This window comes from Haemaphysalis longicornis, unplaced genomic scaffold (genome assembly GCF_048455015.1).
Source record: "Haemaphysalis longicornis isolate Haplotype H1 unplaced genomic scaffold, Haemaphysalis longicornis Haplotype H1 scaffold_15, whole genome shotgun sequence".
NCBI lineage: Eukaryota > Metazoa > Arthropoda > Arachnida > Ixodida > Ixodidae > Haemaphysalis > Haemaphysalis longicornis.
Window position 1 is genome coordinate 15,058,106 of NW_027526257.1, and position 72,089 is coordinate 15,130,194.

At 46.9% G+C, this 72,089-nt stretch overlaps 1 protein-coding gene and 3 pseudogenes across 1 annotated transcript; 2 read left to right on the plus strand and 2 right to left on the minus strand.

The window, feature by feature from the left end:
- Positions 1–19,112: 19,112 nt before the first annotated feature.
- Positions 19,113–22,817, minus strand: LOC144165871 (uncharacterized; annotated as a pseudogene).
- Positions 22,818–33,916: 11,099 nt separating this feature from the next.
- Positions 33,917–34,627, plus strand: LOC144165872 (uncharacterized). Its single transcript, XM_077695629.1, has one exon. The coding sequence runs from the start codon at positions 33,917–33,919 to the stop codon at positions 34,625–34,627; it is 711 nt and encodes a 236-aa protein (XP_077551755.1).
- An 18,879-nt stretch (positions 34,628–53,506) lies between these two features.
- Positions 53,507–54,670, plus strand: LOC144165873 (G-protein coupled receptor moody-like; annotated as a pseudogene).
- Positions 54,671–71,508: 16,838 nt separating this feature from the next.
- The window catches only part of LOC144165767 (uncharacterized), a 5,737-nt pseudogene continuing 5,156 nt past the window's right edge, over positions 71,509–72,089 (minus strand).

Consider the following 72,089-nt stretch of genomic DNA (forward strand, 5'->3'; position numbering starts at 1 on the left):
ATATATATATATATATACATATATATATATATATATATATATTTATATATATATATAGACTGAAAAGATAAAAACTCACACAGAGCGCGAAAAAAATAAGGTTAGTAGAGACAGAGACAAACGAGAAAGACTTAGAAAATAAAAATAAGTTTACTGACGTTTCAGGGAGAGGACTCCTTTTCTTCAGAGTACAGAGTACGGAGGTCGTGGGTTCTGATCCCACCCGGCGGGCTTTTTTTCACCACTTTCTTTTCAACTAAAAAAATTCTTCATCTCTTTCTATGACCCACCACAACCTCCCCTTTGCTTTCTGAGGTTTTCTTGACTGCCACCCCTTATTTTCTGTCTTATTTCACAGAGCCCCTCATTTCCCATTTTCTGATTCGCTATATATATATATATATATATATATATATATATATATATATATATATATATATATATATATATATAAGAGAGTAGAAGAAACTTCTTGAGGAGTCAGAAGAAATCGTTGAGAAAATGATTGACTCACGATTAAAAATAAAAACACTGGTTTACTCACGTTTTGACTAGAGGACCAGTCTTCATCTGAGTAAGATACAGCCTAGAAGCACGAACGCTTATATACGTGCAGAAGGTGTGATACAATGCACCCTTGTTAAGAACACTGGCGGGTTGGGGCGAGGGTACACGGAAAGGGAGGGCGCTATACATGTGCGTGCAAACTTTCGTACCGTTGTGATCCCCACAAACGTTCCACAGCAACGAAAAGAAGGGAGATGCGGTACCGCGGACGACAAACTCTTTTTTAAAAAGAAAAGCAATATACAACGTCATTCTATTAAAAAAAGAGACAGGGTGGGATGCTGGTGAAAAAATCTTGCCATCTTCGGTAAGTGAATGATGATGAGAGGGGCGAAGCAAAAATGCTTATCGGTAAAACCGTGAAACATTCGCCCACACATCATATAAAGACTCGGCACGTCAAGCTTTCCACCACTCCGTTGACAAGCCCGTCGACTACCTCGATGTTTGTGGTGACTATGTAGGGCTTGTTTGGGACGATGAGAATCTCCATGGGTAAATTGGCGGATTCGGTGTGTGACATTTTATCCACCTTGGCCGTCGCCTTCTGCAGAGCGTCTTGTGTCGCGTACCCCCGGTACGTGTCTTCAGCTCGCAGGCGGTGAACGACAACCTCTTCTTATTCCTCTCCTCCTTGTTGGGTAGCAACGAATGCATTGAACGTTTTGATCTCTTCAGCCAATCTTTGGTTGGCCAATCCCTAGGGGGATCCTGACACAATCATCATCATTCCGCCGTGTATGGCAGCAACGAGGGACGGGACAGGGCCCTAGCAAGAGTCTTGAGCTCGCAGGCGACGAACGACAACCTCTTCTTTTTCCGTTCCTCCTTGTTGGGTAGCAACGAACGCGTTGAACGTTTTGACCTCTTCGGCCAATCTTTGGTAGGCCAATCCCCAGGGCGATGCTGCCACAATCATCATTAATGTGCCGTGTACAGGCGGGACAGGGCCCGAGCAAGAGGAGCTTCGCTCATAAAACAAGCAGGCACTTCACGTACAAATTACACGAATAAAGGAATGGTGCAGGGAGCGTCTCGACACACGAAATGCAAAGTACAAGAACAACAAATACAGAGCGGAGGCCGCCGGTGACACATCCATTTCTGAAAATACCAATTACCGGCGGCGTGGGGAATGTCAGGGCAGTTTGCAAGTTCACAGAAGTCGCAGAAGGGCGCACGTGCCAGCAATGCAACAAATTATAAGAATATATAGCTAGGTAGAAAGTAAGCTTTCATGCGTGGTTTGAGGTGTGTAGTATATAGTGATGGGTTGGTGTCGACATTTCCGTCGGTGCCGTCTATCAACTGACACTACATCCCAATCCAGTGCACAAGAAAAGCAACAGTTCTTGATGGAGAAGTCAACGAACAAGCTGGCGCCCGACTCTTTTCGTCGCTCGGTTCTACCTCCTTGCGAGGGAAACGGGTTCACGTGTACCCCCGGTGAAAACCCCATCCAGGGTCGTTTTCTGTTCCAGCCTTAAGACCATACAACTCCGCACGCGGTTCCCGCTGCCGGGCTACCAAGAGCTAGCCCCACGTCGGCACCTGCTATCGGCCTAGCCCATTTCCCGGTCTGTGTGCGGGTGTTTGTTTCGCCTAGCTTCCTTCCGAGGAGATATCGAGTCCGCCTCAAAAGATCTGTTGGTAGGTCAGTGCAGCGGGAAAGGCAAGGCTCCGGTGGTAGCTGCAATTTTCCTTGGGTTACTGCGTGAGGGGAAAAAAATGCGTTTGCGGAGAGAACGCACACATGCGCGCAAAAAATAACCACGTCATGTTTACTCCTATAAAGCGGAGGAAACTAGCATGGCTGTGCGCTCAAGATTTCCCGACCCCGGTTGTTTTCTGAACATGGAAGTCAGGCAAGCGCGCACAATTTGCGTACAATTATTGGGGTTTGCTCACACGTAAACGTTTAAATGAGCACTAAGAAAATTGAAGTGGCTACCTTGTGTGACCGAAAGTAATTGATTCAAATATTCGAGTTAAAATGGGTTTTGTTGTAGACGAGCTCCTCAGCTTGTTGTGCCCAAGCTCCCCACACACGAAACATGTTCAATAGGCAGTTTCGGTACACTGCTGGTATGTTCACTTTGACTCTTGAGTGGGTCGTCCGTGAAAGCGCTCGAGCTTCAACTGCCTCCATTTTACCGCGTTTGGAGGCGTGACGTCTCTTTCTCGATCAGTCCGTCAACCTCGATTAACGTTTATCGTAATGATTTTTTTTGGGTATTCCACGCCCACACAACATTATAACAAGCGCGCAACAGAATGTGTTGGCGCCGTTTAAAGGTGGTAAGGTGCATTGATAGGATGTAAGGTTACGTTGATGCGCCCAGTCTCATTGCTGTTCTGTGTCATAGATATGGGCTTTAAATTGAGTTTTTCACCGCGTTTTAATAGCTAAATCGGAAGAAATAGAACATTTACAGCCCTGTGTAGGCGGTTAACGATGGATGGCGGTTGGATAAATATGTATGGTGACGTACTATATTGACTGAATAAAGACACATAATACACATACTGTCACTGCAATTATTCTCACACAATTCTCATACAAATATTTTTCGATATATTTTGGGTAAAGAAAGAGCAGCAGCCGTTTTCTACAACTATACCCCCCGTAGCCGTACGTACATAGTGGAAGAAGATGGGAATTATATTACGTTTACAACATCATTCTGAACTAATTGCGGAAAAAAACATAAAATTTGGTGTTCCGTCTAACCTCGATTGCTTATTGTGACAACTGTGCTTCACCTGAAACTGTCGAGCATATTTTACTGCAGTGCCCTACGTGTGGTCAAGAAAGAAACAACCTCGCACAGAAGATCGAGTGCCTCAACCACAGTTCCCTAACTTTAAAAGCACTTCTTGGACCATGGCCATCTCCCTCGTCTCAGCGTAAAGTGTTAACCGCACTATTTGAATATCTCAATGACATCGGCGTCGCTGAGCTAATATAGGACCAGGACTTCCTGCACTGTGCAACCGTCTACAAACTTTACACGTGTCACACTGACGGTCCCCAACACACACGCTGCCTCCTTTTTTTTACTTCTTTTTTTTCTTCTTTTTTCTCTCTCGTCCTCCTCACTTCCTATTGCAACTTTACTCCCTCCTTCCCACCCCGCAGAGTAGGATGTAGGCGTTAACATGCCGGCAGACCTCTCTGCTTTCCTCTAATAAAGAGCTCTCTCTCTCTCGCTCTCTCTCTCTCTCTCTGTCTCGGTGTTGGAATATAGTCTGCTTAGCGGCCAATCGTTATATGATTTGTTTAGGTATTGTTTCAACGAAAGAAGAATTACAGCCGTTTCCTGTAATCATTCTTCTTATATGTATTCCCAGCAGGCGAGAATTTTGACACGTACGGAAAAAACTCGGCATGATCACTGATTTTCTTAGCAGCTAATCTTCATATAATTTCTTGTGAGGTAGTATTCATAACACAAGAGTTATAGCCGTTTTCTGCATAGTCATACTCCATTCGTAGACGGACAGCAGACGGAAATCCTATGACGTTCACAACTTCACTGTGAACTAATTAAGACAACTAGATAAAACTTGGCATTATGATAGAGTCGTCTTAGCGGCAGATTTCAGCATTTCTTTCCAAGATACTCATTAGAGTAGGAGCAGCCGAGCAGCTCTCGAACGCGCGCGATTCTTTGCAGACGGGAACCGACAGACGCGGGAAATTTTTCTCGGAACGTAGCGCAAGGTAGCTTCGGTTTAATAAGCGCTGAATAAGGCGATTTTCAGCGGCAGTTTCCCACTCGAATATGCAAAAAAAAAACGTAAAACCAGAACACACGAGTTTTTGCGCACAATGAGCTCGCTATACATATATACATATAATTTATTTGTTCTGTTTCCACACAGCCATCGTATAGTTCGTGTGGGCACCTTCTCACGCCTGCACTGAGACGTCCGATGCAACAGCTCGAGGTCGTACTGCCCCTCGTTACCTCGACGTCATTACCCCTAGCCACGAAGCGCAATTCATAATACGTGCACAGTTATCACGGCGCACTGCCGCATCCTACGCCAAAAATACAGCCTGCAGCTCACCCCTTACTGGAAGAACACGCGTGTCGGCTCCTTGTTGCAAACAGCTTCATCGCATACATCCCAATCAATACCCTCTGCGGAGATGACGACACCACCTGCCACACTGTGTGAGCGTGCCCCCCAAACCCTTTACCCTAAGCCCCCTGTTGCGAAGTTGCCATTCCACCGCTGGCAAACATTCGGGAAGGAGTCCCCGAGCCGAGCTCGGTCGGCGCCGTCATGCGTGAGGTAGCATGCACGTGGTGAACGGCCAGCAAACGTTGGTGCCTCCGTGACGACGGCAAGACGCTGAAAGCAAATTCAACTGGTTTACTGTTTCACGATAGATGAGCGGAAGCAAGAGAAGAGCACTTGCCCTTACGGGTGAGGTTACAGTGCATTACTCGAGCAGAGTGACAGCATTGATTCGCTGCTAGTTTGAGTGGGAACGGGAAAGGAGCTTGGGACCAGGGGTGGGCCAATTCTGCGGCGGCTCTGTGGCCTGGGAATGGCCAGATATTTTCATTATGTGTCCTTCTCTGTCACTTTGGTTTCGCTTTCCTTCGAGGCGTGGTTTTTTTTAATAGAACCAAGGTGTTCTGTGTAGAGGGAGGAGAGAGCCCCGCTTGATGCGCGCTCGTCTCGAGCTCTCCTCGAGCTCGGATATGCGGTGTCGGTTGTGACTGGGCTGTAAATATTGTAATAAAGTGTACATTTTGTTGAGTAGACCGTCGTAAGCTATGTGCCTTCGATCAGGGAGCCACCTTCAACATATTAACATCGACCGAGCCCATGGATTTTAACTGTGGGGTTTATAGAACTATAGCTAATCTGGCTGATGTGGTTACAGTCAGATCTAACAAAATTAGCTACTGGTGTCGCACATGGGAAATGGAAATTAATACAGATAAGACTGAATATAAAAAATTTACAAGAAGCGATAACTATTCTAATAGATATTTATTAACCACAAGTTAGCTGATCCCGTCCCTTCATTCAAATATTTAGAGATTATATTTATTTTAATAAAAACCTCTCTTGTAACTTTCATACTCTCATACAGAACTTTTAGCTAGCAAAGAACTGAAGAAACAGACTGCTAAAGCCACCGTAGAGCACGCAGAGGGCGACACGGACAAGGGCGCTCCCGCCGTTATCAGCCGATTGTGAAGCTTGTGAAAGAGAAATCGGTGGTGGCGAGGGGAATAACAGTTGTGAAAGCGGTGTCAGCAGTGGCGAGGAGTAGAGGACTCATTGGGTTCGCATTATTGTGGGCTGCGTTTTAGGTTTCATGGTACACAAAAGTAGCGAGATCACACGAACCAAGGGGACAGCACAAGCGCAGCTATCAAGTTATATATTACAAGTACAATATTTGCATGGACGTCATGAGGGACAGCAAGATGCCTCAATAAGAAGCTTCAAGAACACCTCTACACATGCCAGCAAACAGCCCCCTCAGGCAATGTGTCGCTGCACTGGATTATTGAGAGTGCAGCCCAGTGTTTGAAAATTCTTGTTTTGGAAGAATAACATATCAACCACACGCGAAACGTCGGAAGTCTATCACATATGAAGGGAGCAGAGCGCATAAGTGAACTCATGCTCAGTTATTCTGACCGCGCCTGAAATAGACCCAATGAAAGGGTGCTTACAGAGAGTCGACACATGGAAAGAAAAGGCGCCAGGTACGCGGGTTCAATTGCCGGCCCCGACGGCCGCTTTTCTGGTGAAGGCAAAAAGCAAGAACGCGTGTTTTTAAATGCAGAGCATTTCTTTAACTCACATGTAGCGTCCGCCGTGCGTCCGCAACAGCTCAGCGCGCAGGCGCGCCCTCTCCCCCACTCCTCCTCTCCCGCATCACGCTACCCTCCTCGCTCTCAACAACAGGTCCCCACCCCTCCCCCAACACTATATAAAAAATAATACTTACCGGCGCCTGGTTTCGATCCCACGACCCTGCTTGCAGAACGCAAGGTACACGGTGCTCTACCCACTGCGCCACAAAGCCGCCACAGAATGGGAGGCTACGAACGCGCCTTATATCCTTGACTCATTCAAACTACGTCAAGAAGCTGCTGATACAACGCATTCACTACCTGTGGGCGGAACGCGAGGTACATGGTGTTCTTCCCACTGCGCAACAAAACCGACACAGAATGAAAGGCTACGAACGCGCCTTATATCCTTGACTCATTCAAACTACGTCAAGAAGCTGCTGATACAACGCATTCACTACCACCAACTCCCCAAACACTGAACGTTAACGCAATACACCCACCCCCTATGCGACGCATTTACTCGAGTCCCCCTCGCGGGGAGATGGGCCCTTTTTTTTCGAGATTTAGGCGCACGTTAAAGGTCTCCAACGGGTAAAAATTAATTCGGGGCCCTCCGATACGGCGCCCCTCACAACCTTCGTAGTTTCGGCTTGTTAAACCATATGATAAATAAAAAGCGCCAGGCAGTGAATACACTGCTACTTAAAAATTGAACAAATAAAAAGTGCCTTTTACCATCTTATGATGCTTTGCCGCCTGTCACCTGTGAGTTATAGTAAAAGGTTTTCACTCACTTGCCCCTCCCCCCTTCTATTTGTACCTTGTAACACTTCCGGCGTGTTTGGTCTCTAAGGAAATAATGTACTTGTAATATATCAATTTACAGTAGCGCTCACACTGTCCACATTGTGTGTCTTAGTTTTTTTGGTCATGCAACCTAAAGCGCTCTCTACAAAACGGAGGTGAAATTCACTTTTCAAATTCAATAATCCGCCTAGCAAAGTAGCAGACGCCACTGCCTGGAGTCTGCCGTTAAAGCTGAAAGACTGTCGCCATAGAGAAATATTTTTTTAGCTGTTGCGCTGAGCAGCTCCATTGCCGCTTTGGGAGGTTACGCATTACTCCATTTTCAGCGTGTGCTTTTAACAGTGAGGCAGTTGTTGCTGGCCGTAATGTGTGCGGTGTGCGGCGTAATCAAAAACACTTTGTCATTGTTACTCCGGCTGTTTACCGAGCGCGCGAGCAAGCGTTTCACGACGAGCGCCCGGCGTCGTCCTGGCTTGTGAGTGGCGCTCGTAAAAAAATACCAATACAAACATTCACGTATGTCAAGGGGGGAGCGCAAGGCTGCTGGCGCTACAGACGCCCAGTTCGCGAAGTCGGAGGCTGGAGGCTGGTTCGAAAAGTCGTGTTTGAAGGCTGCAAGACTCAAAAATGAACTTTTACCAGGCTGCTTTAGACTTGACCGCTTTTAGAAAGCATTTCTTTGGCGAACGGGAAACGCTGGTGTGTCACTCGATGAAGGGCTTGGTCTCTGTGAGTCGTCTGATGTAAAAGTTGAAAAGCATTGGAGACGAAAAAAAAAAACAGATGGCTGGTGAAAAGCCGAAAGGAGAAGCGTGAACCGCTAAGCAGAAAATACAAAGGGTGATGAAATCCACACTCGACCGGCTTCATTCTAAAATCGACGAGAGGTTTACTCGCATGCAGGGTACCGATGCCAAGTTTGACTTTCTCGACATAAACAAGCTGTGATACGGAGACGACGAGAACGAACTTCAAACAATTAAACAATTTTTTACATTTTTGGCCGGTTTTATCGTTCCGACGGTCGCCCGCAGGAGCTCTATGAAGAGACTTCAGATAGCCCACTGCTGTTTTCACGGCGTGTTGACCGGAGATTATCAAAACCTGAAGACCTTCTCAAATGTATCTTAAGGTATGGGGATGGAAACGTATTTCCCAACCTTCGCGTCGAGATTCAGTTAAAGTTAGCCATATATCCGTTCCATCGCTGGCTGTGAAAACTCCTTCAGTATGCTAAAATTAATACTTTCATATTTGCGGGCCACAAGGGCCTACGACATACTTTCTTATGTTGCTCTACTGAGTGTGGAAAGAGAAGAAACTGTAAAAAGAAACGTTGATGACATTATAGAAGTTTTCTTTATCGAAATCACGGAAAGTGCTGCTCTAGTTTTTACGGAGTGTTGTAGTGTATGGTATTTTTTCATATTTGTGTTATTAATAACCAACTGATCTAATTAAAGCGTTCAAAGCTAAAAGAATGCGTTTCTCAACAACTTGTTCACGATGAAAATCTGCACTGGCGTCACAAGAGGCAATGATATGCCAGCAGTAGAATACAGTGATTGCAGAAACGAGTTTTTAAATACATCAGTAACATTTGTAACAAAATATCGGCACAGTATGCAGATTTGAAGTATGCACTAAAAATTCTGAGCAATCCTGTTCAACGGTAAGGCAGCGAAAAACGATAACAACTGTACACATGTGCACAGTCATGGACAATTCAAATACGAACCGTGGAGAGCACGGCCGAAGATATATCGGTGCCGTCACCTGGCAGCGGCCGTGGATGCGGAGTTGAGATGTCGGGAGCGAAGCTGCACGTCTCACTGGGATATGTTGCGCTCTGCTCGCTCGCACGCATGCTTGCCTTGTCGCTATGCCGCAGGAGCGCTGAAAACAATTGCGGCGCGAGACGGTATCTGACGCCGCTGTGGGCTCAGCTCACGTTAAAGCCTGCACCCCGTATGTGCCAGCGTCACATTGCCGACATAGCTTTGCATATGGGGTGCAGTAACTTCAGCAAAAAGCGATGGACACCTGGGTCACGCCCAAAGCATGCTGAGTGCGGTCCGCTCCGGAGATTTGTACGAGCACTGAGGTGCCTGCCAAAACAAAAACACCAAAAAATCGGCCCGCCTAAATTGCTGTGCAAGGGCAACCGGCCTTAGAATGGTTGGACGTGCTTATCTTGGTAATTTTTGTTAATATTAGAATTCTGCCAGTGATTTTCCACGCCCACACAATGCTTGCAGTTAATGCATATTATTTTAGACGATTTCTGGTGGTATATGTTTTGTTTGCTACAAGCACCGAATCCGGGAAATAACTCAGCCAGGACTCCATTAAACATAGGCGAATTCTTGGCGGCCAGCGCATTGTTAAATTCTCGAGCCACTGCACCACCAACGCAAAACATTGCAGTGCCATCAATAGTTTTGCGGCATGCATTTAATTTTGTCTGTATTTCTGCGCGCTAGTTTTGTTCAAGAAAGCATGATGAGCTCAACAGTATGCCTTACGAGAGCATGCAGGCGTTGCCCACGCAAGCACTGGCCGAAGCTGCAAGCAATTACGCGCCGCAGTGCTCTCAAGGTGACCAACATCAGCTGCAGCGACTGTAGTACTTGCAGTGCTTGCAGCGCCCTTGCGGCATGGCGAGAAGGCAAGCATGCGGGCGAGGAGAGAAGGCGACATATCACAGTGGGGCACGCACCCTCGATCCTGACATCTCAACTGTGCATGTCCGTGCGTTTTCCACGGCCACTGCCAGGTGACGGCACCCGTGCTCCGCGGTTCGTATTTGAATTGTCCGTGACTGTACGTGGTCGTTTTCATCTGTGTGTTTGTACGTAATTTGTGATCTTCGCCTTATTATTGTCATGCGAGGCCACAACAGCGTATCGGCAAGCTCCATTTCTTGTTTCAGTTTTTTTGCCACGCCATGTCTACAGTTACCTCTGAGGGAAGCCGAAATTGAAAACAAAGGATTTTTTGCTACGGAACTTTTATGCAACTGACTACAGTTACGTCCGACGGAACCCAAAATTGCAAATTAAAGTCACATTCGGCGTAACTTCAACCAAATGATTGGAATTACGTCCGGCCTAGTCGGGCCTTTCACAGTAAAAAATTACAGCGCGAAATACAAATTAAAACGAGCACATCGGCAGTCCGGAATACAGCGTAGGCGAGCCGGAATATCACAAATGAGCAGAGGACGCTGCACCTGGCAGTCGGCGCCCGATAAAAAGAGGGGCGGCAGTGTCGTACCATTACCTCCTAGACAGTAATGGTCGTACACCTTCCTCTCAAACAGGAACGAAAGCTCGTTCCTCGTTCCTTCCAAAGTTTGAAACGAGTTCCCGTTGCAAGTTATTTGCGAAAGAAACGCGTTCCAGTTACGTTTCCAACATTGAAACTTGTCGCTACATTAACGTTACATTTGATTTTTCTTAATTAAAATATAGTGTTGGTTAATCCTGGGGTGAAGTAAAGTGAGCTATTTAAAACTCACATCGAACTACGTATATTTTACGAATATAAGCACCACCGGAAGCAGATTATGGGGCGATAAAAAGAACCAAAATAAACCCTCCCACACAAATTTTTTCAGGGAGAACCCAACATACTGCAGACGTGTCTAACTACAACCTCCTATGCGGCAGGCCGGCATGCGGCCATGGGGGAACGAAACTACAGGCGGGGCCGTCACGGGACAATCTTGAAACCTGCCCAGATTCATGTTCTGTGGCCTAGTCATAAAGAATATAACAGAGAACTCACGAAAAAAAAGCGCAGTATAGTCAAGTGACAGGCAAGCGGTAGTAGTTTTTTTGCGACTCACGCGGTAGCCAATCCTAACTGTATATTATGCGCCGCGTACGTACGTGCGACCTCAATGCCGTGGGCGACGCGCGCTGCTCGGCTTGCAGGTCCGAGACGCGCAAATGAACACGCCTACGAAGTGTTCGAAAGCGCACTACGCCTTGGCCATCAAGTGTTGCGTGCCGACGCGTTCTAAAGTCGACACTGACAGAGGAGGACAACCGGCCTTTCATTTTGATTTGATTTGACTTCATTAAAACACACCATACCTGTATCGATTGCGGAATATGCACCGGACACTGCAGCGACCTCTTTTAACTGTTTCTGCGCAGGTCATTTTCTAGGTAACTAACCTTCGATTGCTAAGACCGCAGGCAGTCCTGAACTCACTGCAGTCTGTCCCAGCCGCAATCCGGCATTCGTTTTCAGATATATTCCTATGGCGCGATTTAAATGGGCACCAATGCACGTGTCTCATTTGCGTCTGCACCCACCGTTGCGACAAGGCGCCGATTCATAAAGGGGGAACACACGACAATGTATCAAATTACAGACCAATATCTGTCCTGACAGTTTTTAAATGCAGAGCATTTCTTTAACTCACGATGTCACCCGGCGTTGTCGGCGTGCCTCCGCGTCCGCAACAGCCGTTCCACGTGCGCCCTCTCCCCCACTCCTCCTCTCCCGCATCACGCTACCCTCCTCGCTCTCAACAACAGGTCCGCACCCCTCCCCCTACACTATATAAAAAAATAATACTTTCCGGCGCCTGGTTTCGATCCCACGACCCTGCGGGCGGAACGCAAGGTACATGGTGCTCTACCCACTGCGCCACAAAGCCGACACCAAATGGAGGGCTACGAACGCGCCTTATATCCTTGACTCATTCAAACTACGTCAAGAAGCTGCTGATACAACGCATTCACTACCTGTGGGCGGAACGCGAGGTACATGGTGCTCTTCCCACTGCGCCACAAAACCGACACAGAATGAAAGGCTACGAACGCGCCTTATATCCTTGACTCATTCAAACTACGTCAAGAAGCTGCTGATACAACGCATTCACTACCACCAACTCCCCAAACACTAAACGTTAACGCAATACACCCACCCCCTATGCGACGCATTTACTCGAGTCCCCCTCGCCGGGAGATGGGCCCTTTTTCATTCCGGCTTCGGTTCCTTTTTTCGGGGCGTCTTATTTTAATCGTCGTGTGAGTTGGGGTGTTATTTCTAGTTTTCTTAGTTCGTATTTTACGTTTCTTTCTCTTTAACTGGTTTTGAAATGTAATTTTGACAAATTGCCTATATTCACACTATTATAACCATAAATGCATTAACTCTGTCAATATTGCACGTTTGTTCAAATATAGGGCGTTACACGGTTGGCGCTGACAGGTACCCGACAAAGCATGCTCCCTAACGACAATAATTCAAAATTGCCAACGACGACTATTGGCGGTGAGCGCGAACATGGGCGGCGCTGCGAAGCGCGCCTCCGTGACGTCGGCTTAGGGATTCTCGCATTTGTGGTCTGCTTCAGTCAGGCTCGCTCTCCTGCTGTTTCTTTGCGCTCGGTCAACGTCTGATGCTTTTCCGCACCAGAATTGGCATGTGGGTAACTTCTGATCATAATAATAGGCTTAAAATCGCATACACTAGCTCATGGTGTCAGTTAAAGTATAGTTTTGGATACCGCTACGGAAAAAACATTGCCGGCGTCGCCCCATTCCTTGCGAAGCCGGTCCTGTGCGGAGCGCGAAGATCGGAGCTAGGTGTCAGCTTCTCAATTAAGCAATCTTTCGAACAAAGGGAACAGTAAGCTGCTAATAACCGACAACAGTGAAAATGGAAGACCAACACAAATTCTAGGGCTTCCGGGCTGTTGGCTTTGGCAGGAGGCATTACGATTCCTAGTAATCATATGTAAGGTAAAACAGTTTTTGCAACCTTGCTGAACACTCGAACGTGTTGTGTCACATCACTTTACGTTGTCAAGGCATGAAAGTTTTCCGACATGCACTATGGGCTGCAAAAACTGTAGGTTGAGTTCCAAATAACCCACTTTGTATATAGGCGCGTGCTGATTTCATACCGGGCATCTAACCAGTATGGAGGTTTGTTGAGCTTAACGAGCCACGTCTACGTTAAATATACAGTAACACTATGTTTGTTCAGACCTGGATGGATATTTCGGTACATTTTCCACAGCCATATCTTCCCGATATTCGGATATGCGTTATAGGAAAACTGCACTCAAGAGGAGGAGGCGGAGGAGAAAAGTTTTTTTACATATAAATCGAGCTGGTTAGAGGGCCAGGTCCTCAGTCCAGGATAAGAGAGTAAAAGTAATTTTCTTCAATTCATAGAACGCCATCCCGAGTAGAATAGGATTTGTTCTTTGCGCCTGGAAAGGTTGGAATGCAATGAAGAGCTTCTTGGAATTATTCTTCGGTTTCGATTCTTGTAATATATGCAGGTATACTATTTATTGCGTTAGTTAGCGAGTATATCATGCCTTCAACACCGTAATAATGTCATAATTGTTCGGGTTGAGAGTCAGTTCGTTATGATAACGATATGATTACGATAGAAATTCGGAGCACAAAAGCCGCCTTCGACTACTGTGGACAACGTTGTTTAGGGCACAATCGTGGTGGCGTAGCACAAACCTTCTCATTCTATATGCATGTGCATAAACAAAGCACGCTGCGGATATGCACCTTCTTGCACGCAGCCGTAATGAAAGCCAATTTCTGAAGAAGCAATGTATGCCATACAACACGAAGGAAATATCCACACGATCTTTATGAGCGTCCAAAACATCCCAAAACCCCCTAAGAAGACGTTGGTGACGGCGCAGAAAAATTAATGCGTTGGGCAGAAAAAAAAAGCAACAAGCATTAATCTGATACAACACAACATCAACGAAAGAAATAGAAGAAAGCCGATTTATTGCCTGTTGTACGATGCGCGTGTAGGGGCCGCTGCTTGGTATGTATTAGACTGTTGAGTCTTCATAAGAGCATCTCAAAAATACTGCAGGGAAGCATACGCATTTTGAATACTTATCGAGAAGCTCTGATCGCTGATCCTCGCGAATAAGCTAGAAAGGACGAGTTACACACGATCTTGTGACCGATGCTCTGAAAAAAGTTGTTCTCTATCTCCTCGTGTGTTGCAAACATGTGGGGGATACAGCTTCAAATTATTCAGATGCGTCAGAAGCTGGCAAAATAACTGAATCACTAGAAATACGCTTTTTAATGCACTACAGCAACAAAGCTGACGATCTCTAGCACAGATACTGCTGCCCGTCACAAGCGAAGTGTAGCAGACGACAGCGGCGCGAGTCCCTAAGCTGACGTCAGAGCCAGGGGCTCCACTCAAACATCTCACCGCCAATAGCGGCTCGCTAGCGTGTCGGCATGCGGCGCTGTCGCGGTGAACTCGTCCCACCGAGGTCTGGGAAAAGGCTTAGCATCGCCGCAGCTATCCAGACACTTCTATTGCGAAGCCGCGACGACGACTATCCCCCGCGCAATCTTTCACTGCACTATCACCCCCTTTCACGTATTTGCAAACTGATTTTCAGCAATAGTCCCGCTCTGGCGGGCGGTGACAAGTTTTACCTGCCGCGGTATATGCCTATTGTGCATACACCGCACAGTGGGCTGCTTGTCTACCGTGAACGCAGATGCTTGCCGCGGTCGCGCGTGTAGCGGGCGTTTGTGCCCGCAGAGATGCTCCGTGTTTTTCAGCGTTATTCATACCTTGTAAACGACGCGCTATATCTACAAACTCAGCTAAGCTCGTGTAACGGGTGGCAACGATCTACGTTCGTCCGCGCCACCGGTGCAGGACGAATACGCTGTGCCGCCGGTGCAGGAGCGCTGCGCGCAACCGCGCAGCCAAGAACCCCCGGAGCCGGCAACGCTGATTGGCTACAGCATTTAACGGGGCCCACGAATAGCGCAGCCGTACTGTTGAGAGTTTCGTGCGTCACACTGGTGCGTCAACAGCGGTCTGTCGCACGTCAGAGCGCGGCAGTGTGGCGGCAGGCGAGCAAGGAAGAAATAAAGCATCTTTGTTTCGTGTTTTGCGGCCCCTGCTTTACGCAGAGGTGTAATGTTTGGTATTACAGGTGTGCACGGGCTCGGGCTTACCCGAAAGCCCGGACCCGGAACGGCCCGCGGGCCGGGCTCGGGCCACCCGACTTACTTTTCACCCGGGCTCGGGCCGGACTCGGGCCGAAATGTAAATGCTTCGGACGGGCCGGGCTGTCCTGACGGCCAGCGCTGGCCCGCACAGTGAAGCAATACCTAGATTTTCTATGATATCAGAGAAACTACATGTTGCTGACGCGGCAAAAGCACGGGTCAGGTTTCTTTTTACATTCCACGGGACTTATCGTTAGGCCCTGAGACACATGGGGGCGTTTGGCAAGCTGGCAAGTGTGATAGATCTGCAACTGCATGTCTTGGGATGAACTGAGCAACACATGCGGCTCAGCGACCCACCGCCTAGGGAGGTACAACGAATGACAATTCAGCGTGACTAGTTTCCACATCTAAGTTCGGGTGAAAACCAATTTTCAAGATGGAACACTTTTAACTGCAAACACTGCTAGAGAAACCTGCGTCTCCATCTGTTTTCTGTTGCAGTGCCCTATTCAGAGTTGCGTTTCCTTCTCTGAGCCAACAAAAGTGAAGCTGTCAATGACTGAGGTGACAATTCAACTTTAGTTTTGCTCTTTGTTCAGGCGGGAAAACATCGTCGTGGTAAGAGGCGGCCTGTGCCCTCGGTCGTCGGGGCCAGCAGACGAAGACGAAAGGAAAAGCGCAACAGGGGAGTAGGGTGGTTTCAATGCGCCAACTTCCGCCTAAACAGTAACGCTTAATATGATTGAAACTTTATAGATAAGCGATATGAGTCGGTATAGAACGTAGTGAAGCGGCAACGATAAAATGTGCATAAATGCATTCGTGTACTTTCCGCTTCAATAAAAGGAAGGGACCGAGTCGGACAGCCCTATATACCCTTGAGAAAAAGAAACGTATACGGATGAAACAACAAAGCAAGTACACACCCTGTTTAAACAAACACGAAGCTTGGACTTCATGAGCCAATATTAAAGACCAAAGCTTTATGCGTGGCGTCGCAGACCTACTAAACTGTGTGCAGTGTACGGTTCCCGCCTGCACGCTCACCGTTTTGGGTTCACTACGGGAGTTTCGTAACAAAATGTATACATGTCTTCACGGTTGTCACTGCGATAAGAGCCACATACTTTTTTCCCTCTCTATAGGACTTGATAAGTGAAAAATAATGGTGCCTAATTCAGTGTTTAGTGATAATTTAGTCATACTAAATAAATTTTGTCTAGAGAAGTTCAAAGAGTTCAGCTCCACCTGTTTACTTACGACTTCAGTCAGTCGCGTTCTGCCGCTAGTATTTTTTACGGACCCCGAAAGAGTACGCACGCGCACATTCCATCCCCGCCCCTCCATTTTTCCATCGTCGCTGCTCCACGAAATGGTGCCATCGCACATGTAGTACATATATTGACGTTGTTTTCGGCAATGGAGGGATGCTGCCCTAAGAATGACAACTTCAAGCTTTAGCTCAAGGCGATATTCATTATTTTGGGGCGCCTCTGTAAGCTGAGGATAAACATTCAGCATGCACTTAGCTCGTTTCTCCCTCTACTTCTCCCCGCTAGTCATTCTTGCCTACCCAATCACAAACTGAATAACCGATAAATTCCCAGTGGATCACAAACCCACTATTGATCTCACCCGTAACAGTTCTGGCTGAATCAAGTGAAACGCAGAAAAAAAACTTGCAATAAATCATATACGAACAATGTACCCCGACAAAGGCCATCTCTTGTGAAATTGCCACTGTCAAGTTCAAACTCACCACTTACTAGATAGTTTTATTTGTGGCCTCGTCAACCTTTATACCTTTTTTGTTCAAACAGGAGTTTCCCGTCAGTGCCAGAGCCAGAGCCTTATTTAACAACAAATACCCCCCGCGGTGGCTCAGTGGCTAAGGCGTTGCGATTCCGAGCACGAGGTCGCGGGTTTGATTCCCGGCCGCGGCGGCCGCTTTTCTGATGGAGGCGAAAAGCAAAAACGACCGTGTGTACGAGATTTCGGCGCATGTTAAAGATCCCCATGTGGTAAAAATAATCCGGAGCCTTCCACTATCGGCACGCCTCATCGCCTGCGTTGCGTCGGCGCATTAAACCCTACAATCAATCAATCAATCAATCAATCAATCAATCAATCAATCAATCAATCAATCAATCAATCAATCAATCAATCAATCAATCAATCAATCTTTATACAACACGTATTTCTTGTTTCGAAGGGCCTGGGCAACTTTTTTAAAACCCCCCATTGTTGCCAGGTGTTAATCTTACGAGCACCGACAAATGGGCAAGTTGGTATGGAGACATGCTAAATAAAAGCGAAGAAAAATGCGGGACACAGAGAATAACTACACAGGATGAGCGCTTACTAACAAGTTCCAACTGAGTTTAATGATACCAAAAACGACAAATCTCGACACAGCGCACCCTTGTGGCGCATCATATACACAAAACTGACGTAACTCAAGAGCAATCGGGAAGAAATCAGCAATCACATGCGCCACAACAAGTTGCCCGATGATCCGCGCGATTGTTAGCAGATCGATAACATCAACACCGAACATCTGGAATCCAAAAAATTTACTGGCTTTTCACTGGACGCTATCTTCAAGATAGGCGAATTCCTCATTAAGGAGAGTGACGGATGGGGCGCTTACCCAAGTTCCATTCTTATTGCTCAAAAAGATAAAGTAAGCCTCTGCCACCTCACGTGTACGTTGCTGAGGGTGCCTAAACAGGACTTCTGGTTTTTCCAGCAGAGGCACACATCCATGATTCCTACAATGGACAGATAGATGGGAACATGGGGTCCCCTTCGAGGAAGACGAGTGTCCTCGAAGACGAATGTTCAGTTGAACTACGCAAGATACGGTGGATCCTACGCAGGCCCGATGGGCCTGCGTAGGATCCACCGTAATCAAACGGGATTCGGTAAACAACGCCTTTCGCGCATTTTATGAATTGTTTTCCATGCCTGACCCCGCACCCGTCTGCTCGAGTTTCTTTCTTTTGGTTGACTTTTCTTGTAATAGCCCCACACAAAGAGGACAATTTGTTTGGTGCCGAGAACACTACCTTGACATCAACCCTCCCTGCGACCTTCTTTCATCGGTGAGCCACGCGATTGGTGTAACGTACAACCACCATCTTCTCATTCCGACGGGCCACTTCACCCTCTCCCTCAGTGAGTACATGCGGGCGCTTGAAGGTTTTTACAATGCGTTGCGCTGCCGAAACCAACACTTCTTCAGGAAACCCTGCCTGCTTCAGGCGAGTCACCTGACATGAAAAGCTGGACTGCAGTCGGTGCTGGCATGACTTTTTCAAGGAAGACGTGAGGCAGTTCACGGCTAAACCGTTCTTCACTGTCTTCGAGTAACAGGAGGAGAAATTCCAAACGGGTTTAGCATTCCTCGGGCTGAACTCCGACAAATCGTGGTCTGAATTGAAAATTAGAATCAAATCTAAAAACCTGATAGCGTTATCAGTGGGGACTTCAGTTGTGAAACTTGTGGGCCTGCTCTCTACGGCATGCCAAGGAATGAGGCACACTGCGGTTGCGTGAAAGAACTCTTTACTTACATCTTCCACGTCGCTGTCGCCCGTCCGGGCATACACACGCGCACCAGCCAAAACTCCCAGCATCCCGAGTCCGAGTCTCCCCCAGCCCCGCGATTCTGTCACTCCACCGCCCGCTCCTACACGTCCACTAGCGCCATCCCTCGGGCGCCGGCGTCTCGAAGTCTTGCGGCCCGGTAGCCGCACGGCAGGCGAGGAGGGCAAGGGAAGGGAGCTCGCGGCGAGGGGCTCCGGGTAACACCCTCTAGGCCAGAAGGTGTCGTGCCAAGGCGCTCCCAATATCTCTCCCCCCCTCAACCCAGGATACGGGTTCATCATTGAGGATTATCCTCGGGGTCCTAGTGCAGGTAGAACCCCTGGTCGGCACCTGGGGCCGTCCTGTGTGGCTGTGGGTGGGACGGCACCCGCCAAAGTGTGGCAGCATGCCGCTCTGTCACCATCGCCACCACGTAGGCGTCCGCCGGAGCACCTTCTCGGCGGCCCGGCGCAGGATTCTCCGGAACAGCCAGGTTTCTCTCGATATCACCCCGGTTCCGGATCTCCGCTGCTCGGTGCCGGAACCACAGACGCCGTGATGAGCCCGGGGCAAATCCGGTTGACGGGCGCTCGTAGAGGCTCGAAGCCTCAGAGCGAGCAGCAGGCTCTGCGCCCACCGGCGCCTCCACGCCAGGGTTACAGCTCCGCGGGGAGCTCAGCAGGCCCGGGCCGGACTCGCAACGCCCAGCCACGAACGTATCGCCTCGCACCACCAGGCCGGTGGCGCGAAGCTCCCGGGTCGCACCGGGAGGGCCCGCTGTCGGCAGGCCCCGGCTGGCATCGTAACGGCCAGGCACAAAACCACGCCTCGCACCACCGCACAGGTGGCGCGATGAAACTTTAAGCGGTGACTGCTGCGCTGCGGGTTGCTCCGTGGTACAACCACGTGAGAGCCGGACTCGTGGGGGGTAGACACTACCGCACCCTCAGGTCGTAACGATGGGTGCGAACCCTATCGCCCGCCGTTCTGTGATTAGAAGCGGGACTCCCACCTTCTCGTTCCGCTACCACCTGTTCATCATCGCCAGTGCGAACGTGATAGGACTTGAGATCACTCACGTGCACAGGATCAACCGGCTCGTCGCTTTCAAGTGACTACATCTCATACGTGAGCAGAGTTGTCTGCGCCGTAATTCGGTATGGCCCTTGCCATTTGTGTGCGAGCGCTGCAGTGAAACCGCGCGCAGCATTACTGAGTGGGTGCGTTCTCCTTAGCACTAGGTCACCGATGTGGTACATAAGGTGGCGACGGCCTCTGTTATACTGCTCGGCTTGCTCCATGCGCGCCACGTCGAGGTTCTCCCGAGCCGTGCGTTGCGCTGCCAAAGGCGTTCCCGGAGCCTAGCTGCGTACTCCGACAGAGAAGGGGCGTTACCCGCCGCCGCGTACTGCAGTGCATTTTCCATCGGAAAAGCGATCTCTCTACCGAAGTTTAGGTACCTTGGTGCCAAACCCGTTGACCTATCTACGGTAGTCCTGGTCGCGAAAGCCAGAACAGGCAAACGCGCGTTCCAGTCCTTATGCTCCTTGGTTGTCGCAACCAGCATGCACTTCAGGTCCCTGTTCACCCTCTCAGTGATGTTGCTCTGAGCATGATAAGTATTCGTTTTCCTGTGCCGAATGTGCCGCGCTCGACAACAATCTGAAAAGAGTTTGCTTGTGAAATACGAAGCATTGTCAGTGATCAGGTCGGAGGGGAAGCCGAAACGAGTGAATGTCTCCAACAGCTTCTCTACGATCCGCTCCGACGCTAGCTTTCCAAGGGGAAACAACTCCACCCACTTAGAAAAGTGGTCCGTTATAACCAGAATGAACTGGTTTCCTCGCGCGGATCTTGGGAGAGGTCCCATTTCGTCACACGCTACAATCTGCCACGGGTAGCTGCTTTCCACCGGCTACATGAAACCCACAGGTTTCCCAGCGCGCGGCTTCGCTACCTGGCAAAGAGGGCAAGCGCGGGAATAGCTCATTACGTCTCTCCTCATGCCTGGCCAGGTCGCGTCACGGCATAACTTGTAAGTCTTACTGCCGCTGCCATGTCCTGCGAGCGCTGAGTCATTAAAGTACCGCATGAACCTTTTCAGCACCTTACTTGGGACCACGGCTCGAAAGGGGTATGAATCCGCCTCTTCGTCGTCCAGTTGGGGAATGTAGCGAAGTAATAAGCCATCGTCGCCCAGCAGATACGCGTCAAACCCCTCAGCGTTACCGGTGCAAGCTACGCCACTCGCTAGCCTTTTCAGCACCCGCTGGCACAGACTGTCTGCTTTCTGGGCCTCAATGAGCTCTTCCTTACTCACTACCTCCCCCCACGACAGATTCCTTTCTGGCCCCGTTCTCGGGGGGCGAGAAATCGTCGCTGCGAGATGCCGCTTCTCTTTCTCTTTGCGGCCGGCCTCGACTCCTTCGTCCGGCCCTTTCCTCCCCCTCTCGGGGCGCCGCGCGCCGCCAATGAAACCACTGCACTCGGCGCGCGCACTTCCGCCACCCCCTTCCGATAAAGGGAGCAAACTTTCCGCCAACATTCGGCGGTGATCATCGGATCCTGAAAAAGACGCGACGATCGCTTCTACATCAGTGCTCATCTTTCCTGACGCGTCTCCCTGGCCTTCGGCACCGCAGTAGAGTTTATTTGCCCCTTGCGGTTGTAAACCGTGCATCGGCGCGTCCGCGAAAGGAAAGAAAGGGGGTTGCGGCCCGTACTGATAGCCGTTCCTCCTCATATCGAGCACAACATCCTCCCTCCAGAGGAAATCTCTGCCCAGTATGACTGTAACAGACAAACCAGGGAAGCAAAGAAAACGCTGTCTGCGCTTTCTGCCATCAAAACGAGCGTGAGTCTCACAGCTCCCTCTGCTTTTGCCGAACCCGCTGCTAAGCTCAAGGGTGTTTCGGCGGGTCTTACCCGGATTCTCCTTCTCCGGCATGCCTCAAACATTTCGTCTCCTATTAGAGACACCGTCGAGCCTGTGCCAACCAGTGCAAAAAGTTCTTGACCGACTAATTGCACTCACATGAGTGGGGCCACCGAGGATGGGTCCCCGTGTGCTCTGCATGCGGAGGGGGCCAGTTACCCGTCGGCGCCAGCGTCGTGGTGCTCTGGGGGCTCCCTCGCACCCCCCTGTCTGGCCCCTCCTTCTCGCTTCCCGCCGGCGACGACAAGCTACCGCCCTTCACCGCCGCCGGCGATCCGAGTTTCCCTGCGTGCTACGCATTTTCTCGGGGCATTGACGGGAGAAGTGTCGAGGCTTGTGAAAAAACCAGCACAAACGGGCTGTTTCGTCCTGCCTCCCTCTTCCGTCGCCAGCGTTGCTTCCGACCGAGGAGTTTGTGGGGACGTTATCCACTCCCCCTCCTGACCAGGCGCAACCCGGTTCGAGCGATTCCTCGGGTCTCGGCGGCAACCTGTAGCGAAGCTCGGCGAGCAAATCCGCCTGAACTACGCGCGCTTCTTGCGCGAGGGCCTCCAAGTTGCGAAAACTCCGGCCCCGCAGGTACGGTCTGAAATGCGGGTGGCATTGTCAGCACACGCGCGCTACATTGACCGCGTCGGCTACCTCGGGGTCGGCCCGTTCGTACAGCTCCTGCATAGCCCGCACGTACTCGAGAAGACTCTCCTCAGGGTGCTGCGTGCGAAGGGCAAGCTCGTCCCTCATACGATGTCCGTAATCGGGTGGCAGGAACTCCGCGCGGAAGCGGTCCTTAAAATCTGCCATCGACTCGAAAGCCGGTTGGCAGCGCCTCCAACGCGCAGCGCTTCCTACTAGTGCCACGGGCAGGACTTGCCTCAGCACGTCATCATCCGATGCGCCTACCGCAATCTGGTACGAATCCAGTTGCTGCAGGTATTCGTAAACGGATTTCACGCCTCTGTAGCCGGAATAGGAGGAAACCTCGATATTCAAACGCGGCTTCGAGACTGGCAATACGGGACCCGCGGTGGGAGCCGCTGGCGCCGAACCGAGCATTCGGGTAATCTCCGCGAACATCCCGGTCACCTGCCTCATCATTGAGGCGAGATCTGCGGGCTGCAACTGATCAGCAGCCTCCTGCGCAGCGGCCGCTGAGTCTCCCCCCGAGCCCTGCGGCTCCTCCTTCTCTCCCATCTCTCTCCGTGTGGTAGGAGCCATTTCCAGTGAACTACCCAACAAAAATCTGGCTCAACCACGCCAAACTGTAGACGCCAAGATACAGAGCAAGCCGCGCTAGCTACATACGTAACGCGACAAACACACCCCACACACAAATCTACAATGGAAGCAAAAGAGGGACGTCAAGACAATACATAGGACCAACGGGGCTGAACTACAGCCACATTAAAATACAAAAAAAAACTACAGTAGGGACACGTCAAAATACACTAGCGACTAATATCCCTACAAACGCTAAATACACTCGCAATGTAACCACTTAGGCCGTTACCCAAACAACAGAAAAAAAATAACGCAAGAAAAACTTCAGGCATGCATCTACAGTCATTGTAAAACCTAAGCAGACTAAAACCCAGGCCTCAAAACTAATTTACAAACATGCATCTATACGGCTCAAAGCCCTGGTCTCCCTCCCACTGCCAAAATGGCGCTTCCTTCCCGGAACAAAGGAATGACGTCCCAAACCGCAGGGGGCCCCTTCCCGGCAGCCGCAGAGAGCAAATGTCCACGGGTGGGCTTGACATCAGCCCCACGTTCGGGCGCCAGATGTGGGCCTGCTCCCCACGGCATGCCAAGGAATGAGGCACACTGCGGTTGCGAGAAAAAACTCTTTACTTACATCTTCCACGTCGCTGTCGCCCGTCCGGGCATACACACGCGCACCAGCCAAAACTCCAACACTGTAAACGCAAACTAGCCGGAAATGAAGTTTTAACAAGTAATGTGCCCTGAAAAGTACCTATAGCAAAAAATGTACTCCCTAGGCACGGTTTAAAAAAGTGGACGAACCTCCATGGTAGTACCGTTGCCCATCCGTGTAGCAAAAAAAAGGATTTAGAACGACTTAACACCCTTTGTGAGATGGCGTTCGGTTCCTTGTATATTACCACGTCCACAATAAACTCCCCATCTCGTGTAATCATCTCAAGCGGGCGGTCGCCATGTTAGTCTTGTGTTGTTTCCGTGTATCAGCACTTCAAGCGTGGCCTAATGCTAATTAGAACGAGTAAGCAGGACACGACGGTTGCATGCAGCTACAAAACCGATACCGTACGTATCCCCGTATAGATACTTCAGCCAGCGCGATCACAGGCCAACAGCGCGGCCGTGTTGTTTCAATCTGTTTATTTTGGCGATAGGTGTTGTCAAAATCTGCTGCTAACAAAGAGACAGTGCTCGCCGTTGCAACAATTGCAATGTTCATCTGCTTCGCTTGCTCGCGCATATATAGACGCTTTAAATTCTCGCGTCAGCGCGCCAACGCACCCGACTGCAGCGACTCAACTTGCCCTGGCGGCACGACTTGCCGCCCGGATGTAAACAACCTCCGTGCTATCTACGCAGCGCGGCCGGTGACTCAGTGCGGCGTGCGGCCGGAGTTTCAAGCCTCGCCTTGGGCCATCGTTTTTTTTCTTATTTGAGAAGGACTAGTAGTGCTATTTGGTGGAAAGATTTTCATGTGCCCCTGTCACACGAGGAACGGCCGCTAACAGCATTTGGATACGGCGACAGCTGTGGACAGCTCGCTGGTAAGTGGTCTGTCATCAGTCGGTGCGTTTTGTCAAACGGTTGGGTAGGGTTAACTGCGAAGTACCCGTGCCGCACAGAGCACGTACACGCACAGGCAAAGGAGAAAGCGCACAATCGTTTTTATTTTACTTGTTTGTGGGTTTTGGGGTATGCATTCGCATTCTTTTGTAGGCCGGTTTGTAACAGGGCATTCGAGATAAAATCGTTTGTCGCGCGTGGCGTCGTTTCAAAGCAACCTGAGGGTTACTTCGTGCTGGCGAAAATCAGTGCAGTCAGACGGAAGCGGGAAGGAAGGTAGAGAGGTCGGGGAAGAGGGTGATCATATTTAAAAGAAAGCGTCATACAAGACGAGAAAAGGAACGCAACCCGCCTGCTTTTCTCCGAACTTCAGGACAGAGCCGCACACGGGTATGTAAAAGATGCCATGAGCCTATCGAACGATTAAATGCATATAGTGTGGTCCACGACGGCGACGTGGTTCGAACCCGAAATGTTTTTATTCTCTTTCGGATGGTAATGCGGGATCGGTATACAATCGGGGCCTGTCAGTCGCCAGCTAAGGAAACAAATTCATGCCCTTATGGAAGAGAACTGAGTTTGTCTTAGCATGACGCAAGTCTGCCTGGCATAAAAAGGGATATAATTTTTTAGAAGGGCAATAGATCAGGATGGCTAGGTTCCGCTGTCTCACCCTTCGAAAGACGCTCCGCTCCTTTCTATTCCCACCGACGCACGGCCGGGCTATACACCAGCGGCGTCCGCCGCTCTAGTCCGGTGTGTCCGACACTCCTAGGAGTGCCTTCGGGACGCCGCCCCAGCGAATTCCAAGTAACGGCTGTCAGAACCTCTGGTTTTACTCTTTCTAGAGCCACGTGTGCGAATTCAAGTGGCGTCGCACGGGCAATTGTTTTTGGTGTTGTTTAAAGCTTTGCTTTCCAACCACGTTCACAGCGTGGATTGGAGCCAATTTTTGTTATCTTTGACACACACTCTTTTGTTGGTTGTAACTTTATGTCATCATCAATTGTAAGACCATACACAAAAAATTACTGGAATCATCTGACACTCGATTTTGACACGGAGCTTGCAGCTACAAAAATGTACTGTGGCTTTCGTGACGGATACTTCTACAATCACGTTAACATTAACTGAGGTAGGTGTGTGTGGCCTGCAGCGTTGGTACGTTAGCAAGAATAGCGTTTCCATTGCAACTGTTTTTTTTTTGTTGACATGAAATCATAAGTAATTCGAACCATGAACGAGGTTTACGTTAGCTAACAAGACTGTAGTAACGGTTGCGGCTACAAATTACCTTATGCACCAATCATGCTTGTCAGCATGGTGACACAAAAAAATTAAGGTGTCGGAATACGGATGACTCAGTCGCCTATTTTATCACTACTGTAAAATAAGAAAGTGTTTTTGGACCCAGTGAAGGCCTTTCCTGTATGACGAACTGTGTTACGACAGATGACCATACTTGATGACGCAAAGCCGTAACAAACTAGCTTTGGATGTAACACCACGAGGGAAATAGGTGGAGGTATCTACAAGTATAAATGAAACAGTGTGCGCCTGTCCGGCATGAATTCATTATTTGCTGACACGATTTTTTTCTGCAGATCCTGATACATTATCGAGTTGAATGACTTCATAGATCTTAAGGCAGGGCAGGCTGTGCTGTACAAGGCAAAGCTGCTGTTGGGAAGCGTCCTTCCAGCAGAAGTGAGTATTGCCACGGCTAATTACCTGCACTTTTTCTATGAAAGTGAGCCACCGTGATAGGGGAGAGGCAGTGTAAGGGTTTGCATCTTTAACTGTGTGCACACTCACTTGATTAGATGCAAGCTGGCATCTTAAAGCAAGAAACAGCAGTTGACAAAATCATGCAATACCAAAGTGTTTTTGAGTCAAAAACAGAAGAACTTGCACGTGTTCTGAAAGGACCCCATGCAGCCTCGAAAATGATAACGCACGTTTGTCTCAAACAAGCCTGGCAGGAATTGTCAGGCCAAAATAGACACGAATCTCACGGTATCATTTCAGAGCGTACTTGCAGCGCTGCACTTTTTTTTGCATCCAAACGTAGAACGAAATCATGGAAAAATTTCTTGCAGGAACCTTCAAGGGCTTTGCATTTGCCTTCCTTTTTCTCTGCCTTGCTTAATTGGAAATTTTTGTAGTGTGTCTTGGAACGTGGTCACTTTAACCCATACTAGGGTGTCTTGATGTCACTTGTGATATCCACATGGTGCGGTCAGGTCCTGAATTATGAATGACTATACCGAATTACTATACCGAAAAATAAAAGTTCATTTAACCATACTGTCTGTTTTGAATTTTACGTGTGGGGCATTTTTTTTTCTTTTTTGCTTTTTCAGACAGATGTTCCTCTGACTCCCTGCCTGCATTCCGTGAACGGGGAAGTTAGCCTCCACATCGATGGCCAGCGTGTCTTGACTGCATCATATTTACTGGGAGGACTGTGTAGTCTGTTTGCATCTTTTTGGGTTTTCAACATTCAATATCCCAAGAAGGTACACAGAGCTCTAATGTTTGTGGATCATGCCTTTTTGGGTCTTGCCAGCACCAAACCACGTGTGAAGGCTTTAGAACTAATTAACTTTTACCGCATCAGTATCGCTCACTAATATTTTAGTTGTTTTCAATCCTGTAATCATTGGAATGTAGTCAAAAAGAATTGTGTATTATGTTCCTGACTTTTTTTTTACTGAACAGGGGATATTTGATGGGCCATTCTGTATGCTGATAATACTACTATCTTTAATGAAGCAGTAATATTAACGAACTAACTTTAACTTGAAACAATTATCTAAATAATGTTGGCAACTGGTGCCAAATGAAACAATTAAAAATTATCCAAAAAACACGAATTTCATGGCTTTTTGTTCTCACTCTAAAGAAGCTGTCGCGATACCACCCATTCTGTTCTATATCCTTGCAATTCACCAATCGGACTCGGTCACTTTTCTTGGCGCATTTGTGTCTTGATCAAAACGCACTGGTATTTTCCGCTGCATATTTTTCGTTCTTTATATTAGTCATTTATCCATAGCCATCTCATTGCTGTCTGTCTCCTACGTCATTTATCTCTCGTGCCTTTAGCACCTACAAAATGCTCGTTACCTTTCAACATCAAATCGTTACACAGCTCTCGCTCATTTCACCACCAATTAAAAAAAAATTGTTGTTGTAAACCACGGCAACCATTTTTTTACACTTTGTGTGCTGTGTACTGATGCGTACTGATAAGTTCTGATACGTACTGACGCGTTCTCGATCCGCTCGTATTATAAAATGATTTCACTTACCATGCGGTTGTGTTTGTCCCTATCTTTCTTTTTCACGTATTTTCAGTTCTTGTAGTAATATTGTTTCTACAGTTTGTTCAACTAGCATAGTATTGCTGTCCTCCATTCCTAACTGGCGTGTTATTTAGCAATGTACCATTTCTGCTTTGTTATAGGATGTCGGCCTAAGTTTTTATTTCGAAACCTCCTTGTGTACACCATGTACCCTGTAAACTTGTATGCGAAAGTTCGTTTGAAATATACCTGAAACCGAGAAAAACCGTGTGAAATCAATACTCCCGCAGGGAACTAGAAATTCTCCCCTGGCGCCTTGAAAAAACTCGTTTCGGAAGGCCTACAAAACCACCCAAACTTTCGTAAAACTCCTTTCAAAAGAAATATATGCTTCCCTTGAACCCCCTAAAAACGCCCCTAAAATAACATAAGTACTTCCCAAGGGAGCTAAAATAGACTCCTACTCAACCGTCTAAAAATTCCATAAACATCACTTAACAACGTCTTGAGGAAGTAAAAAATACTCCATTTTGATCGCCTTAAATTCTCCCGAACATTTCTTAACACTCCCTAAATACCTCCTTTCTATCACCTGAAAACACCATGTTTTGAGGAGGTAAACAAAACCTCCCTGTTCTATGTAGTAAAAAAACTCCTACAAGGAGGACCACTAGAGGACAGGTGAAAAAGAATCTCTAGAGAGTATATGGGAGGAAAAAAAGTTTAGAGTGCAGCGTCCCGAGTCTGAGTCTCCCCCAGCCCTGCGCTTCTCTCACTCCACCGCCCGCTCCTACACGTCCACTAGCGCCATCCGTCTGGCGCCGGCGTCTCGAAGTCTTGCGGCCCGGTAGCCGCACGGCAGGCGAGGAGGGCAAGGGAAGGGAGCTTGCGGCGAGGGGCTCCGGGCAACACCCTCTAGGCCAGAAGGTGTCGTGCGAAGGCGCTCCCCACAAACTCAGCCCCATCCCGCACTGCTTGAACTGCTTCAAAATATCAATCATGTCCCGCATCATGTTCGCTCGGCGGCAGAAGACCATGTAATCGCCAACATATCTACGTACTTTTAGAACTGTACCGTCAAGCGCACGCTCAAGGGACCTCTCCACATAACTTAGAAAAGGGTCGCTTAAAACTGGCGCCACTCTTGAACCAATACAAACTCCGGATCTTTGGATATGCACTTTGCCTTCCCATTCAACAAAAGTGGAGCGCAGGTAAAATTCCAACAGTTCAAGAAATCTTTCAACTGAAATTCCGCAGCGATCTGAAAAAGCAACCTCATCGTTCAGCACAGTAATGCAGTCTTTCACGGATTACATAAGCTGGGCATGCGGCGGGCTGTAGAACAAATTCTCAACGTCTACACTGAAGCCAGTGCAGTGGCCAGGGTTTTTTGTTACCAAAAACTCAACCAGCTGCTGAGAAGAGGACACAAAGGACGTTTCTGGTTTCATTAAACTCAGTTGTTAGTAAGCGCTCGTCCTGTGTAGTTCTTCTCTTTGTCCCGCGTTTTTCTGCGCTTTTATTTAGCATGCCAGGTATGAAGACAAATGTTGAGCGTGCCTTCGCCAACTCAAGAAAGAATGGGATGGGAGCGCCACGAGAGAAGACTGCAGAGTTTCTGGCACTGAGCAGGAACAAAGGCGTCATACAGGAGGCTATGTCTCAACTTGGATACTGTCCGTGCTATCCGCGCGTTAGATTGTCGTGGCTGGTTACTTAACCCAAGTGGAGTGAGTGAGTGACTTATTGATGCAGAAAGTGGAAAAGAAGTGGACTGGCGATATTTTAACATCATTTGGAGTTCACCAGCATACAACCCAGTCTGGGTTGAGGGAAGAAGGGGAATGAAAGGGGATAGATAAGAAAAATTGGGATAGAGAAAGAGGGACAGAGAGAAAGAAAGAGATAAAGAGTTCGTAAGGCTGGCCAGCAGGCATTCGGCTACAGCTGTTGTATAAGGTTCGTCTCCTCGAGGAAGGCCACGAGAAGTCGGAATGCTTCTCACCGGATGGAGTTGGGGTGCGTCGGGAAAATTAGGTCCATCAGGGTGTGGCTAGGCAGCCCGAGACTCTGGAGTGCGGTCCGAAGCTCTGCTCGCGGGGCATCGTGCTGGCGGCAGGAGCAGAGCATGTGCTCCATGGTCTCGGGTTGTGGGCAGTCAGCACACAAGGGCGACGACCGGCGGCCAAGTGGAGCGTCGGCCTGCTAACGCTAGGCTGCACGTTGCGTGCTGTCCTGAGCCAGTTAACGGGTGAAGCCGGCGTGTCAAGCAGTCGTCAGACGACGAGAAACGGCGACTACGACGACAACGAGCCATATCCTGAAGAATCGAGGACGACGTTAGCCATCGTTCGTTCTGCACTTCTCCCACAAGTCGCGTTGCCATCAGCAATAGCATGCAACAATGTGCCAGAGATCACCACACGAATAACTGACGTGCTGTGATATGGCGAATACAGTGAGGTGAAGATGATTGTGTGCATCGGGGCGTAGATCTCGACGTACTACCCCATTCGGCTTGTGATTGCGGTGACGGCGTAGTACATGGTAAATGCGCGAAAGAGGTGTGGTCGAGTGCAGGGTGCGTTCTCTCTGCCATCGCCCTTCATGTCGGCGCATTCGGCGGCTATGTGCGATGCTTGCACGGGCAGTGATTGTTGCAGGCAGCCGTTGCGACCAGTGTGGCCTTGTGCTAGTCAGCAAGTCAGCCTTGGGGTTTGTTTAGTGCCCGAGGTTCTTCCTTTCAACGTAGCTGCTACCGGCTAGAGCCACTAGATGAGCTTATTAGTATCTCTACTGGCGTAACATTGATGTGGGAAAAACGCGATAATCGCAGGGCAGTGATCACCTGAGCGTTGGGTGTGGTATATTTTGTGCAGTTATGCAACGTCATCAGACCTTGGGGTCTTAGTAGTGCTCTGTGGGGGCTTGCGCTATTGCGAGTGTTAATTTTTGGGCTCGAGAACAGGCACAGTGCCAAAGCGATACTGAATCAAGTGCTTTAATGCATTGGTTTTGAAAACAACACGAGGGTACGTAGACTAATGCTCACAGAGAACAAAATAAAACCAACTAACGGAAACGGAGAACAAAGAAGCGATGTTTGCTGTCATTTATTCTGCCTGTTATTTCTATTGTGAGCGTTATGGTTTACCAACTAGGTATCTCCCTGATGTCCTAGCTATGCTAGATGTGGTGAGGTGCCAAAGAAGTCCCTTCGAAAAGACTGCGTACGAAAATCAGTCTTACAGTCGACTTCATGCCTATAAAAATTTGGTTTGACATTACAAGTGCTTCATTTTAAAGCACTTACTTTCATGGAAACTGCTGTTGTATGAAGCGAGTCTGATGCAGTTCAACAACGCACAGTATTGCCATATTCTTTCTGAAGAGCGGCACATTGTATGCTCTGCTGTTATGAGCGCGTTAAAGCATTATAAATGTGGTATTCATGCCTAGAAAGAGAGAGAGAACTGCACTATCTATGCAGCACTAGTCAAGGCTGGCTGGCCGTATCCTCATCTTCATTACCAAACTGCCAGTCCGCAAATCTCCCAGAGTCCCTCACTAACCCAATGGCAGTGGGCTGCCAGAAGTTTATGCATCGACGTCTCGTCCATTGTCTGATCCGCGTTCAGCCAGTCTTCCCAGGAAGTGATGTGGCAGCTTTGGTGTGGTGGCAGGTATGGTGGATGGGCACTCCCAGTAAAGACGTCATACTGATTGGGTGTGAAGGGCAGTGTGGCTTAGGGCAAGGGGAGCAGGAGGATCCCATTTATATAGGGGACACAGGGTAAGGCTAGAAGGAAAGGGGTTTGTGCATTTCGGTCTATGGATGTGGCTTCCAAGGACAGCGTGGGGTGCGGGCTGGAACACTCTGCCTACTGGCACTAGCACATGTGCAATAAATGGCCTTGGATATACAAAGCATCTCAACAAAATTGTACACAACTGAAAGTCAGCTAGGATGCCAAAGAGAGCACTGGCAAGCATTTCATCAGACGAGTGCTGGGTGGGACACACGTTTCTTTGTCGTTGTTCCAGCTACGCTATTTTTTTTCGTTGTGCAGAACCAACACGCTGCCACTGTTGTACATTTAATCACATAATGTGATATGTTTTGACCCCTAACCGAAAATTTTCCGTTTGTGCATCATCTGTAGGTCCAAACATTTCTATTAAATTTACTCTGTATTGTAATAGAGGAGCTAGAGCCACAAGCAAACACTTCAATGATATTTCCAACCTGTACCGCAAGTGTATACATTCAGTCTTGAGAAGGGGAATTATATCATAGTCAGCACACTGTGTGCCTTTGAGAGTTCTTTGCAGAGAAGATGTATCCGACAATTTTTTTGTATTATGCGTGCATGAAACGGCACACATATTAAAATAGTAGTCATTTACAATGTTCCTTCCTTCCTACGAGAACGAACTGGACAGATCTCTTTAGACCATAGGCAATGCTAAGTGTCTCATTATATGTACTCTTTCATGCTGTGGAGTTTATCCATTGCTTTTTCTTGGGTTGGTGTTCTTCCCTTTTTTTGCACTGTTTACTTTGTATTTTGATTCAGAATTTACAGTAATGATTTTCTTTTCAGCTGTACTTTTTCCGTCCGGACTCTGCTAGCAGCATTGCCTTGTTTCTCGTTTTTAACGTTTATTGATCGTCTTCTCCCTGCTGTACCCCTAATGTCCAACATTCACCGCTCACTGTAGTCTGGCATAGCAAGCCCATCTGGCGTAGCAAGCCTTGTCACTAGTAGGGCTGACCTGACCACTTCACATTTCACGGCCCCCTCTATCTCTCTCTCGGTGACCATGGCGTACATCAGGTGACGCTTATCCTAAAGTGTCTCTCTTGCCTTTTGAATGCGTGCAAAGATTGAAGTTGTGTTATAAAACAGTAAAGTTCCAACTTCTGAACGATTACGTACAAAAGAATATATCTGTATAGTTGCTCAAATTGGGAATTTTGTGTCATTAGTTCTTTATTGTCATTAGCAAAGGGTAAGCGGATTTTTTTAAAAAGGTGACTTTTTTTGTTTTTGCAATTAGCGAAGTTGACCGCCTTATACAAATTTCTACGGTTGTATGCGCTTATTCCAAGGTTGTATTTCAGGGTAAGAAACAGATTTTCCGTGAGCAAGTGAAAGTGACCATGTCCGATATTAGAATGAGCTCCGTGTTTATTGTCATTTTTTTTCATCTACTTCACTGTAGATAGTCCTGGCCTGTTCATCGCCCCGTCAGCTGATGGTCTGCGCGCCCCTATCTTCCGTGACGTCACTCTGGCCCCTCCAACCATCGGTGACTTCGGCATGGTGACTGCCCCAGCAGAGCTTATAAAAGCGTCTGCGACATCTACCTTCTTCAGTGGGCAAGAACACAGCAGCACTAGCGTGATGCTCAACCGCTTTCTGTTTTTTTGGAAGTTTTTTGCCTGCTGTGCCGTTCCCGTGCCCGGCCCATCCCGCTATCTTCGCTGCGATGCCAATGTGTCCGTCAGCCGTTCTCCGACAATGCTTCTGCACGTGGACGATTCGGGCTTTCACGGGCCTGGACGACCCTATCTACTTCACTGTAGATCGTCCTGGCCTGTTCATCGCCCCGTCAGCTGATGGTCTGCGCGCCCCTATCTTCCGTGACGTCACTCTGGCCCCTCCAACCATCGGTGACTTCGGCATGGTGACTGCCCCAGCAGAGCTTATAAAAGCGTCTTCGACAGCTGCCTTCTTCAGTGGGCAAGAACACAGCAGCGCTAGCGTGATGCTCAACCGCCTTCTGCTTTTTGCGCAGGTATGTTACCTGAACAGTGCCAAATGCATTCGCTCCGATAATCGTTTTCTGCTGCTGTTTTCTTGCCTACACGATTGCACATGTTCTCATGATTGTGTGAATTTATGCTGTGCCGTAATTTACTGCGTCAGGAGCCTTCTTTTGTGGGGTGATGTTGACCCTAACCCTGGGCCCAATAAGCAACCCAAGGGAAAGGATGTTCCGGCCTCTGATACTGGTTTGCGAAGCTTTTCTACTGCTGAGGAAACCGTCGCCCCAGAAGCCAATGTTGTTGACCTGTGCGCCGTTCCTCAAATGCTTGCTGAATTAATTAAGGGTCAGAAACGCATATCGCAGGAAATAACAGAAATCAAGAACTTTAATCAAATGATCAACTCCCGGTTTGACGCCGTAGAGGCACTTGTCTCCGCACTGGAGTCTGTTCCTGCCGCCCGTCCATCTGCCGCGCTCAACGGCAATGTGGAAAGTGAGCTTCATCAACTAAAAATCAAAATCGACCAACTGTCTTTGAGAAATGACGAGTTAGAAAATCGTTCCCGCCGTAATAACTTGCTGTTGCACGGTTTTCCTGAGGCGCCTAATGAAACCCACGACATTCTGCTGTCTAACATTTCCGCGCGGTTCGGGAAAGAGCTTGAAATCGATTGTCCGAATATTGAAAGGTGCCACAGGATTGGCCGGAAGCATGCCGATCGCCCGCACCCGGTTATAATGAAGCTTCTTGACTACCGCGAAAAAACAAACGTCCTTAGAAATGGCCACAAGCTTAAAGATTCTGACTTTCGCATTTCAGAAGACTTTTCCAAAGGCATACGTTCAATCCGGAAAAAAATATGGGAGGCAGCTAAGCCCTTCCACGATAATTGCTCGATGGTTCACTTGAGCTTCGACCACGCGTTTATTGATAAAGTTCGGTACAACTGGGACGACAATACTGACACCCTCGTCAGGGTTCCTTCTCGCCCCCTAAAAGCCGCATCCAACGCTGCTACTGTAACCCCCTGACGCTTAAGTAACATACAGAGCCATTGCGCGTCCTTAATGTAATGCCCGGAGCTTAGTTAATAAATTTCCAAATTTTCTTTCACTTGTCGCCACACATTCACCTCATATTGTTGGCGCGACTGAGTCATGGTTACACGATAACGTTTACGACAGCGAGGTAACACCACCAGGTTTCACTGTTCTTAGAACTGATCGGCGACATGGGAGAGGGGGCGGTGTTGCGCGTTATTTTTACGGTCTGACCTTCGATTTTCAGTACTCCTCAGCCCGCCTGACACAGAATCCGTTTGGTGCAACGTCTTTTTTGGGAACTTTTCTATTACCTTTGGCGTTATCTATCGTCCGCCGTCATCGAACGTTGCTCAGATGCTCGCCTTAACTACGTTCATGCACGAGCGTATCTCGTCTTCAAACTTGATCTGTCTCGGCGATTTCAACGCTCCCGGTCTTCTGTGGCCTTCTTTATCTCTCACCGGTTATGACGTGGAAATATAGATTTTTCTTTATCTTTTGGTTTGAAACAAATAGTCGAAGCCAACACAAGAGGTGCCGCAGTTTTGGATTTAGTATTTGTTAGTCTCCATTTATTAGATAATGGCTATGAATGCGAGGTTACTGATGGCATTTCAGATCACATGGCTGTTCTCGTTTCCATACCAATTCCGGTTCGCAACAATTGCTTTGTTTATTCTACATTTCCTGATTTTTTACGCGCCGACGATTCCTCCATTAACGATTATTTAGGCGATTCTTTTGACGATTTTGAAGAACTCAGTTTATCGAATGATGTCAATTCCTTGGTGACTTCTTTCGAAAATATTGTTGCAACCTGTCTACAGCGCTTTGTCCCGCTTAAAACAAAAAAGAAAAATCCTCGCCTCCCTTGCATCTCGCGTGATATACTTCACCTGTCGCGTCGTGTTGCGAGGTTAAGGCGAGCAAAACGAAAAGGTGATCCCCTTAAAAACGCCGAATTTATCGAAGCTAAAGAAAAGCTCCGCCTCAAAATGAATCCATTCAAAGATTTTTACCTTAAGGTTACATTACAGGGTTTACTGAAAACTAACCCTAGAAAATTTTGGAGTTTAATTATACCCTCTTCAGCCTCTACTAATACTATCCTAGTTAACAATGCCCCGTCTAGTGACCCAATAACTATCGCCACTGCCTTAAATGAGTACTTCCAGTCAGTATTCATAACAGACAACTTCGAAATACCCGATTTCCCACACGAGTCGTATTACTCAATTGGCGATATAACCGTGTCTGTAACCGTATAACCGTGATATAACCTAGACAATAAGAAATCCTGCGGTCCTGGTGGAATTAACAATGCTTTTATGGTTAGATATTGTGTTTGGACGAGCCGGTACTTGTCTGTAATTTTTAATAAATCTTTATCTACTGCGACTGTACCGTTAGTATGTAAATTGGCAAAAATATTTCCCATGTTTAAATCCGGCAACAAGCAGTCACCTTTGAACTATCGTCCGATTTCATTAACGTCTCAATCATGTAAACTTCTCGAACGTATAATTTTCAGTCATATTATGGAGTTTCTTGAAGGTAATAACATTTTGTGTAACGTCCAGCATGGTTTTCGTCGCGGCTTTAGTACAATAACTCAGCTTGTTGAATTTACCCATGACATTGCCCACGCTCTAGACAAAGGAAATCAAATTGGCGCAATTTTTATAGACTCATCTAAGGTTTTCGACACCGTTACCCACTCAAAACTTCTTCATAAACTTCGCGTTATACTTAACAACCCGGCCTTCGTTGATTGGATTGCTAGCTTTTTACATGATCGCTCCCAGTATGTTTCGTTTAACTCCACAAACTCGTCGGTAGTACATGTGTCCTCCGGAGTTCCCCAGGGTTCGGTCCTGGGGCCACTTTTGTTCTTATTGTATGTAAATGATCTGCCTAATTATATATCCACAAACATCCGCCTCTATGCTGACGATTGCGTGTTATACAATTTAATTAACAAGAATGATGATGATGTTTTACTAAATGATTCTTTTGCTCAAGTTGGTGGTGGTGTCAGACATGGCAAATGAATATTAGCTTTACGAAAACAGTCACTTTCTCTTTCAGTACACGCAATTCCGTTTCTTTGTTTAATTATTCTTTCAACGGCTCTTCCCTACAGCGGGTGAACGAATATAAGTACCTGGGCGTCATCTTCACGCCTACCTTGTCTTGGTCAAGGCACATTGATTATACATGCAACAAAGCTCTAAAAAAGTTAGGCTACCTAAACCGTACATTGCGGGAAGCTCCACTCGAAACGAAATTAATAACATATAAAACGCTCATCCGACCGATCTTAGAATATGCCTGTACCATCTGGAATCCTTATAAAGTATCTGAAATTAGCACACTCGAATCTGTTCAGAAAAAAATCCATTCGTTTTATTTTTCGCCGCTTCGATTGGAGCTTTTCGTCGTCATCCCACCTTGCTACACTAGAATTACCACCGCTGTCGGAGCGCCGTGAACGGGGATGTCTTAAACTTTTACATGTTCTTACGAATACTCCGCGCTACTCATTACAGAACAGCTATTTGTCGCCCGATAAACTTAAATCTACTAGAAATAGCCACAAACTCGACCTTGCAACTTTTCATCCACGAACTAATCTATTTAGGTACAGCTTCTTCCCCCGAACAATTGAAAAATGGAATCTATTGCCAGGTGAAATTAGGTCATTGCCTTTGCAAAAATTTCTGCAGAATTTAAATTGATTGCGTTATGTCAGTTTTGCATAATTTCAATGTCTTGCTGTACTTATTATCTATTATCTACACTTTATGAATAAGTGAATTTCAATGTGTTGCGTTTTTATCTGTGTTATTCTGTGCCCAATTGGGCTGCAGTATGTATAAATAAATAAATAAAAATAAATAAATAAATAAACAAATAAATAAATAAATAAATAGCTAGTCTGCAACCAGCTGTTTTAAGAAGTTGCTTGGCAGCCATTGCATAGCTGATGTTTCAGCCAAGGCAATCCAAAGACGCTGTGCATGTTTTTACCAAATTTGTACTTCAAAGCCGCGCACGAAAAAATGTCTTTGTTGGGCTTCACCCTCTCAAGATTGCAACATTGGGTGCTGCTCTTTCATTCAGTAATGGTAGCATCGCAAAAGCCAGCATCGAAATAGCTCGGATTGAACCCTGAGTGCAACAGTGCCAACAAGAGGCTAAAAGAGGTTGACTCTGTTATCAAAGATACTTTGCGAACAGAGCTGCACAACAGCCGACTAAATAGGCAGGGCAGGACAGACGACTGGCTGAAAAGCGAAAACATGAGTTCTACCGTGATTACGAAGCTCCCAAGCAGCAGAAATTGCCAAGCCCAAGCATGGCAAAACATCAGTGGCCAATGTGTCCGAGCTTGGCAATACCTCGGCCGCCAATATTGGCTGGTGTTTGGGATAGGTGACAAGCCAACAATTGGCCAAGCCCTGGAAGGCCAATATTGGACAACGCTTGGCAAAGTATCTTGACATGATAATGCCAAAGGGTGGACCCCACGCTATTTTCATGCACATTTTTGGCTTTGTGGCCAGTCCTTATGACCAATGCTTATTTTACGGGTTGCCTCGCGCCCCGATTTCTGCTTTATACATGTCAGTATACAGGAAATTAATAAACGAGGGCGCATTATTTATTTATAGCGCACTCGTTAAATAATTTCCTGTACAATGGCATGTATAAAACAGAAATGGGACCGCGAGGCACAATAAGCAAACTGCACCAACTTTGCGAAGCAATTATACATACGTGACTTGCCAAAACAATTGAGCAACACAACACACCGGGTTTCTCTGTGTAGCTTTTTTATTATGCACATCAAATATACGAGAAACCTGGCTTAACAGTGGCAAGAATACGAACACACACAGAAAGCAAACACAAACAACAGTCGAGAAAACATTTTAAAAAGCGCTGCTCATGAAGCGCACCGATTATCATTCGTTTAACTGCTTGAGATGCCTACAAAACAGAAGCATTCAGGTAAATGAAAACAGGACCCTCATTCCCGGTAATTCGCTGACCTGCCAAGATCACAATATGTTTTTGAACAGCACTATTGTAGAATAGCCTAGCTTGGAAAGCTTGTCACTGCTGCATCCGCCACTTGTCCACGGGAAACACCTGTGCGTCGTAGCGCCTGTAATAAGTAAAAAAAATAAGTTTACTATAATGCTAAATTCACGCTGCTTACTAAATACAGCACCTATACAAGCCTTACCACATGTTAGTGTGAAAATATTCAGCCTAAAGTTCTAGCTTGTTAACACTCGCTATGAAACATAAAACGTACTGCACTATTCATTTTTCAATACCGCGTTTTACGGTAGCAGTTACTTGGCTCGTTCTTGAGAAAACAGTCCGGAATTTCACCGAAAATGGGATTCACTCTTATTGCAGTAGCGCAAGGTAATACAAAAAGTCCAATAGACAAAGCGACACGCCAGCGGTTCCATGACATTTTGTTGTGCCTTCGCTCACTTCTGCCCCGTCAGACGCGCAAGACGCGAACGGAACACACGGGGAAGCCCAGCGGTGGTGTAATTACTTTGTCGCTCGACAATACCTTTACATTGCTCAAGAAAATAATCAAAGGAAAGCTTCATTTATAGCAAGAATTTAACTAAGCCAGCTTAATACATCCGCACCTCTTATACTGCACACGAGTCTTGCTTCAACGCATGCTGAACGTCGTGAACCTGCAGTGGGAGCACGGCTGCTTGTTCGGAAAACACAAAGCCGGAAAAAGGATAGCTAGAAGAACTGGCGTCACACAATTGGAAGCACATGTATGGGACCACTTTTTTCTTCGCAAGAACCAACAACATAACACTAAGTAGCACTCGTGAGCGCCAGTTATAAACGACAGCTAAAGGTTTGGCGGGAACTAGCGCGAGCACTCCCGCACCGCGAAAGGAAAAATGAAATGGTGACTTACGTTTTCAGCGGCGGCCGTAGCAGGCAAATGATGTTATTCCACCAGTCAGGTATACTTCACACAGCCACCGACACCAAAACGCACCTCATAGACACGTACAGGGGTACTACGGCGGTTTCAATACCACAAAAGAGACGAAAACGTCGGACGAGCGCCGCGGCGACGCGTCCATCCACGGCCCCGCCGAGAAATTTCAAAAAGAAAGCGGAGAGGCACAACGCTCAAGTAGTTCGACGGACACCGTTGCGTTAGGACACACAAATGACCAATTCCTACTGAACGTTTAACACTCTCACGCTGTTTTGAATAAGCTGCACTTTAGTTAAGTACGCTTTGTTTCGTGGCACGGTGCTGTGGCTCTTTAGGTAAGTACTTTTTGCTGCGTTGTGGCCTGTTCACCGCGCTCTAACCATCGTTATCCGTTGGGGAACCGCCGAGGGCAACGACCGCAGTGCTGCCCTCGAGTGGTGCTGCTTGCGCGCCGGGTGCGCATGTGCACACACAAAATAACGCACACGAGTGCTCTACAGTGAGACTTCATGCAGCGGTATGCAACAACAGGTAAGGCTTTCGGCATTTACACCTGCCAATACTTTTTATTTAAATGTGATACTTGACACAAGCTTGAAAAAGATTTGGAACTACTTTTTTATTGTGCGCTGCGCGTGAAAACAAATTCAAAAACACGCAAACATCAGTAATATTTTGAGTGAACTTGAGTGGTCATTCAACTAACAAGAAAATGCCAAGACGTGCGTAAAGGCACTCATAAATACCTGCGTCGCATATAGGCTACTACTCTTCATAAGATTTTATGGTCAAAAATTACTTCTGAATGAGCGCGCTGTCCAGTGCGATTTTTTGCGCACCGGCCAATGCGTGTCCTCAAGGCCGGTCGTATAGCGCTCGTTGTCCACCAATGGCTTTTGCGTACAGGCCGGCGTCTGGCCAAGCTATCGGAAGCCAAAGGGAAGCCAAGGGGCGTCCAATGATTGGCTATCGGCCTATGCTGCTTGGGCTGGTGCTTACTAAATAAATGACTTCACTGGTGTTTGTCGCAAAAAAAGTTGTTTTTCATTTCATTTCTTATTTTAAACTCAATTGTCTCAAAACTATTTTTCCGTAGGTAGCATTATTTCCTGTATTTTCCAGGATAACCGGATGATCTTTTTTTATTTCACCTCTATGTTGTGACATCTACTGTGCCAGAATTGAAAATGTGCACCCAATGGTTTTCTTGTTACAATTTTTTTCAATATGTACAGTAAGCCAAAATTTAGATACTGGTGCAAAAACAATTATAAAAATGGTAATTTTAGTCTGATTTCAATATTTCTGGTACAGTTAAACAGCCCCAAATTTGAAAGAAAATTATAAACGCATTATGCAGATGCCTTTAGTAGATGCCGAGAAAAATGAACCTCGAAATCGCCAAAAATTCATGGGGAGTGACCTCAAATCGCCTTTATTCTTCACAGGGGTAAGAAAGATGAGAACAGGGCTGCTTTCGGAATTGGTGCCTTAGTTACAGCACTCTTCACTCAGCACAAAGGGAAAACTAAACACAAAGTTTCGTTTCAGGCTGCTATAAAAGAACCATTGCCTCGTTCATAATTTTGTAATGAAAAGGGAAATAGGTGACATCGGTGCCAGAGAAAGGTGCTGTAAGGTCCACCTATGGGGTCAGTGGCCAGGCGCCCAGGCCACGCATGTGAAAGGAAAGATCCCCGGTGCTCGGTCTAGCGGCACAGCATTACCGACACTACGCCGTGGTCGACGCCAATACGACACGGCGCGTTCGGGAGCTGGCCTGTCTGGACGGAGGATTGCCGCGGGGATAGTCCCCCTTTGGGAATGCAGATGGCCCCGCTAAGTTCTTAGGATTGTTGACATATCGAACAACGGAGGGGGGATCGTCGTCTGACCGTGCGGCGCGGCTGCTTATCCGTGGGTCACCATTATTACGCGCCCACGTCGCCACGGCGTATAGCCGCCGCCCTTCATCCCCCACCCCTCGCCGCCGTGTGCTTTCTCGCCCACGGGCCGGCTTTTCACCCGAAGGTGGTGGCGCCTTAATGAATACTCCGAAGATGGCGGAGTGACAGCTGTCTACGTCAATTTGGGCCCTCCCTAACGCGTGTACGAAAGCTAGACGGGCGTGCCCGACAGAGAGAGTAATACCGAAGTGTTATAAGGCTGAACTTGTCCGAAAAACTCGTTCTTGTCTGAGCTCTCAGCTGGGCAGTTCCCGGTGAGACAAGGAGTCTCAACCACTGAGGCTAGGTTGGGATTTGTGAGCCCCCTAAGCGAGAGGTAGACTGGAGGATAGCGTCGGAAGTTTAGGGTACAGCTGTGTATCGGGTAGCTTTCCACTCAGCTTTCCACTTTCAAGCTCAGAACGCTTGGCCTTTTTGTGGGCGCTGTCCTTAAGTTTAAGCGAACTTTGAAGTTCTTTAGAGAACCAGTGGGGAAATTTGAAATGAACAGGCTTGTAAAGAGGGATGTACTTCTCCATGCCACTCCTGACAATGTCGTTAAAACGTCGAACCTGTTCGTGAACATCACTGACATCAAATACACTAGACCATTCAGCAGATGAATAAAAGTGATAGAGCCCAACATATTCTCCACGCTTGAAAGCATATCGCTGGAGTTCACAATCGTCAACACCACCATCGCGATGCTGGGCAGTGACCGAGACAGAGACAATAAGAGGGGGGGTGTAACTTGTCGGGGTGCACAAGAGATATTTCAGAGGCACACACTTGTACGTTTTTTAAGTTTGAGAAGCACACATCTAGAACATTACCACAAGAGTTTTCTATGCGGCAAAACTCCTGCATGGAGGTGAACGATTGAAAATCTAATAACATACTGCATTTCTGAGCTGCATAATGGTTGAAGCGCTCAAAGGAAAGGCTGTTCCAGCGAATACCTGGGGTGTTGAAGTCCCCAAGTATAATGAGCTTATGATTGGAGTGTGCATTTGAGACATTTTCTAAGGATGTGTGCGTTCGATTAAATTCAGAAGGTAATAATAATAATAATAATAATAATAATAATAATAATAATCAATCAATCAATCAATCAATCAACCTTTATTTTTGGTGCCCAGGAACAACCCTAGGGTCTTGGTACTGGTACACCATATACAAGCATTCATAAAAACAAACTAAAATCAAGACAACACAACACAGAAAACCATATATATGAAAGAAACAATAAGATAAAAATAGTTACAGAGATCCCAGAAAGCAAAACAGCAAAACAGCAAAAAAAAAGGAAGCCTAGTGTTAGAAGCCATGACACCCGGCCAGCAAAACGTTGAAGGCACGTGAAAAATTGAAAATACACAAGCAAATACTCAATGCACATGACGGAGATAGATTATACACATAAAACAAAGCTTTTGTAACAAAATGTTAGGAAGTTTCAAAATGGAAAAACGAAGTTCAGCGTTACAAGCACTGACACTTAAACCGACAGAAATTCAAGCAACACAAAATCAGGAAAAGTGAAAAACAAACAAGCAAGATGATGATTTGCATAAAATAAATACGGAACAGAAATACGGCACATAAATGACATAAAGGCACTTAAGCTACAACAGTTTTCAATTCATTAGAGAACAAAGACAAAGAGCTCTGGAATATATCAAGACGATTGGAATATTCATTATATGCACATTGTATTCTGCAGATGGACGAGCATCGTTTACTTAAAGCATCTGTTCTGAAAGTTCGAAATCTTCGGAAAAGTTTGTTCGGCAAGTTGACATTGATAAGTGCAACCAAGTCATCACACAAAATATCACCATGAAGAAGTTTATAAAGAAAGATAATGTCAGCTCTCATTCGTCGACACCAAAGGGAAGGAATACTTTTGAGACAAGACATGCTGCCGCTTGCGTCTTCTTGTACATGACGGAAACGGTGCCTAAAGATAGAAAGGAACTTATTTTGAACCCTTTCGATGCGGTCACTATTGGACTTGCAAGTTCCATTCCAAACAACAGAACCGTATTCGAGAAGAGGTAAGCACAGAGCCGAATACAACTTTAAGAAAGGAAGAGGACTTTTAAACTCTCTAGAATACCTGCAGACAGCACCCAGACATCGAAGAGAGCGACCGGTAATTTGTGTTACGTGGGAAGAGAAAGTCAGAGAAGAATCAAATAGTACTCCCAAGTCCCGAATTTCGGTCACCCTCGGCAGTGCAGTGCTTGCTATTTTATAGGAGTATTGCAGCTGTTGAGTTTTCCTACTATAGGAAACAACTTTCGTTTTTGAGGGGTTCAAAATTAAGTAGTTTTTGGTGCACCAACGATGGAATGACACGGTATAAGCCTGAAGAGAATTACAGTCCTGAACATTACGCACTTCTCTGAAGATTCTCATATCATAAGCATACAACAAAAAAGAAGAATTTTTAATGGCAGAAGCAACATCGTTAATGAAAATGGAAAAAAGAAGGGGGCCCAGAACGGAGCCCTGGGGTACACCACTGGTTGCTTTGTACCTAAATGATGTTTGACCATTAACACTTACATAGCAATATCGCTCCTGGAGATAGCAACGTATAAGACCCACTAAGGAAGCGTGAACATCTAACAGAATGAGCTTGGCAAGCAATAACGAGTGGTTGACTACATCAAAGGCCTTGCTCATGTCACAGTAGACCGCATCAAGCTGGCTTCTACCAATGACTGCTGGGACAGCCTGCTCCATGAAGCATGCGAGGTTTGTGGAAGTTGAGCGACCACGTATGAAGTCATGTTGATTAGGAATGAGGACGTGTTTAAGTGAGAAAGACAAGACCTTATGAAGAGATAACTCGAATATTTTAGAGGCAGAACAAAGAAGCGACACTGGCCTATAGTTCATGGGGCCGGTTTTTGGGCCTGACTTGAAAACAGGGAATACACGACAGATTTTCCATGATCGAGGGTACGTGCCAGACCGGAGACAGTTATTAAATATTGAGGTGAACCCAGGAACAAATATATTTGCATACGTTTTTAGAATTGCAGCAGGAATACCATCTGGCCCAGAAGAAAACGAGGGCTTTAGCCGCTTGATGCTGGCCCGCACGATGTTCTCATCCAATTGGAAACAAGCGGAGTAGCCGTCCTGGTGACAAGAGACGCTGCCGTCATCACTACCACCGCTAAGCCCAAACAAAGAAGAAAACTGACGAGCAAAGCAGTCGGCCGCATCTGCAACCTCATCGCCGTTGGAATCCAGTAGACGAATAGATTCTTTCGTTGTATTAGATCTAGAATGAATGTACTTCCAGAAGGCTCCCGGCTGATGAGTTGCTTTAGCTTCAACTGACGCCAGGTACAAAGCATGATCACGCTTGTGCAATATTTTGCATAGGGCACGTAGGCGCCGGAACTCCTGAGCGAACTGATTCGCACCAGAGCGCTTCGTCTTTCTGTGCGCGCGTTCTTTGAGTTTCAGGGCATCCCGCACTTCAGAAGAAAACCAGTGTGGGAATTTGAACTTCTTTGGTAAATATTGCGGGATGTATTTCTTCATACCCAAAAGCACAATCTCAGTAAAACGGTCAACTTGTTCATTGACATCAGAGTGGTCAATGACTGTTGACCAAGGGGCAGCAGAAAAGTAGACATACAGCCCAACGTAAACTCCCCGGGCGAAAGCGTAGCGAGGTTGCGCATTGCTTGAAATTACAGAACGGTGGAGCATTGTAGATAATAATAATAATCAATCAATCAATCAATCAATCAATCAATCAACCTTTATTTTCGGTGCCCAGGAACAACCCTAGGGTCTTGGTACTGGTACACCATATACAAATCGTACATAAAAACAAACTAAAATCAAGACAACACAACACATAAAACCGTATGCATGAAAGAAACAATAAAGTAAAGATAGTTACAGTAATCTCAGAAAGCAAAACAGCAAAAAAAAAGAAAAGAAAAGAAACAGGAGACCTAGCGTTGCAAGCCATGACACTCGGACAGCGAAATGATCAAGGCACGTGAAAAACAGGAAATACTCACTGAACATGACAGAGAATAAGTTATACGCATAACACGAAATTTTTATAACAAAATGTTCGGAAGTTTCAACTTTGAAAGAAGTTCAGCATTACAAGCACGGGCACTCAAACCTACAGAAATTCAAGCAACGCAAAACCAGGAAATGTGAAAAACAAACAAACAAGAACATGATTTGCCTAAAATAAATACAGCACATAAATTTGCAATGACTAAAGGCACTTAAGCTACAACAGTTTTCAAGTCGTTTGAGAATAAAGAAAAAGAGCTCTGAAATATATCAAGACGATCAGAATATTCATTATATGCACATTGTATTCTGCAGATGGACGAGCGTCTTCTACTTAAAGCATCTGTTCTAAAAGTTCGAAATGTTCGGAAAAGTTTGTTCGGCAAGTTGACATTGATAACTGTAACCAAGTCGTCACACAAAATATCCCCATGAAGAAGTTTATAAAGAAAGATAATATCAGCTCGCATTCGTCGACACCGAAGGGAATGAAGACTTTTCAGAAAAGGCACACTGCCGTTAGCGTCTTCAAGCACATGACGGAAGCGGTGCTTAAAGATAAAGAGGAACTTATTTTGAACTCTTTCGATACGGTCACTATTGGACTTGCAAGTTCCATTCCAAACAACAGAGCCGTATTCGAGAAGAGGTAGGCAGAGAGCCGAATACAACTTTAAAAAAGGAAGAGGACCTTTAAACTCTCTAGAATACCTGCAAACAGCACCCAGACATCGAAGAGAGCCACGGGTAATTTGTGTAACGTGGGAAGAGAAAGTCAGAGAAGTATCAAATAGTACTCCCAAGTCTCGAATTTCAGTCACCCTCGGCAATGCAGTGCTTGCAATTTTATAAGAGTATTGCAGCTGTTGAGTTTTTCTACTATAGGAGACAACTTTCGTTTTTGAGGGGTTCAAAATTAGGTCGTTTTTGGTGCACCAACGATGGAATGACGCAATATCAGCCTGAAGATAATTACAGTCATGAATATTGCGCACTTCTCTAAAGATTTTCATATCATCAGCATACAACAAAAAAGAAGAATTTTGAATTACAGAAGCAACATCGTTAATAAAAATGGAGAAAAGAAGGGGACCCAGAACAGATCCCTGGGGTACACCACTGGTTGCTTTGTACCTAAATGAAGTTTGACCGTTAACACTTACACAGCAATATCGCTGCTGGAGATAGCAACGTATAAGACCCACCAAAGAAGCGTGGACATCTAACAGAATGAGCTTGGCAAGCAATAACGAGTGGTTGACTACATCAAAGGCCTTGCTCATGTCACAGTAGACCACATCAAGCTGGCTTCTACCAACGATTGCTGGGACAGCCTGCTCCATGAAGCACGCGAGGTTTGTGGAAGTTGAACGACCACGCATAAAGCCATGTTGATTAGGAATGAGGACGTGTTTAAGTGAGAAAGACAATACCATATGAAGAGATAACTCGAATAGTTTAGAGGCAGAACAAAGGAGCGAGACTGGCCTATAGTTTATGGCGTCAGTTTTTGGGCCTGACTTGAATACAGGGAATACGCGAGAGAGTTTCCATGAGCGAGGGAACGTGCCAGACCGGAGACAGTTATTAAACATTGAAGTGAACACTGGAACGAATATGTTTGCATACGTTTTTAGAATGGCGGCAGGAATACCATCTGGTCCACAAGAAAGCGAGGGCTTTAGCCGCTTGATACTGGTCCGCACGATGTTCTCATCCAGTTGGAAACAACCAGAGTTACCGCCCTGGTGACAAGGGGCGCTACTGTTATCACTGACACCGCTAATTCCAAAAAAAGAAGAAAACTGACGAGCAAAGCAGTCGGCCACCTCCGCAGCCTCATAGCCGTTGGAGTCTAGTAAACGAATAGATTCTTTAGTTTTACTAGATCTTGAATGAATGTACTTCCAGAAGGCTCCCGGTTGATGGGTTGCTTTAGCTTCTACTGACGCCAGGTACGAAGCATGATCACGCTTGTGCAATATTTTGCATAAGGCACGTAGGCGCCGAAACTCCTGAGCGAACTGGTTCGCACCAGAGCGCTTCATCTTTCTGTGCGCACGTTCTTTGAGTTTAAGGGCATCCCGCAATTCAGAAGAAAACCAGTGTGGGAATTTGAACTTCTTTGGTAAATATTGCGGGATGTATTTCTTCATACCCAAAAGTACAATCTCAGTAAAACGGTCAACTTGCTCATTGACATCAGGTTCGTCGATGACTGTCGACCAAGGGGCAGCAGAAAAGTAATCATACAGCCCAACGTAATCTCCCCGGGCGAAAGCGTAGCGAGGTTGCGTGTTGCAGGAACTTACGGAATGGTGGAGCATTGTGGGAAGGGAACAGGAAATAGAAAGAGGAGGATGAAATCTGTCAGGTCTAACTAAAGGACAATCAGATGTGATACACTAACATCATCAAAATTCGAAAAACACAGGTCCAAAATGTTTCCACTGCAGTTTTCTATGTGATTATGCTGTGCCAGGGAAGTGAAAGACGAAAAATCTAGTAATCTATTAGCCTTCTGTTCAATGTGGTGGTTATGGTGGGAACAGGATAGATGGCTCCACTGAACGCCAGGAGCGTTAAAGTCTCCAAGAAGGAGGACCTTGCGGTTGCATTGAGTAATAAGCTCTTGTTCAATGGAGGAAACTAACTGATTGAATGCGTCAGGAGCTACATCAGGGGGAATGTAAAAAACCCCAACAAGAAGTTTTTCAGTTTTAGAGATAAGAATTTCAACCCATACAGACTCATCTGCATTCTGAATATCACTACAAAGCACACTCTGGAGAGATTTGTCGACGGCAAGAAGGACCCCACCCCCTTTTTGTTTGCTTCCCGTCAAGGCACGATCACTACGATATACATGGTAATTTTGAGGGAAATAATCACTGGACAGAATATCAGGGCACAACCAAGTTTCAGAGATAGCTATTAACGGAAAACACGAAGCCAGAACATTACCAAAGAAGTCAGTTGCCTTGGTACGAAGACCGCGCACATTCTGATAAAACACATCCAAAGTACTAGTCATCATTGCTTTTCTTATGTGATGCGCTCAGAGCTGTGAAGCATGCCTTCGCGAAACATGCCTCGAAACTCCTTAAAGAGGCAGTCTTTCGGCCAAACAGCGGGGTCATTCAAGCGCTCGAAAAACTCTTCACTGACGGATATATAAAAGGATGCGTACGTGTCAAACTTCGTCTTCAGTCGTCGGCAGCTCAAGGACGAGACACCTAAGGTTGACAGATGGGCATTAAGGCTAGCAGAGGTGGTGGATGAGGAAAGCTTTGAGACGAACATAGCTTTGGGGCGCTTCGGCTGCGGAACGACTACGAGTCCACATGTGTCCGATGCACCTACACATGCCCGGCTTCGGCGCTTCTTCTCAATAGTAGGGGGGTTACGATCGAGCACAGACACAGATTGCACCGGGGAAAGTGGGGACGGAGTGGGAGGCAGTGTCGGAAAAGCCGAAGACACCGACTGCAGCGGAGCCGACGTAGCCGACGGCGACACTTCTTTGTAGACAACTTGCGTGAAAGAAGGCTTTTCCGAGCTGCGACGTACTTCATCCTGCAAGGCAGGGGGGCGGCGAAGCAATTCGGCACGCAAGGAGCACACCTCCGCACGCAGGGAACTAACCACCTTCGCATAATGGCCGCCGTCTCCCTCCCTCTCTTGACGGAGACGGTCGAAAGAGAGCGCGTTTTCCCGGCGCATGAGGTCGTTGTCCTCCCGCAGCCGGGCCACTTGGTCGCTGAGGAAAGAAATTCCGTCCAGCGCGTCGATGAGGAGTGCGCGAAGACCAGCAGCTTCGGCGTCAAGGTCAACCGGCTGGGACGGCGGGGCCGGGGCCTTCTCGACGACGGGCGGCGAGTCTCGTCGAAGGGAGCAGGGGGAAGGAGCCAATAATAATAATAATAATAATAATAATAATGAATCAATCAATCAATCAACCAACCTCTATTTTCGGTGCCCAGGAACAACCCTAAGGTCTTGGTGCTGGCACACCATATACAAAAAATTAATAAAAGAAACGTAGAACAGCATGGCACAACACATAAAATCCTCGATATGACAAAAAAATAACGATGTGCTGGTGTGGAAAGAAAAGTGCATATCTCAGAAAAATATAGAAAAAAGCATTGTTTAGTCTGAACGAGAATGAGAAACTTTGAGATACACACGCGCCGACACACGCACATGGCCCGCGCACCTATGCAAACAAGGCAAGTGTAAGACAACAAGACATGATTAAAACTCTGTACACTGAAACATGTAAACCGGAAAAAGATATTAGCTAAAAATCACGCCACAATGAAGGCATAAAACTTACATACACAAGTAAATCATCGAAAAAATTAGCATACATACATAGATAAACCTAACCCCGGCAGCATAAAGTGTGTGAGTTGAAGTTACATAATAGGGCGAGCAAACTAGTCCTGGTTTGTCAAGCTACGCAGTTCCTTACAAAAAGCTGGAAAGGGACGATGGAATACGTCCAAACTTTCTGCGTGCATATTTTATAGGTGCTGAATGCGTCCAACGGGACTCTTGACACGGGCGGGGACATGAAACAGTCTAGGTGCCCTGGTGTTGCCTGTCGGGGTTCTTTATGGCACCCAACAGCTCTGTACAATCAATGAGGCTGTGGACCAGTTTGTACAAGAATAAAAGGTCAGCCTTGGCCCTCAGGCTGTGTAGTGGGTCCATTAAAAGCAAGCTGGCGGCATCAACACCAGGATAATCTTTAGCCTTCGCAGTAGCGTACCTATGCTTTAGAATTGAGAGAAATTTAGTTTGCACTCGCTCAATGTCCGCCGCGTTGGACCGACACGTTGCATTCCAGACCACGGATGCGTATTCCAACAGAGGGCGACACATTGAGGTATAGAGCTGAAGAAATGTGTCTGGATAGTTGAATTATCTGGAGACACGACATGTTGCACCTAGTGTTCGCAAAGCACGATGGGTAATCTCATTAGTATGGGCTGTAAATGTGAGCCTAAAGTCAAACAAAGTCCCAAGTTTTTTATTTGACATACCCGATTCAGATCTTCTTCACTTATACGATAGGTGAAATTGATATGATCTGTTTTACGGGTACGACACCACTTTGGTTTTTGCACTGTTAAGTATCAAATTATTTCGGTTGCACCAGTCCGAAAACGCGGCGATATCACATTGCAGTTGTGCACAGTTTGAGATTTTGCAAATCACTTTGAATATTTTAGAATCGTCTGCGTATAGCAAGAACGATGAGTACTGAATTGCTGTAGAAACATCGTTGACAAAGAGTGAAAACAAAAGAGGTCCAAGAATAGAGCCTTGAGGCACCCCGCTGGTGGCTGAGTACGTTCCGGAGTGTAGCCCGTTACAGTGAACGTAGCAGTGACGACTGGTAAGGTAGTCACGTAGCAGATCTAGCAACAGATCAGGAATGTCAAGGTGGGAAAGTTTTTTACACAACAATGAATGGGAAACCACATCGAACGCCTTGCTAAGGTCACAGTATACCACGTCAAGTTGGCCTCTGTCTTCCACTGCCTTTGACGCATGTTCCATAAAAGAAACTAAGTTTGTAGTGGTCGAGCGGCCACGATAAAACCATGTTGATTTGGAATAATTTCATATCTTATTCTGGATGTAATGAGGGAATGAATTGTAGATTCAAAAATTTTAGAAGCACTGCACAGAAGGGAAATAGGTCTATACTTTTTTGCATCTGTTTTCGACCCGGATTTGTGTACAGGTACAACTTTAGCAAATTTCCAACAATTAGGAAATGTGCCAGTACTAATACAGTTGTTAAACATACATACAAGCACTGGAGCAAGGATAGGACTGAAAGCCTTGAGTAGAGCCATGGGAATGCCATCTCGGCCACAGGCTAGCGAGGGCTTCGCGTCCCGTAGGCTTTTATTCATGATTTCCTCCCCTACAAATTCGTGCTCGGTGCCGTACCGCGACAATTGGACATCGGAGCTGGCGGAACGTCGCAGGTATCTCTATACACCGTTTTAAACTGCTGAGCAAACGCGGCAGGGACGTCAGCAATGATTACTCCATCGGAGTTAAGCAGATTAATGCATTCAATATAATAATATCAATAATAATAATTATTATTATATTAATAATAATAAAATTAATACTACTATAGCACTAATAATAATAATAATATTCACTATCATTACCATCATGAGCGGCGTGAAAATATATTTGCCATGGGCGCCGTCCTCTCTAATTACGACACTGCCTAACGCCTTCAGGCAGCTCATCCGCTCGGCACCGGGGGCGGGGACGTCGGAACAACACCTCCTACGGCCTTTGTGGTGTTTTGACGTCCGCACAAAACCATGAGGTCATTCCGTGATTCCGTCATACGCGCCCTCCGGGCTGGAAGCCCGGGAATTCAAAACGGACGATTTTTAGGCCGTTCAATGTAATTAATTATCGCGCGATCAATTCTCTAAAGTGCTCTTTCGGGTGGACCAGTCCGTTAGGCAGTGATAAAATCAATAAAAAAGGAACAAAAGTTTTGGTGTCAGTACTCCGCAATAAACACGGCGTAATTATTGCATGAACCACGCGCCGCCGTCAACAATTGAAGTTCAGCAGACAGCTACATGTGATATTATGTTTCAAGGTGAACCAACCTATAATGAATCGTTTTTTCTTCTGTCTTTTATCTGGTACCTGTTTGGCAACGTCTACGTGGCCGAATGTGGTACACAAGGCTTGCAACTTAGAAGACTGCCGGTGGAAGGACCAAAAAGTGGCATCGACAACACTGGTAAGCACATAAAGAAATGGAAAATGTTTGATTGGTATCTTTGCAAAGCTCACAAAACCACTTGACATCGCGGTTACTCATGATGCCTTATTTTTCATAGGCTACCTGGATTACTTGGAGGACCATTTACCCGAAGAAGGTGGAGATTCCCCTGCGGATGTTCTGGGTACACAAGTGACCAGGCTGAAAATATGTAATATATGACACGACAATATAGTTTTAAATTTATAATCTCCCCCTGTGTTTCCGCTTTGGGGCACAAAAGCCCACACAGAAGAGTTCTTTTATTCAAAGATGCTGATGGTCTTTCGGTGTCTGCTGCAAATGACCTCCGGTGGGAATGGTGTACTTAAAAATTCCATTTTGTAATGTCAGCTACTGCAAAACTTAGCCAAATAAAAGGATTTTTGGCTTGGAGTGGAGAGGAATGCAGCATGAAAAATAGGATTTCTGGCTGAAGCGTAGTACAAAATCCAGGCAGACAAAATATTCATGACTGAGAATGGTGCAGAATGCAGCAAGCAGACAATCTATTTCCGGCTAGAAAGTGGTGCGTTAAACCAGCAAGAATAAAGCAATTTCCAGCTGGTAAGCTACACCATTCTTGCTGTAATAATAGTATTTCCAGAAAGAAAGGGGAATTTCCAGTTGTAAGTCCGCATTGTTCCAGCAGGAAATGGTGCGATTTCCAGCCAGAAGACGTGTCGTTTCCGGCAGGACACAAGCCTCAAAATTTCCATTTCCAGCCACTGCTTCCGGTTGACACCTGACTCCAGTGTAGGCTGGAAACTATTTCAGGCTGGAAAAGTTTCGTAACACAGCCGGGTCTGGAAATAATTTCCATCTGGGACTTGTGAAGACCGGTAGTAGGCCTTCCGTTATCGTCGCTTCCCGCGCCATCCGGAGTGACAACAGCCCGGGGTATCTCGGGGAGCGGCTCGTCAGCGCGGGAAGGCGGCATGCGATCCGGTAGGCGTTTCCACAAAGCATCATTTGAACTCTGCTCAGTCGCTGAGAGCAACTAGCGAACGAACCAGAGCAGTTGGAAGATGAACGCCACCATGACGACCCTTTCACGTTCTTTCTCCGACAACTTGACGACCCTGTTGACTTCTGGGGCCAGCGAAGTTGTTCAGACGACCACCGAAGTTCAGACTACAGTAGAAATCGAGCTCGGCACAGGGAGCGCGAATGACAACACCTTCTCGGTGCTACGCTTAGTAGACTACCCGCGGCCGGTGTTGACCGGCGGCTTCGTTGTCCTCGTCGTCATGGCCTTCTTCGGCGTTATCTCCAACGCCGTGTCGATCGCCGCGCTGCTCCGGTCCTCGAAACTGCTGAAGAACGCCACTACGGCGCTCGTGATCAACCTGTGCTTCACCGACCTGGTATTTTCCGCGGTGAACATCCCGCTGGCCGCGAGTGTGTTCTGGCACGCCCGCTGGGTGTACAGCGACGGCCTGTGCGTAGCACACGGTGTGAGCCGCTTCTTTAACACGGGCGCCTCCCTCTTCACCGTCATGGCCATCAGCATCAACCGCTACGTGGCGATCGTCAAGCCGGGCCTCTACGCTCGGGCCTTCACCGAGGGCAACAACCTGCTGGTGGTGACCGGGACGTGGCTGGCGAGTCTGTCGCTGATCTTCTTGCCTACGGCGGGCGTGTGGGGCCAGTTCGGCTGGAACGGCGACGTCGGCACGTGCACCGTGGTGCCCAAGAACGGGCGCAGCAGCAAGGTGTTCATACTCACTGTGTCGTACTTCGTGCCGGCCACGTCGTTCGTGATCTGCTACAGCCGCATCTACTGGATCGTGCGCGAGACGCAGCGCAACCTGCGCCAGTACCGAACCAGCCACAAGTCTGCCGCCTTCGTGGCGCGCCTGTTTGCCCAGCGCCAAGACGGGGGCGCCGTGTCCGCGGAGAAGGTGCAGCGCCAGCAGCGGCGCATCGCCAAGGACTGGCGCCTGCTGAATACGGTGTTCGTCCTCTTCGCCGGATTCATGCTCTACCTGCCGGTGTCCGTGCTCAAGGCCTTCCGCCTTCTGGACGACTACCCGGGCATCCAGGTGTTCGCGTACCTCGCCTACTACTTCTCAGTATGCGTGACGCCAGTCATCTACATCTGCATGAGCAGGGAGTACCGGCAGGCCTACAAGGAGCTCTGGCTCTGCGCCAGATGTGCCGTCCTTTCCGAGAGCACGTGAAGCCAAGAGACACCCGTGTGATTATGATCGTTTTTTTCGGTGTTGCTCGGCATTATCACTGCCACTTTCCGGCGACCCCAGGGCATGTGAGACATGCAGAACATGTCCGTTTCTATTAATCTCACTCTCGCTATTGCTTATCGCGCACACTTGTAATTGAAGCTACTCCTAAAGTAGCACGAAAACATCAGAAGAACGTTATTTTTTTGTTTGGTGTTAATGTTAGAACGATGTTGTTAAAGCACTTTTTTATGTTTAGAGGGACGGACAACCGATTTTTGTCGCGTATGTGTTCTCTAGCTGATATGAAACCCAGCGTTTTATATAGCCCGGTAACCAAAAGCAATATATGAGCAAATTGGCGGAAATGATTTTACCTTGGCAGCAAACTTTCTGAAATTGGAAGGGTTTCGGTTCGTGCTGTCAAAAATTCACGCTACACTATGGGTCCCGGTCACGTGACCTGAAAACCTTGCCGCTACTGTAACTGCTGAAACATTTATTTACTTATAGAAAACCTTTGAACACATGTATCTGTATAAGTTTCAATTGTATATGTATTTTTAAACCTTATTTTGAAAAATTTTAAGACACGCTGCCCACCGTCGCTGAGTTGCTCTCAGTGTGGCTAACTGAGCCTCCATGCCCGGAATCAACGGCAGCGTTCAGTAAACCGACCTCGTGGGGAAGCTTTGACGATTCTACCTGAGTCAGGGGCGTTTGTTCTGCCAAAAGTTTTTATTTCAGTTTCCCAATACGCCTACGGCAGCTTTTTTTTTAAAAAAAAGGTCGCGCCCGTGGAGAATCGAAATTCCGACTTCCACAGCGTGAAGCCAGATTCTACCCATCGTCTATCCCAACAGATGGCGAATTCGTGCATAGTAGACTGCTGAATTAAAAAAACACATAAACGAAAAAGAACGCCTGCGATTCACACTTTTTTAGCTGGGGACAAGTTTTTAAATATCGTTTTTCATTTCTGACACAGTCAAAAGTATGTTGCCACGTTACTGCATGTCATGGTTGTCAGCATTATTTTTGGGAGGACACATACGCTCGTAGATCTAAAAGTTTTGATTTAAGAAGTTCTAGGGCGTTATCAGAAAAACAGTTTCTCGTTAAGGTGCTTTAAGATGATGCGCTTTCATTTGGGATAGAGTATCTATACTTGACAGAAATCGGTTGTCGGTCTCTTTAAGTAATGATAAAAAATGCTGCATTAATGTTTTGGCAACAGTTATTTAAACGTCTAGAAAACATTTCTATAATATATTACTTATGTTTGTGTTACATTTCACAAACTTTGCCGCGAACAAACTAATAACGTTCAAAAAACATTAAAAAACAAAAGAAAATGTTACATGAAATTTCGCCAAAGGTAATTCGAACAGTAATAAAGCATTTCTACAACATATCAATTCTGTTCGAATTACGTTTATCTATCGTTGCAGAAACACGCTGAACCCTTGCAAAAAGGCGTCAACCGTGTGCACCAATGGTAACACTGCGCGCACCAGCCATGGTGAAGAAAAGTTTGAGTCTTCTCTCGCCTGCTCGCTCTCCGTCAGGTAGTATGGCAAGTTCTGGTGATATAGCTTTCCTAATCACCGGGTGGGAGAACATTTATCTCCTACCTCCGCTGAGGAAGGAAAAGCTCGTCGAGTTTTACTCGAGCAGGTCGGCAGCCGAAAGAAGCTTCGAGAGAAGTTTTAACTTCAGCGTCGAATCGTACGTGCTTCCGAAGGTAAGGCTTTTTTTCTTCGCCTTTGCGACTGTCTTCCAGCCGCTGCCGCATAACTGCTCGTGAAAGATTGTTTAGCAGCATCGCGAGCTAGAATGGTGACCCGTCCTGCCACCTTTTTTTTTCTCGTCCTGTTCACAGCGCGACAACTGAAGCATTCCTACGCGTGCCGCAGGAAAATTCGTAGACCGTGAGCAGCCTATCGACTGAGGGAAATACTGCGAGAGTTACTTCGCTTCCGTGCAATCGGGGAGATAAATTCCGGGGCGTGTTTTTGCTGTGCAAACCTATGTACGCGACTACAGGAGCAGGAGAGTCACGCGGAACTGGAATGGCTGCTTTCCGCTTCTAGCTGATATGTGAAAAAAACCCTTGTCGAGCCTTCCGTTTCGCATGCATCAGCCCTGATATGGGGCGAGGAAACGCGGTGTTGCAGCGCGAAAGCACGAGCACTAGATCCGTCATAACTGCGGACTTTCATCTGTTCCGTCGAAACTTGGTTAGTGGCGGAGGATCATGCAGGTGAAGCAGGGAAATGAGAATTCAAAGGCAGAGGGGGGAGCAAATGAAGAGGAGAAGGAGCAGGCGGACCTTCGAGCGAAAACGAAAATATAGAGATGGCAGTTTAGGTGGTGCGGCATTAGACATACCTTCACTAACAAGCAATGTATGTTTAGGGGTGCATGTTGCAGCTTCTGGGTCTGTATCGGTTGTATCATTTGTAGCACATGCAAGTTAACAGAACTCATCCCATTGTGAACGCTTCTTTTCCTCCAAATGCCTCCTCCTCATATTTTGACCCTCGAAGACTGGAACCCTCGATGCAGACTTTAATTCCGCACTACTCTCTAGAAAGCGGTCTAGCGCGAGCAGCTTAGAGCCGTGAGCCTGCTCTCCTCATCTGACGTGGCCTCTTCCGGCATTGTAAGGAACCAACCAGCTTCAGTTTGAACTGTCCCAAGCTACAAACATCCCACCTTCTACTCCCGCTTCCCCCACTTGACCTAGCGTCTTCCTGCTGCAGTAAGGGCTATCTCTCTCTCTCTCTCTCTTTTCAGCCGTGGACTCGTGTTTGTCCGAGCGCAGCGCCACCACAGCGTAAAGCGTGATAGCCGCAGTTTACCAGCACGGATAAGTGGCCGATGGGAACTGTGAATGCCCTGCTGGAATGGTTCCTTGCAGCCACCGGATGGGCATGCTGCGGACTGTTGCCTTTCTGCAGTCCAATGGCTTCCAAGAAGCACCCCAGCACATGGTGTGCACGGATTTGCCGCAGCAGTGGAGGGAGCCCTGTGGCAGTGCCAAGGAATGGTCAGTTCTGCAACTGTGCGGCTTACTGTTTATTTAGTGTGTGTTTACCTTTTAAGTGCGAATGCACTTCTTAAGCGAGCCTGAAGCGTCCGCCGCCGTCCGCATAGCAACAGCTGCGGGTGCGCGCGCTCCTCGTCTTCCTTGGCAACGGGGGGAGATGGGCGCGCTCTGCCTGGCCGCTGACATGGCACATACCCACGTGGGGGATTGGCCAGGAATCTCCTCGTCTTCCTTGGCAACGGGGGGAGATGGGCGCGCGCTGCCTGGCCGCTGACATGGCACATACCCACGTGGGGGACTGGCCAAGAATCGGGCGTGAGAAGGGCTAATGCACCCGCTTAAAGGAGTACTGACACGAAATTTCAAAGCTGAGATCCGCTCTAGCAATCAAGTACAACGACAACACAAATAGGTGTCTGAGAATAAATGCATCTTTCTTTCTTTGTAGTTGTGTGTGTGTGTGATCTCTCTCTCGCGAACATTACCGAACCGCGCAAATTCAACTCGTGCATTCACACTTTCACATTCTTCCCCTCGGGGAAATGCGGGGAATTTTTTTAGTTTGCAGTGTGCACGAGAGAAGGGGTTTGGCGTTTCGGCATTAGGCACGCCTTAAAAAGAAGCCCATAAAATACTCAGTATCTGCAACATGTGTATTCCATGATTTGGAAAGTAGACTCCTTGTGCAATCAACAAAAAGAACTGGCAATTTGACGGAACTTTATTGCACTGTATACAGACTCCACCACAACTCCATGTTTCTTGCTGCAACCAGCTTGCCAGATAGAGTGCAGCAACGAATGACGGAAGGGTCGCACTCTTGATAAGTGGCCTTTGTGTCCAAGGAATGCATTTTCCAATAGGCCAGTTGAATCTCCCGCCAAAGTGGCTCAGTGTGATGTACTGCTGATTCCAAGAACGCTGGTCCGATTCCCAGCCACAGTGGCCACTTTTCATACGGAGGCAAAAAAATGAAATTCCCAACTGTCAAGATTTCTTCGCTCATTCAAAATCCCCAGGTGGCCCAATTAATCCTAAGCCCTCCACCACGGTGAGCTTCTTAGCTCAGGTGTAGCGTCAGCGAATTAAACCCCAAATAATAAATACTGTGTCTCCAGCACACACTCTAACACTTCACCCAAAATGCGACTTTCTGCCTCAAACTAAAGTCAGGAACTCAATGGCTAATGCGTGTTGGTCCACTGTGTAGTGCATAAAGAGAACTCCTTAATGGGCATTTGTAATGCACACTGCAGCTACCTGGATTCAGACTCTTGCATTATAGGCGACTGCCAGTTGCTCAAGGTAGCACAGATCACCACATCCGATTACCCAACGAAATAGGAACTGGACGATCACATGTGTGGTAGCACCTGATACACTGGATCCGCCTTTCCACGTGTTTCCTAAGTGCAGAAATGTCCTGGGTTTCTTGGGTCTCCTCAGCTAATTTCTCGCGTCGAAAGAAGGGTGGAATGCTCAGCTTCGCACCTATATCCTCCACAAGGTCATCAATTCGGAAGCCCTTGTCCGACATAATGAAGTCTCCTTCCTCGGAACTCTCGCACCAGAAAACCACTTCGTATCACACATTTCCGGTCTTATGTGCATCCTGTAAAGAGCTCGGAAACAAACGCAACCTACCCATGAGGAGCCACTCCAACCAGTCTCTTAAATGTGTGTGTTGATTTATAATTATAGTTTAGGCCAGACTGCTTCACAAATGACGATGGCACTTCGCACCTTATTTCTGTTGCACCAAGCAACATGCGCATGGATGCGTACTTCTCCACAAAAGCCCGATGCAACAGCTTTCCGCGACAGCCATAAAGTCAGCTCTCCCAGCTGGAGGTAGATAAAATGCACACAAACGAGAAATAGCCTAGACACTGTGCTCTTGGTAAAAGCACACAAATGTCCAAATCTATTGGTGAAAGACGCCAAGATGGAGCTTTATGAAAACCATAAACAACCGGTTCTGTATGCTGACTTTTTGTGGTCGGCCCCTATAACCTTCGTTCTGTGGGGTACTGATGTTGTGGTGGCGTATTATATTTTCGCCTTTGTTGCCAGTGTCCAGGAACCGAAGCAAGTCTACAAAAGTCTCGTAGGCAGTCCAGTGTAAAATTAGATGTCGTCATTACTTTGCTGGAATTTTTCCATTCCTAATGGCTCAAACTCCTCCTTCAGCTTTTGGAAGCAATGGTGGGCAGTGACTAGCTCATCTTGAAGCAGGTGGAACTCCAGGCGCTTTGCTTTGAGCTTCTCTCTTACATCTGCTAACTCTGACTGGACATTATCGAGTTCAGCACGTTCCTGGCTTAGCTGGAAGGCCTGCATTGTCAGTGCCTGTTTAGTGCTCACTACGTCCGCCCTAAGCTTTTCCTCCGGGTCTTAGGTGGCGGCGAGCTGATCCTCAAACGCCAACAACAGCATCTATGCTGGCGGGGCAATCTTCTAGGGGGCGTGGTCCTGTGGAATATGAAAAATGGGTAGCATTTCGGCTGGCGTACCCGCAAATTTTTCGGTCGGTGTACCATGGTTTCCAGACCAGCAATGACCTTTTCGCTAAAAGAGCGACGGCAGGTGGTCGCCCGTTTATGTGACACCTTCGTCAAAAGGTCACAGGGTTTTTTTTATTTTTTTTTTCTGTCTTCCTTTTTGCCCCCTCCGTCCCTCCCGGTGTTTGTGTCGTCCCGTCGAGGCCGATTCCTCTGGGCCCGACTCGCCGCACCAAATACGAGGGCGTTTGAGGACTGCATGCGCGGCATTCCCTTTCTTTCTTGTGTTTTTTTTTAAATCACATTCGCGCGTACGAAAGAGGCATGCGCACCGGTTCCAGCAGCGGCTGTGTTGATTAGCTCGCATCATGCTTTCGCGGGTACTACAAACGTATTAGGTCCCGTAAAGGCCGCGGATCTGTCAGCCGGCTCTGGTTACAAACCCCTCCGTGATGGCGCCGCGGCGTGGGGTCGGGCCCGGGTTCGTTCTTGTTTTTCGCTTCACCCCCGGGGGAAATTGCGCGCATGTTGGCGTTAAGGTTCCAGGCACGAAATTCATATGAATTTATTACGTATGTTCTTGTTCTCAATTATGCGTTATTTTAGGCCAGCGGGTGGTTATGCGGCCTTGGCAGAACCCGGCTCTGTATGGTCGGAGCTGACACGCTTAATCGTTATAATATAGCAAATGGAGATTATAAATCGAGAGAGGTAAAAGGAGATAGATAATAGTGTAAATAGTCCAACCGAATTTTAAAAACCCAAGAATGAAAAGAAAAAACAATACGAAAATGAGCTAACCCAATAAAAAGTGCGCATATTTTACACAGCTCCCACAATACAGACAAATAGGGGATCCTACCTACTGGCTGAGGTCGTCATGACATTCACAGTCAGACTGGCGGCTCGGTGCTCGCAGCGAATCTCTTCCACGTAAAGGATGAGGCCTCGCGATCCGGGGTTTATCCAGAATTTAGATTTTAGGTGGGGAGGGGTGGTCGAAATTGTCCTGGGGTGTGTGTATAAATCCCTGGGCAGGGTGCTTGTGGTAGTGCAATCTTTTTTTTTTTTGGGGGGGGGGGGTGTCGATATCCTTCTGGGGGGGGTTAAGGGGGCCTTGAGGGGATGCTATAAATCCCTGCTCCCCCTCAGCCCCTCAATCCCTCCTCACCCACTCGCACAACACGTTTCCTCGGTTTCCTGGCTTCAAAGGCATTGCTACTAGTAGAGGAAAGGAAGAAAGACGAGCACCTGTCCACCCACCCGCCGAAGGGGGTTTGACGCCCACGCCTATTAGTGTTTCGTGCTAGCCCGCGCATTCCACCGATCTCGCCAGGGCTTTGTACGGGAAAACCAGTAAAAGATGCCAATGATGCCAGTTTTTTTTTTTGCCAGTTACCACCTGTAACGGGGAAAAGAAAGTATTTCGGGCCCAATAATCTTTAGTGCCTGCCCTAAGCAGCGCTAGTATTAAACCAAAAGTGTAAAACATGGTTATATTAGTCCTCTTCGGTAAGATGACATGTCATCACCCCGCTTCAAAGGGGAAACCAATAGCAATCATCATCATCATCATCATGCCGGCTGTGGTTATTGCACTTCTAGAAGTTTTCTTACTTTCGAAGTACACAATGCAACTACACTTACGAGGTCATATCGCGGATCGGCTACGTGCTATTTTTTTTAGTAAACATGTGCAGTGACGTATGCAGGGGTGAGGAGGGGGCGGCTTCAGTGCGTGGTCTGAATTCTAGCACCGCATGAGAGCGGCGAAGTCACGCGTCAGCCGCTGCGTCGACGTGCGTTGGTGGGCACGTTTGTACTAACTCTGCCATTCTCTTAAAGTTATTTTTGACCGTTTATGAGGAGTTATTTCCGATTGCCTAAATGCAGTAATTAGAACCCTAGATCTGCCATAAAAATACACTTGCCTTACATTATTCATTGCTACGAATGCTTGCGGGCCGATTTTGAATTCCTGCAAATAATGTTTCGCGTTATCACCGTCAAATCTGAACAAATAAGAGAGCTTAATAAACAAAGCACACGTCGAACAATTTATTTCCTTGCAACTTGGTGCCCTACCTCGATGTTATGTACGGACTGCTTCATATAAGCGTAAGCAAAACACATTTCAGCGCTGCCTTGCTACAGAGGCTAGGGTCAAACGTCAGTTGTAGATTGAGAGGCAAGCTAATCTGGCACCCATTGTTTACTCTGCAAAAAAGAAAGCTGATCAAACGCTCACAGCAAAAAAAAAAGAAAGGAAAAAAGTTTTGCAAGATTCCAACATGGATTTTCAAAACGAAAGCGCAACCAGCCCAACTCTCCATCTTTCGACCACGCCAGGACAGATAGCGGAGGTGAAGGAATCGGTGTACTAAGATAGGCTGCCAACGAATATTGTCGGGTATGTTTTGTTTTGGCCGTATTGAAGAAATTTGGGCAGTGATAAGGCTTGTTTCTTACACACCGACCTCGAAGGCGAGGCCAATTATGCTAGTGCTACAAGCGATGCAACCGAAGCTCCCTTAATTGGGCCAAGAAAAGCTATCGCGCTTCCTCGGTCTCCCCTACACAAGCCGCGAATGGGAGGAATGCGCCGGTAGAATCCTGGCGCTGCTAACGCTAGCGCGTCACGCACCGATCTTGCAGATAGGGCCCTTCATGCTAATGCTACAAGCGATGTAGTCAAAAATCCATTTTTTAGCTCTCAAAAAAGCTATCGCAAATTCCCGATCTACTTGATAAATTCCAAACTAGCCGCAAATGAATGATCGCTTTAGATCAGAAATGGCTTGCAATGTGTCTCAATGGCCGATTACCGCAGGTTAAAAATAAATGGGTTGTTTTCTGCTAATAGGAATGACCCCAACCACGAGACGGACAGAAAACCCGGACGCTGCCGCCCGCATTCACATGCTTTCTGGCGCTGCGTCGATGCCGATATCTGGCGAGCATAGACACCGGCTTCGCTCGCGCGCCATTTCGCGTCGCCATGCATTTTTGGCTATGCATTTTGGCGACAGGCGCATCGACGCGGGACAGCGTCGGCACGCGAAAACGCCGAAAGTGAGCTGCATGTGGTTGGGCCTGAACACTCCAAAGACAGTTATTTGTGACCACCACAAATACTTGCACAGTGCGGCGACTTATACAGTAACGGCAAAAGCCAACGAACTCTACTGCTAGAGTGGGCATTAATGCACTAGTTTTGGCTTGCATTCTCATTCGAACACTGTTAATTTTTCGCACTTCGTGAAAACCAATGTATGTAAATTTTTACGCCACCTTAACTAAAAAAACAGAACAAACACTTGATTGCATTCACACCGGTGAAAAAGCCGCCCGGGACAAATTGAAAATAGCAAATGAATTTACCGAGGACAATTTTTGATCTCGTTTACTAATACACTGATTCCCTCCCTGTCACTTCCACTGCCCCCAACGAAGTGGATTCGGTCAGATACTTCCCGATTTATATTAATCACGTAACAATCTGTGTTAACCAGGACGTAAATATTCGCCTACTTGAAGATAACTAACTGCTTTTCTAAATGATGCACACTTCAAACGATAATGCCTAGCATAAAATTTTGGCTTTTTGTCTCTGACCAGATCTCGCCTTCATTACGCTTCCGTGGCCTGGAACCCGCATACAAAAAAAACAAGATATGTTAACAAATTTCAACAAATTCCAAGCCAAGCGGTTGCACTTGTATATAACTTCTATCGAAGAGTCAACCTCCCGCCTCGCACACACACACACACAGTCATGCAGAACAAAACAATCCCAACTGTCAAATCATGAATGAAAGCTAGGGGTTTCGATTCCTTTCCGATACAGCAAAACCCCTTTAATTCGGCCGCCTTTAAATCAGAATGTCGGTTAATTCGGACTCAGAATCTTGTCCAGTCCAAAATTCTTTGTAGTTAAATTTCTCATTAATTTCGTTCAGATTTGGTCGAAATTTGGTTACTTTAGACTCCCGCCGAATTCAGTTTGGGAACCCGCAGCGCATTCCGCTATGGCCGCGTGTCAGCTATTTCGGATTCGCAGCAGAAATCGAACGCGCACATATAATCTTCGAGATCGGAAGGGGGTTTGTACGAGGTTGTGTACATCTCAGAGGCACAAAGAAAAAACACGTGGCACTGGTGACTGGTCCAGAACGAAGTGAAAGGCAGAATTCCCGTTGCTGTGGCCATCAGTCTGGCCGACAACGGTCGCGGAAAAAATTATCCCGGAACAAATGGCCTTGTAACAAATAGTTCCGTAACTAATTGTTCCGAAACAAATGGTCCCAACTTCAAACAAGGAAAAAATGGTTCCACCCCTACTTTCCCTATGCATGAGCGCCTGTATGAGAGAAGGAGGGAGAGGGTAAGTGTATTTATATATAAATGTTTGTATTTGTGCACAGCCTATTTTGCATCTGTCTAGACATAATATATTTGCTACGGCTGAATTTACTTGAGGTAAATATTGCATACAAATTTGTCATCGTACGTTTATCTTGTCCCGTGCTTCCTTTGCTTGTGTTCCTTTATTTATTAAAGCTTGAGAAGCGAGTCCCCCTTGAGCCTGTACAGGGAGCCAATTTACAGTGACAGTGTTATTTAGGGTACGTGAAGTATCAAAAATGTGAGTGGGCCGGTACCGCTGAATATCAGACAACGTAGAGCTGCACTAGTGGATCACGCTCGCCGATTTATCGCTACTTCAGAAAAGATTTTTACCCGATGAATGGTTTATTGCGTTTAAGCTGAGTTACGGTTCTCTCCATCTGAAATGGTTAAATGTCTGCAGTTCGGATCAAGTGAAGTGGCACTAATCAAGATTTCCGGGACCATAAGTTCCGGGACCATTTGTTCCGGGACCGTTTGTACCGTTTTTGCTTCAGCAAACGGCAATCACTGACTTAAAAAAACTTTAGTGATGTTGAAAGCATTTTTAAGTTTTTATGACTATACTCGCTGTGATTCGGACATACCGTGAAATCCGCATCAACGGGGTTTACTGTATTTGTAAGGGCAAAATGCGCCTGGACTTGTAGACTTATCTTGCCTCGATTTCACCGCGACGTGTAAGTCCTTATAGGGACCGGGCAGCTGGACGGGTGGCGCCACCACTCGGCGCTCCGCTCGTCAGTGGAATGAGCCGGTGCATTGGACTACACAGCCTCCCGTTGTTTTTGTCGTGTTTACTTCGGTGCTTTGTATGTTTTGGTGGCGTTGTGAGCAGACATGTGAGATGAAACGATGTCTAGACAGGTGTGTTGGGTTCTTAGATGCAGTAATGACTACGTAAACTTGTCAGACGCGTCTAAAGTTGGGTATCGGCTGCAATGGCATGAGCGCTTTTTGCAGCGACCTGCGCTTGGCTACACCCGTTCTGAGCTCGAATAAAACTACTATTATTAGTATTATTTTTTTCTTAAATGCACTAACGGCTACGCAAACTTATTGGATGCTTGTAAAGTTGGGGAAGGGCTACATTGACACGAGCGCTTTTTGCAGCGCTCTGCGCCTTGCTCCGCGCGATCTGAGTAGGAATAAAACTATTAGCAATATTAAAATTCACTTCTACCACTTTAAATTATCTTCGCTGGTTTCAATGTCTACGGTTTCCACGGCAGCCTTAGCGCTGGGATACCTCGATACGTGTGCTTTAAATAGAAAGGCACCTGCATACGAGATGGATTACCGTGTACGTAGAAATGTTGCGGTAGTTTGCACTTTCTGTAACCGTAAGCCTTGTACCTTCGGTTTTGGCGAGCGACACTGTGACAGCATGGGAGCCTGAAAGCCGAAGTGGAAATCCCACGTTTGTGGTGGTCATTTTATCAAGAGCCAAAGTTATTCACCAACTCAAAAGCCCAAGCTACAAACCATCCCTCCTCCTCTTCCCGTTTTACCACCTGCGTAGAATAAATGCTGGCACCGATAGTTAAAAAAATGTGGTAGTGTTAACGTCAGCCGGTGTTTTTTAATGCTAAAGTATTCTTTACAGAGTACCTAAAAAATCGTGTAATGCCTGGTGAAGACACCAAAAACGCGCGATTAATTGCCTCAAATATGGGTGCATGAGCCCGAGTCCTCCACCACAGACATATTTCCGACACGCTGAAAAAGTTTAGATTTGGAGAGGGGGCATTGAAGTTCAAAATTAAACAGAAAAATCATCTCGCCCTCCATCTAATGATTATGATGGTTGAACACAAAGCTTTCTTCGTGCGAAATTGAATGGGAAATGGTCAAAGTCAAAGACGCTGCGATTAAAATACCAAACTGCGTGCTTGTCAAATTCGACGCTTAATTAATCAAAGTTTAAATCCAGAAGGCAACCAAGGAAACCCATACGATAGATCTTTGCGATAAACGATCATCGTCGTTAGACTGAGGTGTGCATGATTTTTCAATCGTAGGTGGCAGCTTGTAAACCGACCGCAGCATTCAGTTGTGAAGCTGAGTGCAGGTTTCGGGCACCCTCCTGTCTTGCGTCCTTCAGCCACGCAGGAATTAGTTTCTGAAAAACCATTTACCAACTAGCCAGCACCCATTGCAATTCTTGTAAAGCAGTGCTTCTCCATGACAAGCAATAACGTTCTACTATCATGTGATATTAATATTTATTCTATCAACGATTCCCGATGACTGTAGTAAGAGCATTTCTGTTAAATTAAACATGTTTCAGCCGTCGGTAATGAAGTTACGGAAGCGTCGTCCATCCCAATTTCTGTTTTGAGGTAAATCTTCGAAGACACCCCCAAACTTTGTCTTTCGCTTGTGCACGACGTCTACGCCGTTTCGTCATCAACTGCCAAAGGCCAGCGCCGCAGCATTCCTAGATCGGTTGCACACCCCGGCTTTGTGGGAGCATTTAGCGGCAATATACTCCTCGATTCGCAAAACTGCATGCAGGCATGAAAAAAATTGCATGAAGCAACGAACTTTCACTTCCAGCTTGACTTCCAGCTTGGCGCATTGAGCGTCGTCTGCTATTTGTAAATACCGAGTATGGGCGTAAATAACACACATGGCATCCCTCGTAAACGTCACATCCACGCTCAAGATTTACCAATTTGAAAAATGCCCGTGGGGTTACGTACGCTTTGCAAGCCGCACCGCAGAAAAACGACAGAAAGCCATGCACAACTACGCTTTGCTGACCGCCACCGGCATTCCACTGACGAGCGGTTCTCCACGGGCGGCGCTGTTCGCTGAAACGACGGTGGTGCCATACAACGGCCGCCCGGTCCCTATACCACCATTTTAAGATTTGCCCCATTGTTTGCGCACACAAATACTACGAATATTATTTTTCGCGAGAGCAATATCCCACTGGAATAGTCATCCGGCCGCCCCACGTACTTCTCATAATCGTCATGCAGAAATTGATCACATTTCCCAAATGTAGTAATTTTTCTCTTTTTCGTGTGTGTGTTTGTTTAAAGACTAAACGTTGTGTAGTTTTATGGGTCTAGATCTTTTCGGTACAGGGCGTTTCGGTACGGTCTTTTCGGTACATGGACATTTCGGGACACGGGCGCTTCGGCAGTGACTTCAGCCGACACAGCACCTAGTGGAGTGTCGCCTGAAGGGGTCGCCACTGCCACGGCCGGACTCGACTCTCCTCCTCCCGCGCTCCCCTTACGGCCTTCGCATTGGGGCGTCTTGCTGGGGTGAGCCTCATTTCACAGACGATCGCCCCTACACCCCCTCTTGCTCCTCTCACGTGATCGCGGAGGTCGTGACGTCGACAAAAGGTCACGTGACAGTTTGTCAGGTGACTAACCGTCCAGAGCGAGCGAGCGAGTGAGAAAAAGAGAAAGCGTTTTTTCTTTTTTTCTGTCACGTGATTGCAGAGGTCGTGACGTCAAGATTAAAAGTCACGTGACCAAAATTATTTCGCCGTTTTTTTTTTGTTTTCGTTTTTTTTTTTTGTTTATGCGCGTTTTCTCTACGTGGGCGTCGGCGGGTCGGCGTTTGAGGCCCCATTGTCCGCGTGTTACGTTGTCAAGGCCGGTTATTTAAACCAAGTGCAGCGTCAATCTGGAAACGCTCGAATTCTCGTTGTGTGCTGTGCTGGGAGCTCACGGGTGAAGCCGGCGTGCTGAGCCCTCGTTGGCGAAACGGTGACCTCGACGACACCGATCCGTCTCGTGAAGAATCGAGGACGAAGTTTGCCACCACTAGTTCTGCACTACCTATCCTACAAGTCACGTTGCCATCAGTAATGACATGCAACAACGTGCCAGAGATCACCACACGAACAAACGCCGTGATGTGATGTGGCGACGTGAGGTTCGATTGTGTGCATCGGAGCGTAGAGCTCGACGTCTTACCACACTCGGCTTTTGCGGTAAATGTGCAATTGAGATGTGGTCGAGTGGAGGGTGTGTTGTGTCATATGTACCGATTAATTTGTGCTGTCGCCCTTCATGTCAGCGCACTCGGCGGTGAAGTGGTGCGATGCTTGCATGGCAGCGATTGTTGCAGGCAGCCGCTGCAAGCGACGCGCGGTTGCGCTGGCAGTTACGATCGCTTTGGCGTTCGGTTATGTTTCGCTCAACGGAGCTGGTACTCGCGTAACATGCTGCGCGTTGCGGGGACGAAAGATGGCACCGGAGGTGGTGAAAGGGTACGGAGACCATGTTGACAGCGGGACGCTTGTTTACTTCATCCCTCTCCCGTGCACTTATTCTATTCCAGCATAAAGGCTAGACTTCTGCCAATTACTAGGACGTCATAACCTAGCTTTATGAACAACAAAAAGTAGGTTCTGTAGCTAGTAACAGCTTCGAATTTCAGATTTACAAAAATATAGCAATTACACTGGACTAAATGGCCACTTTACAAGTGACCTTTTAGAGCTGCTATAATTCAGGCATGTTATCTGAACAACCTCCGCTTAAACTCTTTTGCGCTTACCCCCGCCTTTTGATATATATCCTCCTCTGGGGATTGAAGTGTCCATGTGCATTCTGCTCTTTGTTCTCCAATTTTATTTCAAGCCGCTCTAAAACAAAGTTAATGTAATGACTTGCATAGTTTCGCAGTGTTAGTAAGAGTATTCCTAGTTCGCAACCAATTTTACATATTAATTGTGAAACCGCCATACTTCTACTGCACTAACGTTAGTCGCAACCGTTACCGAAGCCTGAAAGGAACTTTATATTTTTTTTGCGTGTCAGCAACAACTGCTGTAAATAAATTTTGTACCAAACATAATGCTTGCATTATGGCGCATACAGTTGGGATGTTTAATTGCCGCTGCTGTACATCACAACTTTACATTAATCAGGCAGAGTTAGAATGACAGCAAGCACTTTCCACATGCTTTGGAGAAACTGCTTTTAAAACAAAATATATAAAATATAAAATCAGCACATGTTCAAAAAGGCCATTAACTGCGAAAGTAAAATTAGAATTCAATAAGTACACTTCAACCACGAGAAAAACCAAAGAATATTTTACTACAAAAAGTGCAATATCTTGCAGGTAGGTAGTTTATTGGTGATGTGACTGACTGCTTGTTTGTACCTGTAATTCTGCCTTAACAGTGTGAAGCATTCAAATGGTAATGACTGTCTAAGCTGTAGCTTTAAGCCACTTAACTGCACTCAGCAATGCTACAGATCTGTGAAACAGGATAGTTGAGCAGACACCAATTTATTTGAGAGCAGGCCTCAGGTACATGTGGGTGTACAAACATATTCAAAGTTAAATAACACCGAAAGACAGACTAATATATACACAGGTGAACAATCCTATGTGGAGTAATAAAATAAAAATCAAAGAACACAAGACCACTTGCACTTCGCTGTACAGATACTAGGACACTGCACCTCTGTGAAATTAAAACTCGCGGGCATGTACAAAGCCTCCACAAAAATTGTTCCATGGTCAGTTAGAAAAACAGTAAAGAGAAGAGTTGGTTCTCAAAATACAAAAGGCACGAATTCAGGTAAATTCCAATACATTAGCATGTATAGCTTACATGTATGCCACGCGTGGAGGCAACACCACTCTGATAAACTTGAACAAAGCATGGACATTACACAAATATCTATTATTTGAGGACTGCTAAGCATATACTACAGACCAGTACTTTGTTGATGAATTTAATTTCCCTCAAGTGACCCTTTTAAGCAGTTGAAAAACTAGAATGTGGCATAGATACAGTAACGACGCCAAAACAACATACATATCAGTTGATGACACAGCCCGCCGATGGAACCTTTTTGAACTCAAGTGAGCACGAACATATCATGCAAGCCTCTCTTCACTGTCCTTAGAACAGGGAGTTTAGTTCAGCAAAAAACACACTCCCGGGATATCTGTGTCAAAATTTCAGTGTAAATGTAACATTAAAGAAGCCATGAAGACAAAATGCAAGTTTGGTTTATTTGAAAAAGTGCCTCATTACAATAACCCTGATATCACTTTAGGCGCAAGCTTCACTCAAATAAGCTATTAATAAGCAAAACAGAAAAGGCATGCAACACCCTAGCTACTTTTTCGCACTGTATGATGCATTATGGGCAGATTGTTGCGATTGGCTGATGCCGACAAAGTGCAACACAAATTCAACAGCGGTCGTAAGCTTGTAAAATGAGATATTTGCATCTAAGTTTGGTACATATTCCTTTTATAGCGGTAGGAAGGATAAAATAAACAATGAAAGCTACAAACATAAACTTAAAAGCACCAGTGCTAACGGGACGCACAATGCTGGCCGAAGCTGCGGAGCCGTCGAGCACAATGGGCTTGCCTGACACGACACTGTTAACTGCCATAAGCTACATTGCCACTTACGTAACTCTGTTTGTCGAGCATAACCAGTGTTTCACGAAACGATTACTATGAACTGTACAAAAATAAGCCAGGTGCACATCCGGTCAAAAACAAAGCGAGTGTGGACAGCTGTCTTTGCGCGGTATCATTGTGCCACATAGGAACGTGGACGGTAAATAAAGACAACAAATGACACGTCTCGCCGTTTGCAGCAAGCTTAGTCAACACACACTTTTGTTTTAGGAACCTACCCTAAATATGCATCGCTGATGTCGCGAAACACGCAATGCACCGGGAGAAAATTTGGACTTAAATTGTTTAATTTCTCAGTGAATAAGGCATTGTTTGCTGCCTGACAAGTGCTGGAGGCACTGTAAAACACCAAATCTTTCACAACTTGTATTTTGCTTTCATGGCCTTTTGAGTGCAAAGCAATTTGTGGACAACTTGGGAAGAGTTCATACACCACTCGCAAGTCAGCTAACCTACAGTAAAAGGATAGTGCACTATAGGCGTTTCCGCTTTGGAAGGGGTTTCAAAGATGAGCATCCTTTCGTTGGTGAGCCTCGAATTTGAAGACCTGAACTGTGTGGCACACATTCAGCTAACCTACGAAACGCTGATTCAACCATTTTCTTGGTGTCCACCAGTGCATCAACGTCATGACAGTAATGAAGAAGGGAGCTGCACTTTTCCCATTCTTCAGCTATGGCTTTTCGCAGCACTGATGCAGCCGGATTTCCTAGAGCTTCTCTCTCGGAATGCAGAGCCAGCTGAGGGGCCTCAAAAACAGGCAGCTCTACGAGATCAAGAATATCAGAGAATGTATCTGATGGTGGACAGCTGCCCAAAGTAATTTCGGGCCGATTACGGTAACTATCTGGGAGAGATGCAAACGACCACCCACTAATGTGCTTAAAAACAGCACAGAAGTGCTTGCATGGGTATTTGTACTTGGCAAAGTCAGGGCAAGTGCATAGAGGCTTGCAGAACTCAACTGTGTGCGCTTCATCGTCATCTCTTTCCGACTGAACAGCAAACGCACCTTCAGTAGGCAGTTCCCTAATGTCAGAGCGTGTATACTCCT

Coding starts and splice junctions, on each gene's coding strand:
- LOC144165872 (XM_077695629.1), top strand. CDS start 33,917: ATGCTTGCTGAATTAATTAAGGGTCAGAAACGCATATCGCAGGAAATA.